The following is a 57,229-nucleotide window of genomic DNA, read 5'->3' as shown; positions in this document are numbered from 1 at the left end:
AACCTTTAGACAACATTTTCTTCGCTCGCAAAGCCGATATAACACCGTGTCTTACTCCGCTTTGCTCACCCACAAAAGTAACCTCAGGTAATCCAGGACGGTGAAACGTAACTACTTTCCCGTAACAATCAATGTTGGCACGATAGAAGTGCAACCAATCTGTGCCCAATATCACATCAAAATCGACAATATCTAACGGGATTAGATCAGCGGGCATAACAACACCCTCTACTATCACTGGACATCCTGGGTACATACAATCTACAACACATCTCTCTCCTCTAGGCATAGCGAATTCTAAATCGTACCCTAGAGGTGTGGGGCGAGGTTGCATCAATTGAGCAAATGTATGAGAAATAACGGAATGTGTAGCTCCACAATCAATTAAGACTCTAGCAAAATAACCAAGAATATTTAACGTACCCATTATCAAGTCCGGGTTGTTCTGAGCATCCTGCAGGGAAATATTGTGAATACGCCCCTGGCCCTGCTGTCGTCCACCACGACCTCTGCTCGCATGAACACCGCGACCTTGAGCTCCACGCCCCTGACTGGGCTGACCCATCTGTCTCGAAGATCCTGCACTACTAGTGGCATTCTCACTCTGCTGATATTGTCCTCCTTGGTACCACTGAGAACCACCAACTGGAGCTGGAGGATACGGCATGTAGTTGCTGGGATACAAGGGATAACCACCTTGTGAATACGGATCCTGGGGGTACTGATACGGTCCCGGGGCATAGGGAACAGCATCACCCTGATAATGATAGGCACCACCTCTACCTGCTTGACCATAATTACTCGGACCCTGGATTTGCCGAATCGGTGCAGGTGGCGGCATAAAGGTCTGCTGCAGCTTCTGCTGTTGACCCTGGGGACAATTCACCGCTCTATGTCCCACCTGTCCACACGTGAAACAACCACCGCTAAACTGCCTGCACTCGCCGAAGTGTCGGTTATTACACCTACGGCAAAATGGAATTCGGTTTCGGCCACCATCACCTTGTCTCTGGCCTCGAGCACTTCCATAAAACCTACCTCCGCGTCCTTGTCCAGAGGCACTGAAACCACCACTAGACGAACTTGAACTCGCACCACCCCTTTTAAAGTTCTGAGTTTGACGAGGCCCAAGCGATGTTTGACCTTTTCCTTTGTCGTCTTTCTTCTGATTGCCGTTTTTCTCTTCGTCACTATCACTTGACATATTCTCTGAGTCCTCTACCCTCAACAATATCTCATAGAACTCCTGATATGACTCACAGTGAGTAGTAGTTACCATGGAACGCCATTTCTTCTTTGTGCCCAAGCGAAAACGACGAAGCATCTCCGCCGGATTACCAGCGACATCAGGATAGTATCGAGACAAATCAGTGAACTTACGATAATACTCGTTAGCCGTCATCTTTCGTTGTTTCAACTCAGTAAATTCCTGTTTCTTACGGTCGATATACTCAGGGGGTACAAATCTCCTTTGAAACACATCCTTGAAAACATTCCAATCGGTCCTCTGAGCTGGAGTCAACATACGAAGTTCTTGCTCCCACCAAGCTGCAGACTCCATCTCCAGAAACCAAGAGGTTGTCTCAACCCACCTTTCCATAGGAAGGTTCCCCTGGTTATGCAACACACGAAAAGTCTTCTCTATGTGTTCTAACCAACGTTCTGCACCTTCGTGACCCTCGTTACCTTTAAACTTATCCAACTTCAAGTTATACATAGTCTCCAGAGGAGTCCTCTGGGGAGGGCGCATCACTGTTTGAAGGGCTGTAGCAATCACTTCCCCCAACTGAGTAAGATCAGGGAAATTAGGCTCGTCTGAGCGACGTGGTTCCCGACGAGGCGGCATGATTCTGACAGAAGACACCAACTATTAGAATACTCACAAAGACACAGGACTGCCAAACCTAGGCTCTGATACCAAGCTGACACACCCCGACCGAGATCAGGGCGTGCTGGCCGTCACACGAAGGTGACGTAACCATGTGCGCGTGCGGAAGCTATTAAGATAGTAATATAAAAGTACGAATAATTAAAAACCTAAAAGCATACAAAGTACTAGTGTATGTGAGACACAATTCAGAGCAAGTCTACGACAGTCCAAAAGGAAAAGATACGACATATGTACACCCGAAGGTGACCCTACAATGGTGAGTGTCTGTCAGAAATGCTGGGGCGCCCTCTGGGATAAACCACCGAACTTGCTAGACCACTAGAACCTGGAGGGGCGAAAAACAAAAGCGTGAGTGGGCAAAAACAAAGTTCTTTGAAAACTCTTTAGCAAAACACATTCTAACCCCTCGCCGTAAAACCTGTATACTTCCCAGAAAATGAACATATATACGTATGTATAGGTATGTCAATCATGCACCACATATGCCATTTATGCTCACAATATGCCATTCATGCTTGAGAATATGTCACAATAGAATCTCATAATCAAATATGAATGCTCAAACGTAAATCACATCAATATCATATAATCTAGCAGCCGGGAGTCACCTAACGTGACCTGTACGGCTGTAGATAGAGCTCCACGCTCAACTCAATCACTGAATCTGCACACGAGTCGGAACCACCTATTGTGGTCTGTACGACAAGCTGGGTGTAATATATATGTATGCTCTAGTGCTACGATCACGTGAAGCTGGGCGATAAATCGCGGGTCACCTACAAGTCGGAACCACCTAATGTGGTCTGTACGACAGGCTTGCACCTATCTTGGATCCAAGGCGAGCATGCGGTGCTGGTGAACATACACGTGAAGGCTGGGCCCTGGCCTCGGGCGGGAGCACTAACACCGGGGGTGCAGATTATGAACTCTCTAAGCATCTCAAACTACTATTGCATAATAAACAGGAATGCATAACCACCTGAATACCGCTTACCTAGCACTTACCTGTGCATCCACCGCACCAAATGCACATGTATATATGTATGTATATCACCAATAATACATGCAATGATGCGTAAACAACATTCATATAATGCATGGCATAAAACAAATAACATTTTCTATTTAATTTCTGGGAATATAACTGTATATAGGTATATACGGAAAACAAAAGCCCACTCACTGATAATTAGAAGGGTCGTAGCCCCCCTGCCTCGAGTGCGTACGCTCGTCCTCGGAAAACGAATCACCTATACGCGACAAAGTTACGAAAACATTAATTTAAAAGCACCTAAGCAACTTCTCGTAATAACTTCTCATACATTGCTCAAATTGGACAATTGAATATACCAATGTGATCTACACAACCTCAGGATCACACCCATATTTTTAAAATAATTTTTGGACCACGCACGCGCCCCCACGCGCCTGACCACGCACGGACCTACGCGCCCCCCACGCGCAGTCACGTGCACTGCACACTGACGGCGTCAACTGACGCCGTCAGGAATATTCCGTTATCCTGACGGAATATTCCCTAACTGACGCCGTCACTGCCGTTAGGAATATTCCGTTAAACTTAACGGAATATTCCCCTTTCTTCTCCGGCCAGTCGCCGTCGCCGGCGCCGCCGCCGTCGCCGGCGCCGCCGCCGTCGCCGGCGCCGTCGCCGGAAAACTGGGAATTTTTCAAACCTTGTTTTCTCCTTCGTTTTTCAACCATTTTTCACGTTCTTTATACCAAAATGAAGCCTAGGACTAGTAGAACAACGTTAGACTAGTTTTAAGGCCTAAAAACCACACGATCATACCTGCAACAACGATCAAAGTTCGGCCAACTTTGAACCTAGCCTTCCCAACGTCCAAATTCACCCAACGAACCACTCCCAAGCTCCTTGGGACCTCACAAACACATCTACAAGCTTAGAAATTCCAAAAACACACTAGTTTAGGTTTGCATGAACAGTGCAATAATTCGGCCATTGTTGAAACGACGTGAAAACGTTCGAATTCTTACCTGGAATTGGTACCACTGGACTCCTCTCAGCCTCACGAGCACGATGGTGGTCTTGGTTTCTCGATTGGTGGAGATTTGAGTATATGTGTGTGTTGTCTGTGTGTAGAAGAAGAAGAAATGGGCTCGGGGGAGAGAGAGAGAGAGAGACTGAGACAGAGACAGAGAGACAAAGAGTGAGGGAATGAGGGAGGGAATCCCGGGAAAAGTGAGGGTGAGGTGTGAGTGTGTGTGTGGTCCTACAACACCACACTACACAACACTTAACGTACACAAACAAATTAGGGTAAAATTGTCATTTTAAATGTACGTCTCGTTAGTTTCGGGACGGGATGTTACATCTCTCATTTTCTATTTTTATTGGATTACTATAGTGGGATTTCAAAGAAATGAGCTTCATTTTTTAAGCTTCTCATTACCCGTAGGAGTCCCACTGTCGTTAGCATAAGATTAGATGACTGATTAGATTACTAGTTTGTTTAACTGAGGTTCCCCGCCTAAGTCCAAGACTATAACTTAACAGCAAACTGCCTTTACTTGGCTTCAAGTCCAACTGAACTAAAAGCACTTTATTATCACAATAAATATTTTGTAACCCCAATTTATCTTGTAACTAATCCCTACCCCTCCCTTCTTTTTGTTCTTTGTTTTTTCTTTTTTTTTCCCTTCTTTTTTTACTTATTCTTTCTAAGAAAGCTTTAGAATATTATTGTCGGGAACTAGAGCGAAACCCATTCTTACCATAAGCTTTTACTAATATGGCCGTGATCTGTCATTACGTGCGACTATCTCCACTATAGAAATAAACCTATTACCCAGATCTTACCATTTGCCTTCTTGTTGAGTTAGGAAACAAAAAAAGGATTGAACTAAAAATATTTTCTAGAGATATCCATTTTCTTGGAGAGATGGATAAGATATTCCGACACAACGACATCTTGATACCACTAGGAATGGTAAAAAAATTCTAAGGAACCAAAAAATTGAAAATTTGGATTTATGTCCAATTGATCACACCCACCAAGAAAAAGTATTTTATTTTGGTTCGACCTATAATCATATATGAAATGGCGGACGATATAAATTTAGCTACACTTTCCCTCTAGGATCCATTGCGGGAAAGGGATAATCTAGAACTTAGAGTTGTAAATTATATACTTTATGGAAATGGTAAACCAATTCGGGGAATTTCTAGCACAAGTATTCAATTAGTTCAAACCTATTTACTATTGAACTGGGACAAGATAGAATTAAAGAAAAAAAAAAAAAAATCTATCGAGGATGTCCGCTCTTCCTTTATTGAAGTAAGTGTAAATGGTCTTATTCAAGATTTCCTAAGAATCAACTTAATTTGGTCACTCAACACATGTACTCTTTACCTACTTATGCGTTCATAGCACAAGACTTTACTACTCAAGCTGCATTATATACTCATCACCAATACATCGCAAGATTCATCATGACAGGAGCTTTTGGTCATATCTTGCTCAAACCGAAAAAAGGATATAGTTTACCGGATAAATTGATAAGTCCGGCATTCTCGGCCCACCAAGTGAAACCATTGGTTTCTTGGTCACGACCGGCTAAAGCTAAAGTTCTTTTCTATATCATCAATTCAATATAGATCGCATAACATATATATTATAATAATATATATTTCTTATACTTATATATGCCCCTATTTCTACCGTTTTTAACGTGCAATTTAAAATACTTGAACGATTGATTCCAACCCAATACATTTCATGAATAAAATGTGACCAATTAATCATAAGGTAGCAAAGACCAATGCACCAATTGTAGTATAATAGAGTTGTAATTCACTAGTTATTCAACTCGATGAATTTAGTAGATATTTTGAGGAGGCTCAAATGACTATAGATATAACCTATCCAATTTTTACAGTTCGATGGTTAGCTGTTCACAGACTAGATGTACCTGTCATTCCTTTTTTAGGGTCAATATCAACAATGGGGGCGAGACATGACCGCGACTTAAGATTCAAGTACCATTGAAAAGACTAAAGGAAATGGAGAGTTTATAATCTATCATGGACAAAATGTGTTAAGTTATGCTACCCATAGATCATTTTGTCTTATTCAACCATATTTCTCTATTGCAAACCCGCTTATTAATTATGGACTAGAAAAGTGTTGAGTCCCACATTGGCCATAGAAAAAGAAAAATAATAGTTTGAATATCTTAATTCCACTTCAACTAATATTAAGGCATTTTGTGATAAAACTTCATACCTAACGGATTGTGCAAGTGGGACAAGTGGCGAAGCTACGTGAGGGAAAGGAATGGCGGCCGCCCCTCCCCTCACCGGAAAAGACACCTAGGAGCTCTCGTTCAGCCCCTCCACTCTAGTCAGAAATGAGAATTCCCACTCCAGTGATCTGGTTTATGCTGCTGCGCAGGAGATCGTCTTCAGCAATTGCTGTCGTTCAAGAGAAGGACAACGAGTCAGTCTTCCTGTAGAAGAAAGTGAGAGGAGGTGGGTCGCCACCAGAGTAGAGTAGGATTGGGTGGTGGGTTGCCGGAGGAGATAAGGATTGGTGGCGAGTCACAATGAAATTTGGTTGTTTGTCCAGATTTGAAAAAAAAAAATTTGGGTTTTCAAATGGGTAAATTATCGCTGGATTATTGTTTGTGTTTGTGCTTATGTTTGAAACGGAGTGGTGATGATGAGAGCAATGGCAACCATGGCACACAGACGTGCGGAGATGTTGGGGACAAAAGGAATAAATGGGATGTTTGGATGCGTGTCTTCCCTAAACACGAGGGTGTTTGGTTGCTAGTTTTAATAAGGAAAGTGGGACATGTGTTTTAACTTTACGAGCCACATTGTAGTCAATGAATTATCTTTCTGCGCCACTTGTTTGTTTATCCATTTCCTCCCTTTTTTTCTCTTATGGCCCCACCTTTTTTGTGGTTTATTAACTCATTTCTTTCCTTCTTTTTTTTATTTTTTATTCTTGTATGTATTTTTATTTTCTCTTTTAAGACTCCCACAATATTTATCTTAAACTCTCACATTATCTATAAATATTGTATTACTTTTTAAAAATAATGTAAATATTGTTTAATGCTTATTTTACGATAATTTAAATTCATCCAGGCTCCTGCCTAGATCTCGCCTAGGCCTGCTAGATCCTAGTCCGCTGTTTGATTAGCGCCTAATATTTTTTAGGATCTAACTCTAGCCAATTTAAGCTTCTTATATTGGTTTTGATATTATTGCTTATAATCGCTTTGGTGGACAGACTATTTTCTGCTATGAATATTGACTCGAAACTTCGCACTCTCCAATGCGAAAGCAACCGTTTCGATTGAACTTTGCACTCCTTTGAATTTCGTCCCTCCCCTCGGCAAATCCTAGCTTCGCCACCAGTGGCAAAGCTACGTGAGAGCAAGGAGTGGCGGCCGCTCCTCCCCTCGCTAGAAAAGACACATAGGAGTGCTCGTTCAGCCCCTCCATTCTGGTAATGAGAATTCCCGCTCCGGTGATCTGGTTTCTGATGTTGCTCAGGAGATCGTCTTCAGCAATCGCCGCCGTTCAAGAGAATGACAACGAGTCAGTCTTCCTGTAGAAGAGAGTGAGAGGAGATGGGTTACCGCCAGAGTAGAGTAAGATTGGCGGTGGGTCACCATAGGAGATATGGATTGGTGACGGATCACAGTGAAATTTGGTTGTTTGTCCAGATTTGGAAAAAAAAAAAAAAAAAAAAATTGGGTTTTCAAATGGGTAAATTATAGCTGGATTATTGTTTGTGTTTGTGCTTATGTTTGAAACAGAGTGGTGATGATGAGAGCAATGGCAACCATGGCACACAAACGTGCGGAGATGTTGGGGACGAAAGGAATAAACAAGATGTTTCGGTGCGTGTCTTCCCTAAACACGAGGGTGTTTGGTTGCTAGTTTTAATAAGGAAAGTGGGACACGTGTTTTAACTTTACTGAGCCACATTGTAGTCAATGAATTGTCTTTCTGCGCGACTTGTTTGTTTACCCATTTCCTCCCTTTTTTTTCTCTTCTGACCCCACTTTTTTTGTGGTTTATTAAGTCATTTCTTTCCTTTTTTTTTATTTTTTATTCTTGTATGTATTTTTATTTTTTCTTTTTAGACTCTCACCGTATTTATCTTAAACTCTCACATTATCTATAAATATTGTATTACTTTTAAAAAACAATGTAAATATTGTTTAATGCTTATTTTACGATAATTTAAATCCATCTAGGCTCCTGCCTAGATCTCGCCTAGGCCTGCTAGGTCCCAGTCTGTTGTTTGACTAATGCCTAACATTTTTTAGGATTTAATCCTAGCCAATTTAAGCTTCTTACATTGGTTTTGATATTATTGCTTATAACCACTTTGGTGGAGAGACTATTTTCTGTTATCAATATTGACTCAAAACTTCGCACTCTCCAATGTGAAAGCAACCACTTCGATTGAACTTTGCACTCCTTTGAATTTCGCCCATCCCCTCGGCAAATCCTGGCTTCGCCACTAGGTGGGACAATATCGGCAGATTGTACACTTGATAATTATCAAGTTTGGGACAATACCTGCACAGTCCGTCAGATTGTGCACTTGGTAATTATCAAGTTAGGGACAATATGAGTGTTCTTGAAAATAGGTATTTAACCTCCCTCTCTAATAATTCTACAAAATAGAAGAATAAAATATACTAAACTACAAATGCATTCACTCAAAAATATTCCCTACAAACTCTCTATGCCTTTCTCGCAAATCTGTGCCCCTTGTGGTTTGGTGTGGGATGTTCCCTCTTTCTACGTACTTCCGTTGGAAGTTTTGTGCACTCAACCTTGTCACTAATGTAAGGACATGAATTGTTTTTTACATGTCCTTGTGTTATTAACACAAAACGCTCTATGGCAGCAAATATGTACTATACAAGTTGTTTCCCAGAAGTAGGTTTAATGTCTCAATATTTTATGTAACAAGTATAGAACTTGGTTGGATGTGCTTTTAAAACGACTGAAAACGTTTTTAGTAAAAATATTTTTGGAAACAATCCTTATTAAAAATGCTAGTAAATCCTTGAAAAGCACTTAAGGTGCTTCCTGGAAGAAGCACATAACTGGTGCTTCTTGTAGAAAACACTTAAAAGTGCTTCTGGAATCCAAAAACATTTTATCTAAAAACGTTTTCAGCCATTTTAAAAGTATATCCAAATGAGCTCATAGAATATATAAATAATGCTACAAGTAACGCATAATATTACTAATTGCATATTTATTTCTTTTTATCCCATTATTCACTTTTTATAAATGGTATATTGCCTTGATGCTTAGGATTTTCCTATTCCACTCAGTCTCAAAATCATTTCACTTCCATTAGCATACGCAAATTAGAATAATAATGTTGTTTGTACTGAAAAAAAAAAAAAAGAAATTTTTTCATAAAATATAGGGTGGTGCTATTCACACACCTATTTTTATCTTTCACGCACCCTTCTCAATTTCCAGTCACCTAATTATGTGAATTGAAGGAGATCAATGGACAAAAATTAACAAATGAGTGCGAGAGTAAAATGGGGTATATGAATATATAGCACTACTCAAAATATATTATCTAGGTTAGGCGTGCTTGAATCATTAATGCATGCATGCCTTTCTATTATTTTCTATGACGTTCAAACAAATTATAGTTCAATAATAAAATCAAATAATGTCATTGATATCATTGATGGCAAATAATATTTGGAGAGATATTGATGGCAAATAATATTTGGAGAGATATTGATTATGTATGTGCGTACGTGATTACCATATGTGTCGTTAATTTATTTCGTTTATATGACATTATTATCGAAAAGAAGGTTTAGTAGGGCATGTCTTGATACTCTTTGACCTACCATCTATTCTCCTAACAAATAACGTGTACGCAATGGACTGCTCCAAAAAATGGTGATGGAGCAGCATGGTCCATTAATTGGAAGAGCAGTTAGCTCCCTTTGCTAGACTTATAAAACGTCGGTGGAATCTGGAAAGTGGAAAAACCTACTTTAATTTATTAATTACGAGATTCTTAGTTGTTGCTAATGCCAGAATAATTTGTATTCAGCTACTATATTTACATACTCACGTGTTATGTGGCAGTGCTCTCTTCTCATTCAAGTTTTTCTTGTCACAAAGAGAGATCGAGGAGCTTAGGCTAAACTCGAATTTTGGGTTATAAGTGTAAAGGTAAATGCTCTATTACCGAATCTAAGTAGAGAAACGATTTTCTCGACTTGAATATCATTTCACTGATGGTTGTGTTTTGTTGTCATCTTAATTTCAATCACAAATGATTTCTGTGCTGGGCAACAAAAAGAGTCGTAGGGGAGTTACATATGTAATTAATCGTTTATCCCATGCAAAAGTAATTAAGGAAACACATCAACATTTGGACCACGTAAATGTTTATTTTTTGAAAAATTGAAAAAACATGATTAACATTTGAGAAGAGAAATACTGAAAAGACTAAAGACCAACCAACTTGCAGAATTAGTTGGTATTAGAGTGATTTTTTTTTTTTTTTTTTTTTTTTATCAAACCATAGATTTGTTAGATTATGGAGCAGATAAGATTTGAACTCATGTTGTGATGCAAGAGCAACACTATTCTCAACAACAGTAGCAGAGAGCAACTTGTAGTACTAGAGTGATTGATATATATGATTTGACTAAAGAAAGTTTTAAGCAGACCGAACGCATAATTTCATCAAGCTAAGGTGGTAAAACGGTTGTATTTTAAAGTTAGTACATGTTTATTAATGGGAGAGTGATTTTCACACATTTTGTTCTCTTCATTTTGTGTACATCCATCATTATTTCCAGCCATTGTGTGTGGCTTCTTAATTAATTATAGGGGTGTGATATCCACACACCTTATTTTACTTCTCACATACCCTTCTACTTTTCGGCCGTCGAATTCGATGAAGTAAAGAAGATCAACGGACATAAATTAAAAAGGAATGTGTAAGAAGTAATTTAGAGTATGTGGATAGCACATCTCTGATTATATAGTGAATACGACTGTAAATAAAAAGAGATGCGAGATGCTAAAATAAGTACAAAAACCAACTCCCTTACCTGAAAGTTTAAACTAACCACAATAAAGTCAAAGCATTGTAAATGACATCTGACAATGATTTTCATCTGTGAAAACAAAAAGCATAGTTCTTACGGTGGCTTTTGACTAAGACGAACAAAAAATAACAAAGCAAAAATAAAATATTTATCACGTAGTTTATTTTCATCTTATTCATGGTAAAATTTGTTGTCTTCGAACTCCAAACATGTGTATGTAACGATATTGGCTATAACAGATATGATACTATCCATTTTCGATTAAATTAGATTAAAATAAAATTATTCTTTGAAAAAACGTCATGACTCCACGTACCAAACCATTTCCAATCAGCTAGTTATGGAACTCATTTTTAAATGGCTTAATCTAAAAAATAGACCATTAATTAATGAAAAGTGAAACACCCCAATTTACAACTAATTCATTGACATAACCAAGCTACATTAAGGTTAGGACCAACCCTAATTATAAAACTCTTCAAATAAATATGCCAAAATTAATTTCGTCCAAAAGTTTGAGTTGACAATTTATTCATCGTGCAGCATGATGAGTTCACAATTTATTCATCGTGCAGCATGAGTTCAATTTTATTTTATTGCTAAAGTGTTTAATTTATTTATTTAGATTTATTTTGTCGAATTTATTTAGTTTGATTAACCAATTCAAATAAATTGAATGAAACATAAATGGTAAGGCCACGGCCGTCTACAGCCCTCCTGTCGTTCGTTAATCCGCAAAAAGCTGGTGGAAGTCCGTCTGCCCTCTTTCGTCGCATTTCTGGGATTTCCCGCAAAAACTGCCGGTTTTTAACGTCCTCAAATTACCGTCTTCGTCTCTGCTGTCACTTTATACAAGAACCAAAAAAACAGCACAGGAAACAAAAAAATTGAAAAATTAAAAACCCCAAAAAATAAAGAGGCTTTGTCCACTTTTGGCGGGAATTCACTCTCTCGCCGACGGAATTCCCAAAACCCACCATTTTTCAGACATTTTTTCTTTGAATAACAACCATTTGTGTATGTAAGCTTTTTTTGTCAGATTAGAACTCGTTTCTGTAAATATTTATTTATTTGAATTTCTGGGTGTTGAATTTAGCTGCAGTCGGTGAGGCTGATGATGCTTACTTGGCAGCATTGGCTTTTAAACAACGTGTTTGGATTGAGCCACGAGTTGGTACAAGATTTAGGTACATGTTTCTTTCTTTCTTTTTTTCGTTCTTTTTATGTTTTTGTCGGATCACGTTTATCTTCTTCTTTATTCTGCTTACTTTTCTTCCTTTGTTGATGTCAGACGATGTTTTTTTCTTTTATTTTCAAATGGGATTTCTTGGAATTTTATAAATCTGCAATCTTTTGATGGGATATTTGGGTTTTTCTAATTTTATGTAGCTTTTGCTCCGGGGGTTGAAATGTTAAATTCAAGAAGTGGGAAGATTGAGAAACAGAAAGAGTTTGTAGAAATTGTGAGATTGTGAGGGGAGAGAGAGAGAGAGAGAGAGAGAGAGAGAGAAAGAGAGAATCAGAGGCATAAAAACATATAAAGAAAATGATACTTGAGGAGGCATTGAGGGACTTGATAAAGAAGAAGAATAAGAAGAAGAATGTTGTGTTGGTTGGGATTCCAATTGATAGCCAGAGCAGAGAGCTTCTCGGATGGGCTCTCGTTAAAGTCGCCCAGCCCGGAGATTGCGTGATTGCAGCTCATGTCTGTCGAAGTTCTGGTAAATGCCTGCAGATTTAGTTTCAGTTTGATATATTTTGAATAGTGTTATGTGTAATTTGATTGATATTAGCTATTCGGATTGTCTGGTAACATAAAACTATTTGGTGGCGTAACGTTTAATATGTACAGATTATGTCTCGAAAGCCAAGACAATGTTGGATGGTTACGTAGAGGATTATGAGGGGCTATGTGACATGAAAAAGGTTCATACTCCTTAATCTTCACTACTCTATCACTGCTTCAATTGTTCCAAAACTTGAGACTGGCTGTGGATTTTTATGCTTAAAATTTCAGGTGGAGCTCATCAGTCAGGTCTTGACGGGAAGGTCAATCCGAAAAGCTCTAGTTAGAGAGGCGAAAAAACATTCTACCGTGGCCATAGTTGTAGGCATAAGCAATCCAAACACTCTTGGGTAGGGCACAAAAACTTTGATCTCAGAAAGAAACTTGCATTATTTTTCAAGTTTTTTTTTCTCATTACTCTAAGCAGAGTTCATTTGCAGCAGTTGGGATTCTATGGCGAAATTCTGCGGTAAGAAATTGCGACCAACCACTGATGTTGTGGGCATCCACAACGGGAAAATTGTGTTCAGAAGGTGCACCAGCAACCAACTACCAGGTTGGTGTTTTAAGTCCTGGAAAATGCTGAGAATCATAAATTATTTATTTATTTAGTACTAAAAATGCACTAACAATACAAAGTTCTTTTCTTCAGCTTTGGTAGGTCTCACAGAAGACCCAAGACCAAGTCTTTGCTTCGAGAGTCTCACTCCCAAAGGATACTCATCTGAATTTGGTGACTTTGAGGCGGATACAGAAACCCCGAAATCTTCTGATATGGCAGAGTGCTCCCTAGATGGTTCGAAGCACAGTAGTGAAGGCACGATGCATGAACAAAAGAGAGTGCCTTGGAGATCAACTTCACTTGGTGCAGCAGAACATGTGGTTAAGAACCTTGGCTGGCCCCTACTTCGAAGAGTGAGCTCTGCCAATCCTCAATTTCCCGCCACCAGGGACATGTCTGTGGTGCAATGGGTGATGAGCTTGCCTGACCGCTCTCCACAGCTGTCTCCTCAGTGTACGACTATCAAAGAAAATCCATTCGAACGAAGTATAGGTGACATTGTTGATGAGAGTATGAAGGATGGTTCTTCTGCTTTTGATGAGCTTCCTGAAAGGTTAAAGCATCTGCTTCAAACAAAATCATCTGGTTGCAGATGGTTCAGTCATGAGCTTCTAAAAGCTTCAACTTCTCAATTTTCTTCAGGTTTGATATATATCCTTTTCCTTCCTTCTCTCTGTTTGGATTCTTTTAAGTACTTCTGTTTCGAATAACTTCTTTATCTTTTAACAGAAAATCTTATCGGGAAAGGAGGATGCAACCTCGTCTACAAGGGAACTCTTTCAGATGGGAAGCCAGTGGCAGTGAAGATTATGAAATCATCCAAAGAAGCATGGAAGGATTTCACTGATGAAGTCGAGATCATGTCCTCGCTGAAGCACAAAAACATTTTGCCTCTGCTCGGGTTCTGCATCGAAGACAACGTTCTAATCTCTCTGTATGATTTCTTACCTAAGGGAAGCTTAGAGGCAAATTTACATGGTAAATATCAAGTACTTTTCCCATTTTTTGACTTTCTTGGTAAAGATTGTTCAAACCATGTTGATTTCAAAATTGTAAGTGATGCAGGCAAGAACAACTACAAATCTGTATTGTCATGGGAGGTGAGATTTAATGTTGCTGTTGGCATTGCTAAAGCCCTCAGTTATCTGAACAATGAATGTCCTCAACCGGTTATTCATAGAGATGTCAAGTCCTCAAACATTCTTCTCACCAAAGATTTTGAACCGCAGGTACTGCTTAATCAGAGTAACACAAATGGTGTTTTAAACACGATCACAGTCTTATAACATTAATTAAATGCTTCCATATACGTGACAGTTATCTGATTTTGGCCTTGCAATCTGGGGACCAACAGCTACATCTTTTAAGACCGAATGTGATGTGGTGGGAACATTTGGTTATCTTGCTCCCGAATATTTCATGTATGGAAAAATCAGTGACAAGATTGATGTCTATGCCTTCGGTGTGGTCCTGCTAGAATTATTATCAGGAAGAAAACCAATTGGCTCCGAGACACCAGAAGAACAAGAAAGCTTGGTCATGTGGGTATGATCCACCTCCCTAATTTTGAATTTTTGTTCTTATTTTGTTTACTTCTTTTGCGTTTTTTGGATAAATGACACTGAATTACATCTCAGGCAAAGCCGAAAATAGAGAAAGGTGATGTAAAAGAAATACTGGATCCAAATTTGGATGGAAAGTTTGATGAGGTTCAGGTGCTGAGAATGGTTCATGCAGCAAAACTTTGCGTCACACGCTCAGCCCGCCTTCGTCCTAAGATGACTGAGGTATGAAAATGTCATATCCAGAGTAGGATTCTGTTAGTATTAGTGTAACAAAAGAATTCCAAATTTCATCATGCTCTTTCTTTCCACCCTCAGATACTGAAGCTTCTGAAAGGGGATTCAGATGTCGAAAATCAAGCAAACTCTCAATCTTTTGACATAAAGGAATCAGAAAACTGGGATGATAATGACGATGAAGTTTATCCAAATTCGAGTGCAGAGTTGCATTTGGGACTTGCGCTGCTTGATGTGGATGATGATACAACAACAACATCGTCAAGTAGCGTGGAGCAGAGCAACAACCTTTCGTGGGAAGAATATTTGAAAGGGAGATGGAGCAGATCATCAAGCTTTGATTAGCTTCTTTTTCTACTCTCTTGTTTTGTAAGTTTGCAGCATACTTATGCAGCAAGGAAATTGGCATCTGTACAGTACAAGGAAAAAAAAAAAAAAAAAACAAAAAAGAGGGAGTGCACCCAATGGTTGGGGTGGATTGTAGATAAACATGTATAAATAAATTGTAGAAGTGATCATGTGAAAGGATGAACATCTGTAGCTTGTTTCATTAGCTTGTCAGAAACTAATCAGTTTTTCCAGCATAATCACAGAATGAGAGATTGAGATTTTGTAGATTTTGGGATAATAAAATTTGTTGCTCATGTAGCAGTCAGCCTATGGGGCTCAGATGCAAAAGTTACAGAAAGATCTTTGGTTACTACTAGTTTTATATTTATGTGATGCTCGTGTAGTTTATGCTCTGGCAAACACATAAATGCATTAAAAATTGAGTGTAAGTAATGTAGAACAAATGGCTGAAATGATCGTAAAACAGTTGGAAAAGCATAAAATCTATAGCAAAGCCCAAGTACTTCAAATTTGGGCCATGACCTCCTTTTTGAAGTGAACGGTGTCACGAACAAGACGCAAAGCTTTGCCCTTACATATAGGCACTTTCAGATTTCGGCCGAATTTTATTGTTTACTAGCCCAAAACGGTATTTTAAGTTTCGAAGATATTTTGTTATTTTCCCATTTTTCATTCCCATAGAATTCCTAGCAAACCTTATCTTATTATCTTTAGATCAATAAGTTTGGGTTTTCTCAAATACCTAGTGATATCTAAATTGCTTGTAGATTCTAATTTATGGTATTTCATTCACTATTCGTGTTTAACTTATCACGCTAAACTAAAACGGAAGTTCTGTAACAAAATTTGCAGTGTAAATCAAATAACTGAAAAGTGGAATAAGTTTTGTACTGGAATCTGATAACAACAAAACAAACCTAGATACACAAACTTAAGGCACGAGTTTCTCGCACTAATGCAGTTTTTCAAATTTACTCATAATTCATCTGCCCAAATGTATATTAAAGTTATAAAACACAAGTCACTTTGCAATCTTTTTTTCTTTCAACTTCTCAATCTCTTCATTTCTATCAAATGTTTAGATTGTACTTTAATACATTTGCATCTAAAAATGTAAAATGTGTGATATTTAAGTAATGTTTTGTATATTTATCTTCTTTTGATGTTAATTTAATAATATTTAGTGTTAAAATATAAGTTTTTATTTATTTAATGAATCATATTCTCACATATCAATGTACAAAAAATCGAGAACTAAATAACTTTAGAACCTTACTTCAAAAGCTCGCCTAGGAGGCTAGGACCCCAAATTCTCGAACAAGCCCGTCAATATGTTCCGGTGTGACTTTCTTCTCTCTCTTTATGGAGACTAGTCGTCCCCCTCCCCACTCCCACGTTCCTTGCAATTTCATGGTGTGAATACAAATGTTAGTCCGGAAGAAAGTCGAAGAAGTTAAAAAATTCAAGAGATTGATTTCACTCTGCCAAGTTTTGTTCTCAAGAGTCTGGTTTGTGGTTGCTTTGCTCTAACATATTCACCGCATGATATCGCCAACGGACGGCCACGATCAACCTTCAGAAAACATGTTCACAAATGGACCCCATATTTCACGGTAGCCTAGAACTAAGGCGATGATTGTCCCAATAAATATAATTTTTAATTTATAATATTTACCCCATTACTGTGTCAATAAATACGTATATATTGAGAGCCAAGACGTTCCGACTGACCGTCGAAAGAGAGGTGGGCGGAATCTCTGAGCCACTGGTCAATCCCAATCCATGGTATGTTCATCTTTCTGGTATTTTCTTCGCGTTGAATGCTCCCATGTTTTCATCTCTGGGGTATTCTCTTCCTCTTTCCCACCGCCTCTCTGTTCCCTAGGGTTCCTCCACTATTTTCTATCTGCCACTGGACTTTAATCGCCTTGAATAGTTGTACAATTTCATCATTTTACCCTTTTGAATTGGCCCTACTGTTAATCGTCCGCGCTGGGAATCTTTCGTTTTCAGCCAATTCTAATCGATTTTAGATTTTGGGTTGTTGAATTCCTTTCTGGGTCGTGATTGATTCGGTGGATTTCGCTCTGTTCGTGCAGAACAGGACTCAAGAACCTCAATTTTTCATCTGGGTTTCTCTGATTTCAGTCTGTTAAGAGTATCGCGCTCGAAATTTGGTCTGGGTCGAGGCCAAGTTTTGAAATTTTGGTGCTTTTTCACTCAATTGGAGCTTATTCCTCTTTGGTCTTCGTGTTATTCACCCTAATGGACGACCAGGAGGTGTTTCCGGGTGCAAACATGGGCGGTGAACTTGCGAGTAGTTGCTCAATGGACAGCTTCTTCGATGACCTGCTTAAGGACACTCATGCTTGCACTCACGCCCACACTTGCAACCCACCGGGCCCTGATTACTCCCACACACACACTTGCTTTCATGTGCACACTAAAATTCTGTCTTCAGCGAGTGAAGACAAGGCCGGAACTGATGATACTGCTGAATCTGGGGAAAAGAAATCAAAGAAGCAGCCTTTGGGTAATAAGGTAGCAGTTCGTAAGTACCGCGAGAAGGAGAAGGCGCGGGTTAAGTTGTTGGAGGATGAAGTTTTGAATTTGAGAGCTGAAAATCGGCGGTTGGTGATGAGGTTGCAGGGTCAGCCTGCATTGGAGGCTGAGATTGCTAGGCTCAAGTGTTTGCTTGTTGACATTCGAGGAAGGATTGAAGGAGAAATTGGATCTTTTCCATATCAGAAATCAGTGAATCCTAGCCTGCCCAACCCAAATATGCCCGGTGCCATTTTTATGAATCCGTGTAATGTCCAATGTGATGATCAGCTTTACTGCCTTCATCCAGGGATGGATGGGAAATGTGGAGATGGTGCAGTGATGAATGGGCAGGATTTAAACGGCTGTGGTTTTGAGAGTCTTCAGTGTTTTGCTAATCAGGATGGAGGAGCCAAGGAGCTTCCTGATTGTGGAGTTGGAAATGGGGTGTCGAATGTCAATTCTTCCGGCACAAGTAAGAGGAAAAGTAAGACATAAGATCCCTTAACCTTGTAACCTGTATGAACGTATGGTTATGACTATTTTGCATTTGTTAGTCGGCTAAACGGAGTTATTTTTCTGATTTTACCTTTCTATTTGTTTTCTGATATTTGTTGCCGGTTCTGCTGTTTTAGTTGTGTTCTCTGTAAGCACTTTAGTTGGGTTTTAACCATGAGAGATTTTGAAATGTTGATATATACAGAACTTGTCTCTTGAGTCTTTTGTGCATTGTATAGATGGTTCTTGGGGGCTCTACATCTAGTTACAAAGGATTAATTTCATTGAGCAATGATGGACGATCATTGTTTATATGACCAAGTCATCTATAATAATTCGGTAATTGCAAAATTTGGCATGCATGAGCCCTTTATTACCTAACATAATATGAGCCAAAGTAGTGGTATTTACATTATTTATTGTCTACCTCCGGTGCGAGTTGCTGAAGATTATTCTTTTGTTGTCCTTATCCATGAAATTAATGGACCTGAACACAGCTGTTTGGAACTTGGAAGTGTGCAATTTTTAACTGATTATTATGTTCTGCCCAATTAGGAGGGACTCGAGCCGCAGCAGCAAACTGAAGTGCTCAGGAAGGAAGCATTGACATTGTCCTGAAGAGTACATATATCGTCATGCAATAAGTAGTTCTTCGAACTGCAGCATGAGCTTTCATTCAGGTCATTTTGTGTTTATGGTTATGTTTCCAAATTTTATATTACTTTTAACATGTTTGGTTCTTGGAACAAGTATGGTTTATCAATGTCAAGCTGAAGTTTTACTGGATTTGCTGCTAGTATTCTTCAAATTTTGATTTAAGTTTGCATGTCCTTTAGTGCTGTAAACTTAGATGATGTATAGCCAGCCAGTGAAACTTATGGCAAAGCAACTTAATGGTTTTCTATGAAACTCATATTCTCTTGACTCTTAGCCTTCTAATACTTTTAGGCTACTGATATATCAGTCAAACTACCTCTGGCTCATGTTGTTTTTCTGAGTTTCATTTAATCTGCTTTAAGTAGTTCTCGTTTAGTCATTCCTTCTCTTTCTAAGACGCATAAATTCTTGATTGCTGAATTACAGAACTTAGGGAAGGTGGCATGTGATTTCTTTCATGTTTCAGTACTATGAGCTGCGAGCAGGTGAGTGTTAATATAAAGTTTCTCTGCATGATATAACTTAAAGAGCGGGTTTTGTTAAAAAGGAACAAAATATACATTTATGTCGGGAAAGAAGCTCTTTATTCTAGCGCTAAGTTTTCTTTTCAAAGGATTCATGTCATCCACAATTGGTGACTGACTAGTGGACAAATTTCACAGTATATTCCCCTTTGAGTGATGCATCTGGCCATTGTGAAGGTCAATGGAAACCCTATTTCCACCATTGGCGTGAAAAATGACGAGGATGTCTGTAGGTTCATTGCCTGCCCTTCGAAGGTCAGTCAGATGATGTGAAGAATGTGCTTCTGCTAACCAACCCACCCATTGAACTGACAGGGACAGGAACGGCCTTCAGGCTTACCAACTCTTGTGGTGGGGTTGGTGGTGGTGGTGGTGGATCTATAACCTAATTTTTACTTCTTCCGCTTATACCAACCCTCTTTTGGAATTAAAATTAAGTTTCCTCTTTGTTCTACCTCCTATTCCCCTTCTTTGCTTCTTTCTTGATCCAATATAAACCCGACATTTTTGTTAAAACAGTACACCCACCTCCCGTTGATCTAAGCTTATCAAGACTGTTTATTTTCGGGTAATATTGTTATAGAATCTGCTATATTTTGGAATAGTTTATGTTTGTTTTCTGGTAATATTGTCATAGAATCTGCTGCTATATTATGGATTAGCTTTGTATGATTTCACATTTCTTACACAAGTGGGGTTAGATAGTCCAAGAAAACTCATGTCGGATGAGTGTCGAATTTTACTGTGAAGATATGCATCTTTGTCGGTAGGTGAAAGGATAATTGCTTTTGTTTTCAGTACCATGTCCTTTGTTTGTCTTTTTGACGAGGGACCATGGTTTATAAAGTAGGTGCTTCAATTTTACGTGGAGTCCAAGAATAACGTCGGATTCGGAAATTTACCAGCGATACTGCATCACTCGAATGCGTAGCCTTGAGATGAGGCCCAGTTTGGTGTTGCTGATTTTCATCAAAATTGTTTTCACGTTAAAATTCAGCAGTAAAAAAAATATTTGGTAAAAATAAAATATACTACTTTTTAAAAGTAATGGTCTTCAAACAGCAGCTTTTAAGAATATCTTGTAAGTTGCTTTTGAAAGCTGTTCTAATAAAAAATGGAGTTGAGCTTTTATAATTTTTTTAATTCTTGTAATAAGCTTATTAATTTTAAACCCACAATATTTTTAAAAATAAAGTTTATCAAATGCTTAACTATTTTATTTTGCAATTAATTATTTTTAAAGCACATCAGAAACAATTTATCAAAAAAGCATAACAATCTCAAACTAGCCCTTCGTGTCCCCTCGAGGTAAGAAGTTATGCCTTGCAATCATTAGCCAATATGCTTTCATCCTAGGCATGGTGGAAATGCGCAAATCCATCCTGAAGTGTACACGAGTGAATGGTCTTATCCAACCGAACTATGAGCTCCAAGAAGTAAAATACGTAACGTTTCTCGATTATGGATGCATAAAGAAAATGAAACAAGTTGAAGGTTTAACGTCATTAAAATCATAAGAGATTAACCAAGTAGGAGAAAATCAAAGTTTGGCAAACCGATTATCCAACAGCAGTTTCTGAGAAGCTACATGCTCTTCTACTCTCATAATCTATCTCTAGAAAGTCTAAACACTAGCCAAAGAGGTACGAAAAATATCTTCAAGTTCACGGTCGAGATTTTCCGATTACACACAGGAAGGTTGGGCTTGCACGTCATCATCGTCGTCGCCAAATATGCTGTCAGCAATCTGCCAAACCTGAAGAGTGTTGTCTTCAGAAACGCTTGAAATGACCCATGGCTCATTTTTGTTCCAAGAGAAATCAGATATCTTTGCTTTGTGACCGCCATGTACAAAGAGAAGTTCTGGTGGTCCGTCATCGCCGTCTCCCTCTGCCTGCTCATCCCCAATCCTAAAAACGCATCGACCATATAAATTCATAACTTATTACGATAATGATTTGAATTTTTAGTCCCAAGATATAATCCCAATAATGCTCTTGCAATCAAATGAAACAGAAATGGACTTTTGACCCAGAAGATAAACGGAAACAGAAGCATTTCTAACAGAACCAGTCCGAGAAATGGAGTACCTGTTGAGGTCCCAAACCATCAACCTTCTGTCGTCAGCGTACGATGCCAACACAGTTTCGTGATTAGGATCCCATTCAACCTGGAATACTTCCTCCCTACAAGAACAAATAGAGGATTAGGAATCTCAGTTTAACGACTGTGGCCTGCAAACGCTAATATATGAGAAACGATGAAGACTCCAACAATATGTTTTCTTGACATGAGAAAATTATGCCCAAATGCATAATATGAGTAGCCACTGTGCATTGATAATTCCAAAATTTATTCATTTGTTGACAAAGGGTTCATGCTTCAATTATATTAGCACAGTAAGTCTTAGTTTCAGGAATTTCTACCGCACAATATATTAAGAATCTAAGGAAGTGCAGACTGGCTGTCAAATTAAGTGCGTCACTTGTAACAAACAAATGAGAAATTGTAAAACAGTAGCTTGAGGAATCAGGCTACTACATCAAGCTCAAAATTATGGTTTCATGTACTTCAAAGCCAAAAGAATTCATAAAAACTTGCCGATCGTGTCATAAAGAATAGGTATCATTAGCATAATGTCGACATACGCTTGATGAGAAGAAATGATGGTAGTATATAATTGATTGATTTTACAAAGAGGACAACGGGGGATTTGAAAGCTTACCCGTGAGTACTCAGAACATGCAATGGCACTGTCAGCTTTCTCATATCGAACAGACCAACAGTAGTGTCTGAAGATGCTGTGGCCAAAATCCATTCATTATACGGATTGAAAGAAAGATAATTTACCTGAGATCATTAGAAAAATGAGAATGGAAATTTACAGAACATTAGTGACAGATGTGAAGCTACATAATTCATACTTTTCTTTTAGCATATACAAAAATCAGTGACAGAAGTTATTACTCAGTCTGTGTAATTCAAAGGGGTAAGTATTTCAGGAACAAGAAATCTCACAAACATAAATTGAAAAGCCACAATCATATAAATGAAATTGTTTAAAGCTGTAGTCACCTCTTTCTCATGAGCTTTGACACAATGCTGGGTTTGGTTTGTGCGCAAGTCCCATATCATCAACTGACAATCATCCCCAACAGATCCAAACAAATTCTCATTCTTCGGATGCCACGATACATCTCCAACCACACTCTCATGACGCTGAAGAAAACCATCCAGAATTCACACATTCAAAACACTAACAGCCCAATAGCCAAAACATGCATACGACATTTCAAGAACTATTAAGTTTTTAGTCCCAAAATTACCTCATATACGTGGATTGGATCAAGCACCTTCTCTTGAGCCGAAGCAGAAACATCCCACAAGCAAATTTTACAATCATATGAACCACTCAAAAGGTAACCCTCCTTCAAAGAGCTCCAAGACAGGCCATACCCTTCTTTGTCATGACCCCTTAACCTCAAATCAGGATCACAGGCTTCCTCTTGATGCTTCTTTCCTTCTTGTTTAGAACAATCAAACACATATACATCCGCACCGCTGGTCTTTGCACCCACAATAGTCGGCTTCTGCGGCATCCATCGTGCCCTATTCACTTCCCCAAACACCCGAATCTTCTGCGTTATTTCCACCTACAACCACACCAAGCACAAATGCAAACATTTTCAGCCAGAAATTTTAACAAACAGTTGGTGCCCACAAAATATTTCTGACAAATTCCGACTACCCAGATTCATTTCTTCAAATTAATAAGAACCCACATCATATTCCGGAAATCTTAAGAAATACTTGGTACCCCAGAAATTATTTCTGTGAAATGAGTTAAAAGGACCGATCTTTCAGTACCTTAGGCATCACAGGGTCATTTTCGGAAATGGCGCCAAAGTTGGGCTGGGATGTGGGGAGGAGGGCGTCGGCGACCATGAGAAAGTTGGGGTAGTCATCGGAGGTGTGGGTCCCAAGAACGAGCTTGTGGACGGCGAGGGAAGGGTCGGTGTGGGGCTGCGGCGCCGAGGGAGCCCAGTGGACGGTGAGAGACGGCCATTCGAGAGGGTGAGAGATGATAAGGTCGTAGAGGAAAGGGCTGTTCTTCTTCCAGACGGCGTACTCTTCCTCTAAGACCGCTGAATCTTGGTCCTGGTCTTCCGCCATGGGTGCGGCTGTCACTTCGAGCTCTTCTGCTTTTCTGCTTTTCTGCTTCTTTCTGATTTTCCCGCCAAATGTTGGTCCGAGACTCTGAGTGAAGAAAAGACTCGCGTTGAAGGGAAATGTCAAGGGTTTATAATTGGGATGTTTTAATGGGCTTTTATCTGGCCCAACGGGAGCAATAGAAGCCCATTTTTGTGGGGACCATACTTGAGCAACTGAGGTTAGCATAATCTTATGTTGATAATGTCTCTTATCACATTTGTTTGTGTTGCCAAACATTGAGTGTGACCCTGACAGAGAGTATTTTTCTCTAAAACTTAATATTAAGACAAAGTAACGCCAAAAAAAATACGCACTTAACAGATATAATGTTTTTGGATTATAAAAATACTTTGCATTTTATGAAAGTAATTTCAATCAATTAAAAACACTTTCAAACGAGTCATTGATCTTTAGCACAATTCGGTGGGGGTACTTGACCCCAAGCTATGGGCGGTTGTTTGTCAATCACATACTATTCTTCCCAAGAAATTCAAGGACAGTGGCGTTATGTGTCACTATTTTGAATTTAGGTAAAAGTTTGCGTCCAATTTTTGGCAGGCATAGACATTATCTTAAAATTATTGAAGCAATTAATGATTTTAACACTGAATCCAACCCTTGAAAACGAAGTGCCATCTGCGATTGCTACCATACTTTAGCTCTCGTTTCAATTAAGTAATCATTGTGGGCAAGTGCGTTGTATGTTTTCTTAGGTGCCAAACAACTTTTCCAACTGCTCTCAATCATTCATCCTAAATACTTCAATGCAGGAAATATGCAACATGCCCAAAATTATTGTGTAACGTGCGTAAACACGTTATAGGTTGCTCCAATGTTATCAATTCACTTATAACACATGTTTTTATTATATCAGTACATCGATTTATAACTCGTGTTATCAACTTAACTTTTTACTTCTTTTTTTTATAAAGATTACTGACCTGGGTGGTTTTATTTATTTTTTATTTTTTTGGTTCGGAGAAGATTATCCAAGAACAAATTTGTTAAAATGTCGGAAACATTTCTTTCTCTCTCTGCACCTTGTCCAATTTATCGTTGTTTTTGTTTGATTTAGACATATTTAATAAAAAAAAGACCCAAGAAATCAAATATGGAGGAGATCAATCTACAACTAAAATATCTAAAATCTTTCATAACATCCAAAAACAACTAGACATACAATCATAGACCAACACGTACCCAATTTCACACTTTTGATTTCGCGACAAACCTAAAAAAAAAAATTAAAAAAAAAAAAAGAATATGCAAAGCACACCTATGACATTGACATATCAAAAAACAAATTAAAACATTTTTTTAATTAAACTCCAGATTCCACATGTCACGTCGCAAAAGTGACAGCTCACATCACAACGCACGCATCGGGATTTTCATCGCTGAAGGCCGTGGTGTAGCGCACTTCCGTGGAGCTCGCACGTGCGAGGTTCCTCATCTGCGGGTCCTGCGCGTTCCGCACGTACCCGGACGGCGCCTTCTTGTCGTACACTCCAGCGGCGTAAGGGTGCGCCACGACGTCGTAGGGGACGTATGGCCAGAACTCCACCTTCTTCCCAGTCCGATGCGCGACGCGCGCCAGCACCTTGCCGGGATCCACGTATCCGACGACCGTCAGCTTGTGGGCCTTGCGGTCCACGTCCACCTGCGTTACGCCCTTCATTCCTTCCACCGATCTCTTCACCTTCCGCTCGCATCCTTCGCAGTCCATCTTCACCTTGATCTCCACCGTCTGATCAAGCACAAAACAATTCCATGTATAAGTAAACTACATACGTGACATTGTACACGTGGCGATTGGAGAATGGATTTTACTGGGTACTGTTCTTTGAGAAACAGAGACAGTAGGATGGAGCTCTAAAGAGTAAACGAAATGGATTTTATCCAACAAAAAAGTTGGGAATCTAGAAACAATGATTGAGCTATGAACAAGAAAAGCAAAAAGCAGAACAGGTTACAAAAAATAATTACTTGTTTTCAGATCCAAGAAAAAAATGCTGAAAATACTTGCTAGATCTCAAAACCCACAAACATTATAAGTGGCAGATAAGCATTTTTGACAAGATAAACTGAGATTTAGTCCTGCGTCGCCTCGATTCGAGTTTTCAGCCAAAAAAATAAAAAAAAAAACCTCAGAAATAGATAAAAGTTGAGAAGGAGAATATAGAATTACCTGGAATTGCCTGCGTTTCTTGAGCCTGGAACTCCCACTTGAGCAATCAAATAGATCAGAAAAATGATCCAAAACACCCATTTTTAACTCTTTTGGATTTCGAACAGAATTTGCACAACAGAAGTTTGTTGAAGATGTGAGGAAATAAGGACTCAAAAATATCTCCAAAGCTTTGGTTTTCGATTTTCAGAGAGGAAATAATTGGACTGGGTAAATAAGTTAGTAGAAAAGTGAAGAGGGGCTGCTCCAATTTTATAAGCAAAAGCCTCTTGGGATATTTTGTAATTTTAAAATAATCTGCGTCGTCCGTATGCTCCATCAGAAGATCTGGGTCGTCAGTTGCTGTCAGCAGTAGGCAGAAGGATTTATCAATCTGATTTCGCGACACGTGTCCTTAAGGCTCTGGTGTCGACAATCTAGTGGGGGGCGAATGCATCGACTACGGACAGGGTGGACGAGGCTATCCATGCACCGCCCATGTGGGGCCCGGGGATTTGGGCGCGGAGCTGCGAGTGAGGCCCAACTCATGAAGTAAATGGCCAGAGTGGGACCCGCTGTGTTGAGTCCGGTTAAATGGGGTGGTGGGACCGGAGGGTCAATATGATGGGGGAGGATGGGATCCCACAGGCTACAGCATGGCTAACCGTGTGTTCAAACCTGCTGAGGACAGAGCGGGGAACCGGGATCTTTCGTGCGTAGATTCGCGACAGTGTATGGATGAGTTCGGACTCCGAGACGGTGGTCCAACCGTCCAACGACATATTTTGTTTTCCCATTTTCTTTTTTTAGTGTTGAGAAATGTAATTTCGAGACAAATTATATTAAAAAAATCGTGACTCGGAGAAAGAGAACTGAATCTTTGTTTTACATTGCATTTGTCATATAAGACTTGCTACAACTTTCGAACTAAAACTTAAATTTAGGTTTTAAATTTATTTTAATCAGCTCTAATCTTTAACCAACTATGAGTTTTAACCGAAAGCTTAATTTTGGGACAACTTTAGCCCAAATTTTTTTTTTTAGGTGAGTGGGCTGGCCTGCATATATATGTATTTTGATTTTAGTTTTATATTTATAAATTTATTGAATCTAACGATTATAAAATTTATCAGTTCAAATTTAAATCTAAAAGTTAAAATAATTATAAAAAAAATCTTTCATCTGTTTCATATTCTTTTATAGTGTTATACGAGTTTCATAGTGTCAGTCTAGTGATTTTTTAATATTTATCAAAATCTAAATACTTTTAGGTTCAAATGTTCATAAAATTGTCATTCAGTACTACGGTCTGGTGGTATTATTAGTCAATTGGAGTGAGAGGTCTTATGTTCGAATCTCGTGAATGGCGAATTTGATACCAAATTAGGCTATCCATTGTGTGGCTTAACTGAACTCACATCCCCCTTAGTGTAAAAATATCAATATACTAAAAAAAAAATGTTCATTAAATTAAATTAGGATATTCTACATAATTTTTTTTAACAAAAGGTTACTTTAAGAAAAATTATCTTAAATTAATTCTTTAAGAATATCGGGCTAAATATTTAAGCCAAAAGAGTTGGAGCACAAAAATTGTTTCTCGTTTAAAACCTAAATTTCTGGGTTAAAAATTTTAGATTTTAACCCAAGGATTAGAGATGAGTCTAAGTGAAGAAAATGTTTTGTTTTCAAGTTTTCTTATTTCTAAACTAGCAAATGCCCACACCTACTGTGGATGAACATTTTTTTTTTTTTTAAATTAAGAAGTGTGATTAGTTTTTTAAATTAAAAAAAAAAAAAAAAAAACCAGTTAGGAAAATTGGACAATGATGAGCAGTTTCTTTTAAGTGAGCATGTTGTTTTCATTTGTTATTTTATTCTTAATTTTTAAATACGGCATTCTATACCAACTTGGTTGTGAGGTTGCTATAAAACAGCGAAATTTGTGTTTACGTAATTACTAAATTGCCCATATTTTTAATTTTGGTGAGAGAGTTAAAATAGTAATTTCATGGAATTCTAGTTGACAACGAGAATTTTATTAATAGGTAATTTAGATTAAAAAAATAAAGTATATCCTAGTTATGCAAAGCAGTAAATTTGGTCCAATTTTAGTTGGTGTGTGGTTGTGAGTAATTGTAAGATCCCATTTCGCCCAGGGGAGTGATCCTTATATGTATATTCTCATCTTTACCTAGCACGAGACCTTTTGGGAGCTCATTGACTTTGGGTTCCATCAGAACTCTGAAGTTAAGCGAGTTCGCACGAGAGCAATCCTAGGATGGGTGACCCACTGGGAAGTTCTCGTGTGAGTTCTCAAAAACAAAACCGTGAAGGCGTGGTCGGGGCCCAAAGCGAACAATATCATACTACAGTGGTGGAGCGAGCCCGGGATGTGGCGGACCCCGGGCGGGGATGTGACAATTTGGTATCAGAGCCAGGTTTATTGTAAGATCCCACATCGCCCAAGGTAGTGATCATTATATGTATATTCTCATTCCTACCTAGCACAAGGCCTTTTGGGAGCTCACTGACTTTGGATTCTGTCGGAACTCTGAAGTTAAGTGAGTTTGCGCGAGAGCAATCCCAAGATAGGTGACCCACTGGGAAGTTCTCATGTGAGTTCCTAGAAACAAAACCGTGAGGGTGTGGTCGGGGCCCAAAGCGGGCAATATCGTGCTACGGTGGTGGAGCGAGCCCGGAATGTGTTGGACCCCAGGCCGGGATGTGACAGTAATATGTATACAATAATGGATATTCCTCGTTTATTTTGATATTTGAAGGGCATAAAGAGTAATACTTGCAAACAGAAAGAGATCCTCTCTGGATTTCTTCCATCAAGGCCACCAAATCAAGTGATCCAGGCCTTCGAAATTTCATTCAACGGCCAAAAATTATTACACCTTTTAAGGGATCAAAACAGGTGGGTCATTGGATGAAATTCCAAAAGCCCGGATCATTTGATCTGGTGGCCTTGGTGGAAGAGATAAGGAGAGGATCTTTTTCCCTTGCAAACAACTCCAAATAACTTCAAATACTCGAGTTTTGCTTGATCAACTAGATAAAGTTTTCATTGTGACGGAAACATGGTACACTACTTGTTTTTATATAAGTGGTGAAAAAATTGTATTTTTTTAAGTTATTAACTTATTAGCACACATATTCCACCATTGGTATAGTAACATGTGGTGTATTACTCTGTGTTCCAGTCACATTGAAAAATCTCTCGATCAACTACTTGGTTAGGCATTCGAAATTAATTAAATTTGAGTGTTTGGATATATATACACACACACACACACATATATGATATCGTTTAGTATAGGATTAAATTGGAATGGATAAGCCACTATTATCAAGGCATGTTAAACATAGAAATAAAAAACTTGTGACCAATTTAAAGGTAGAAGATGAATTATTAAAGAAATTTCAACCCCTCCAAGTGGTGATTATAAGATGGATTTTTTTTTTTTCGGTTTAATCCGTTCAAAATTAAAATAAATAAATAAATCATCCTCATTTACACCTTCAATATAGATTGAATTTAAAGAATGATTCATTATTGAATGTTAAAAATTAATGAGACGATGCCCCCGTAAGTAGTAGTTGATGATATAGCGCTGGGGTAATGCTAGAGAAACTAAATTTGGAGACAAAGTTTTGAAAACTAAAGGACATGGAAGTTGAAGATTAGTTTATTACTTCAACGTTGATAACCGTACTTATTCCTATTGGTGACACATCATTTAGTTTGCAAATCTAGTCTTCAAATTTAGTCTTCATAACATTAGTATGTTGTTCCTTTTGTTGAACACATGGTCCCATACTTGGCCACATTGAGGATGCTACTCTAATTTGGTCCTTCCCACTTCATCTTCCTTTTGGACCGCATGCTTATACCACAACGTCCAAAGTGTAGACTTGTTAAACTTTATCTCCTTTTGAGAGGAAGTTCATCTTGAAAAATGAAACTTTAAAGGGACAACAAATATAGAGACGGTAACAAGTACTGTACGATGTGCCATATCAATTGGCTTATGTATAGTATTCTAATTGCTAGCTTTTGTCCTGTGAAGGTATATATCGGATCAGAATCCTCTCCCGAGCAAAGGATGAGGATTCTCTTGACCAAGTCTATCGGACCATTGAAATTTTATCTAACGGCTACAATTATTATAACTTTTAGAGGGGTTCCCTGTTTGTAGCCGTTGGATAAAATTTCAACGGCCCGATGGGCTTGGTCAGGAGGATTCTCACCATTTGCTTAGGAGAGGATCCTGATCCGTATATATCAAGCAAACAAGGAGGCCTTGTTCACATCTTGTACTCAGTTTAACGATCAAATACTCTAGTCGCTAGCTGTTGTTCTGTTAAGGTGTATATCAAGCGCACAAGGAGGCATTCACACCACGCACTCATTTCAACGACTAAATACTCTAATCGCTAGTTTTTGTTATGTGAAGGTGTATATATCAACCGCACAAGGAGGCATTGTTCACACCACCGACTCATTTCAATGACCAAATACTCTAATCGCTAGCTTTTGTTCTGTGAAGGTATATATCATGCGCACAAGGAGGCCTTTTTCACATCACCCACTCATTTCCATGACCAAAATACTCTAACCGCTAACTTTTATTCTGTGAAGGTATATATATGTAACGAGTCGTATATTCTCTTTTTTAACATGTAAACATGTTGTATACTATTTTTATCATTCTTCTCGTATACTTAATTATGCGAGTAAAAGGATAAAAAAGAGAAGTGTGTATTGCATGCAAGTTTCTCCCTATTTTAACCATTCACTACCGTGGTGGAAATGTGTTGTGTCTTTACATGACGGCGTGGATTCGAATTCCATTAGTAGTTAATCTAACATCTAACATCTAACATCTAACATCTAACCTAACAAAATCTATTATTTAACAAAAAAAAAAAAAAAGAACAAACCGTTCAATAAAGTAGTGATATATGTTAATATGTGTACGTCTTTTTGGCTGATGGTTTGGACTCCGTTGTTCTCAGTATTACATTGTGATTTGATTACTTCCTTGTTTATAATAAAGACGACGTTTCATGTTATCCGAAAAAACAGGGGGTAGGATTCTCTTTCATCTTCTTCACATTCTCTTTTATCATCTCCTCTCATATTCTTTTATTTTATTTTTCTCTTGTTATAAAAAATTAATATAAGATGCTAACATGATTTGACCGTGATCGTTCAAATAGGAAGGAATGAAAGATGAGAAAAAAAAAAAAAAAAAAAAGATAATTCTACTCCGAAAAAAAAGACGTCGTCTCACAGCTTTGAAAGCCTGATACTATTTTGTCGGATTAAATGTGAAAGCTCAGCTGTACATTATCAATAATCTAGCCAGTGCCAGTAATACCTAATTCATCATACGATTAGTTTTTAAAGTTTGGATTTATTTGTCTGTGGACTTAAAACACGCGGAAGTCGCATTCTGTCAGCTTATCAAATAATTAACTTAATTAATTAAGGGTTTTCATACTATAATCTTCCAGCTGGTGAAAATAATCATTAGGCTCTGCAGTCTGCATGTTCCTTCGCACAAGAGGACATGCATGTATCCAAACTAGCTAGCTGGATCTTACTACAATTCACTTGAATATATTACGGTTACAAGTCTAAACCGTAAGTGTCTTTTTAGCAAGATCATTTATATAAAAAGAAAAGAAAAGTAAAAGAAAAAACATGTGTTCCCTCCATTAATAGCTTTTTTTTTTGTTTTTATCCATTCCCTTAATCTGTACTATTTTATTAAAAGTCAGTATGACAAAGCAAAAACAACAACGTTCAAAGAAATAGAGAGGGTTTTATATGGATCTTCTTTCTAAGGAGGAGTCTGCTGCAAACCTGCAACTCATTCACCGTCCTTGAATGAAATTGTTTAGACTATAAGTATATATATGACGTTTAACAATAAAAATAAAACTGCGTAAAATGTAGAACATATAGCCCTAGAAATAGATCGGTCTTCTGTGCCCAAATATTTGGAGGGTCCTCGAAAGATCTTTATAGACGTTTTTCTAAGACCTCCGGTGAGACCACCCCCGGTCCCTCGAAGGACCTTAATTAATTTAAAGTTTGAACAAGCAATGATCTTGTCTTGACCGTCCGTTTCTAGTTATGGTGACACAGACTTTTAAAAGTATTCATGCAATTTTTAAGATTCACCAGCCTCACCTCACATGGGAGTTTCGTTTCATCTTTTGTCCTTTTATCTTTGTTTAAACCAATACATTAATTACAACAGACTCTAAGGAGATTTTCATTTAAAAGAAAAAAAAAGGTATTAGTTGTGGAGCAAACTTCAATGATCTAAACAGTTTATTTTTCAAGTTGTACCTCATAGATCATTCTTACAAAATTTTAGCCAAATCGAAAATATTGAGGCATCTAATTGAGTGAAAATTTTGATGAACACTATGTTCTAAGAAACATTGAAATTTCATTATCAAAAATTAAATGGAGAAATCGTTTCATCTTTTGTATAGATAATCTATAATTCGAGACTAACAAAATAGCCAGTTCGGATTGTTGCAGTTCGATGTGATGTGAGCCTCACAACTAATCCCTATTTTTTGAAAAATAAATAAATAAGAATCCTGTTACATCCCACATCGCCCAGGAGAGTAGATCCAGTAAGCCTTATATGTATATTCACATCTCTACCTAGCACGAGGCCTTTTGGGAGCTCACTGGTTTATGGTTCCGTAGGAACTCTGAAGTTAAGCGAGTTTGCACGAGAGCAATCCCAGGATGGGTGACCCACTGGGAAGTGCTCGTGTGAGTTCCCAGAAACAAAACCGTGAGAACGTGGTCGGAGCCCAAAGCGGACAATATCGTGCTACGGTGGAGTTGAGCTCGGGATGTGGTGGGGGCCCGGGCCGGGAAGTGTCAGTTTGGTATCAAGGCATAAGTTGGGCAATATTGTGTTCATCACACGCGTGATGTGAGCATTCTTGGTTTTTGTGCCTAATGTTCGAATCTCGCCATTTTGTCGAATACGGAAAATATGTTAGCTTTTATTCAGTTTTGTGGTCTTGACGACTTTTAAGAAAATTATATTGGCGTTTGTTCTTAGAATTAAAACAAAGTTATTCCTTGTGGAAGAAATGTGTAGATTTGAGGTAAGTTGATGGCCTAAGTTAATGTATTGATAACCGTGTATCACCAGAGATTTTACCAACCAATTTCATCATCATTCTTCCGTTGTTAATATTGATCTTTTTGAGATTGGAAATCTCAGCTAGTTTTGATTTCTTGGTAGTATTGTTAGAATATCACCTAATAGAATTATTGCGAAGTCTACTTTTGCTAAGATTCTATAAATGTCTCATGTGACAATTTTGTGCTAAAGTGGTAACACACAGCGGAAGAACATGTTTGGGAAATTACTTTTGGTCCGTGTTAGCACTAATATTTTCAAACATACTTGTGTTCATGCTGGATCTTCAGGAGGAAGATCAACTCTCGATAAAGTCATTTTGAAAGTAGATCTTTAGCAAGGTTTTTTCTAGCCTTGGGATTTTTCAATCAACGCTAATTCCCAGATTTCGCTTTTGTAGTTATACTTATTAAATGGGAGAGAATGGGCTTACGAAAGTAAGTTGTCATATCTTGGGAGTAGTAGAAATCCGAAAAACAGTAATCAAATCCTCCTAGGATCAATGAACTACTTCGCTTGAGCCGAATAAACTAGGATCGTGAAAGCTTAGGAACAAGCTTTGTTTTAGGACAGTAAACTCATGGTTGTTTTTACCTTATCACCTACCTAGGTAAACGAAACCTCTTCGACTAGCCACCTCTCGATCACTTCCATAGGTAGATTGTAGAGTCAAATTACGGGTTAATGTCTCACTGTTAGAGTGATTTGAGTGTCGAGGAAACTGTGTGGACCTTTTAGTTTGTGTCGTAGAGTTGGTTAGTAATATTGTATGTTTCAAGGACATATACTTTTGGCATCATATCCCAATCTTACTGGGATACCACCAAATTGTTAAGTGATGCACATCATCGACCCACTTCCTAGTATTACACAAATTTTCCTTGCTTTATATCGAACGTTTCTGACGTCATTGAGAAACTTAGTTACAAAGTTACGAATTAGGAATTTATCCAATCAGGGATTAAACATTTTATTTAGGGAAGTTCAAACCCATTTGCGAGGGCGAAAGACTGAATCCTAGGTTTGTACCTAGATTTTAGCAAATTGATCGATTTAAATCTTACTTCGAACTGATGGTTTAACCAACCAACCTTTGTAATCCGAGTTTGCCTCCATGGTTTGACGAATTCATAGTGGTCTTATTGGCGATCTTCTTATCTACCTCGATAGTGAGACCAAATTCTTTCAGCTCTGTTAGTCAACTATATACCAGATTCCTCGATTGTAAACTTTGATTAAATTGATACTCAACTTGGGAGATGTGACCTCAATGGACGAGATTATTTTCTTTTCCTAGAAAGGTTGTAAAGGAAGAAGTTAACATTTCTTAGTGAAGAACGTGTCTAAAAACTCTTGTTCGTGATCTGATCAAATGTGGAGATAAGAAAGGAAATAAAAAATTGAGGCTCCACTTGAAGTGTTTGAAAAGAATTCTTAGTTTAGGCGCACCCTATTTTTGGTTAGAGTTGAAAGAATGTTGAGGTCATACAGTTTAAACTTTATGACAACCACAGTCTCTTCTCTACTGCTTCTAGAGGATGATGGTATTATAGGAGATAAGCTTCTGGACTTCTATGCTAGTTCAGGCATCTGGATGTATTTATGGTTCACCGTGTTATACGTTTCACTTCCAGACCTTGAGAAATTTTCAAAGGGATTATGAATAATGAATTTTGCCTAGTATCACATTACCACTTTGAGATTAACAATTAGTCTGAATGAAATACTCAGACCTTAATGGACATGTTGCATGTTGCTCTTTCCACAATTAGTATGGTTGTATCATACCATTGTCTCTAATTTAGTTGCTCGTAACTACGGTTACAACTTTGGTTTGCTATGGTACCATTGGAGTCAATCCCTGGGCAGAAGTGTGCCGACGAGGACGTCGGGCCTCTAAGGGGGTGGATTGTTACATCCCACATCACCCAGGAGAGTGGATCCTGTAAGCCTTATATGATATTCTCATCTCTACCTAACACGAGACCTTTTGGGAGCTCACTGGCTTCGGGTTCTGTAGGAACTCCGAAGTTAAACGAGTTCGCGCAAGAGCAATCCCAGGATGGGTGACCCACTGGGATGTTCTTGTGTGAGTTCTCAAAAACAAAACCGTGAGGGCGTGGTCGGGGCCCAAAGCGGACAATATCGTGCTACGGTGGAGTCGAGCTCGGGATGTGGTGGGGGCCCGAGTCGGGATGTGACTAATCCTTTGTTGGAAGTGGGGCTCTCATCTCGTCTCTCTGAAAATTTTGCAAAGAATTTGTAATTATAATCTTCACATAATGTTTTATACAGGTTGGATACATGTCAAAATTAAAAAATATGTTTTGTCGAAGAGTGAATGAAATTCGTGACAGTGATCAGGATTATACAACCATATATATTTCTTTGTAATGAGAAGAATAATATAGAAGCATTCACAAATTCTAAGTGAAGGTATAAGATAAACAACATTTAAACAAATTAATTACTTTTTAATAGTGTTTCAAAAATTAAAAAAATGTCTCATATTCGAATGTTGGTTGAATATAAAACTTCAAAGGCATGGAATTGAAGAGCGTCGATGCAAATTTCTACCTCCTTATTCTTGAACAAAATTACACCTACAAAACAAATAACACCTTAGGTCAAAGCCAAGAACCTCATGCGCCCACAATGAATTTGGGAGGGGGCTTTGGCTGAAGAACCTCCGATGCCAAAGTTAGAATTTTGAGGGAATAGTGTTTGGAGAATTTAGCAAGAGGATTCAACTTGGGTTTTTGGAGAAAATGGGATGATATTTATAGGGGTGTGGCCGGTCACTTGGGTGGTTTTTTGGGTGCGATTCACAATTTATTAGCTAATTAATAAATTAATTGAGTAATAAATCAATTAATTAGCTAATTAATGCAATTTGAAAGGAATGATTTGTGGGTTACCTTGTGGAGAAGATTTGATAAGGATGGATGAAATAAGTTTTGAATAATTACCTATTTTCAACACTTTTGACCTTGAATGAGTCATGATTGTCCACTGCTCGCGTGTAGGAGTTCAGGTATTTACTCGAGGATAATTTTATCATTTTTACCCTAGAATTCACGTGTCGTCTCTATATTTTTCTCGATTAATTTTTGCTCTACAAAGGACATCAAAACCAACAAATTAAACGTTATCTGGATGCCATTTTCTAGCAACAGTTCAAAAACACGAGTGGCGCTTGCATTTGCTTTTGCTTCATGCGGAAGGGACCTCTGCTCTGCTCCAATATCGGCAGCTGCCCACTGATCTGGTCCTCCATGCATCCCTCGCTATCTAATTTGTCGCTAGCTCAATATGTCGGAACAACCTCAAGTTGCACCAGCTAACCACAACATGGAGAAACTCATGACTAGAGACTAATAAAAAGTTAAAACAAAAATTTGAAAGAATAATCAGAGTAGCTAGCAGTTTTTTTTTTTTTTTTTTTTTCATTAAGCGTAACATATTTAATTCACTTTGTAATATACAAGAAAAGTGAATCGCTTTCGTGTGAGATAGACGCACTATTTTGATTAACTGATTTAACACATATATGCGATTAAGATATATAATATTTAGTAAAAAGTACGAGTATTGTTAAAGATTATATATCATGCAAATGAGGGTTTCAGATCCTAAATTTCTATTGTACTCGTATTCATCACTCACACCATAATTAACCCAATGACTTATAATTAGATATTTTTAGTTATTTTCTCTCTTTAATTCTTGGAATTTTATCTATTTAGCAAAAAAGACATAAAGACACAATTTCACTAACTTAAAACATATTTTACGCATAATTGACCGGTTCTAATTGCAATTAAAAGGCCAGAGGCCTCACTTTCCTTTTTCTCCAACAGCTTTAATGACATGGACAAGAGTCATGCCCTTTTTCCTTCAACAGTTCCACTGTATATATAATCAAGGGCCAATTCAGACTCTACAAAAATGCAAATTAAATTTTAAACGTGATGGCAAAATGCACCCTCCTTTTAGGCCTCTTACTTGTTCTTGGTTGTCCATTGAAAAGTAGTGGAAAATCCGTCAAGGCAAAGAACATTGATGAATCATCTGCCTCGCTCAACCGGAGCAGTTTTCCCAAGGGTTTCGTGTTCGGGACAGCTTCATCGGCTTACCAGGTATACCTATAATTAAACTGTTTATCTTTTAAGATTCTCATTAGATATGCTTAACCTTAATTAATGTATATTTATGCGTGTGAATTTAAGTATGAAGGTGCTGCAAATGAAGGTGGTAGAGGACCAAGTATATGGGATACATACATGCACAACCATCCAGGTCTCTCTTCTGTTCTATTAATTCATGTCTGATCAATTTGTAACAAAATCATCACTTAATTAAAAATAAAACTGAAAAGGGACATTTTTTGCATGTTTTTATGAAAAAAATCAGAACGGATAACTGACCGTAGCACTGGAGATGTGGCCGTTGATGAATATCATCGCTATAAGGTACAAGAACATATATGCTTTCTTCTAAATATTATGCCATATATTCTGATTGGATTTTCTAATTAATTAATTACTTTTTTGTTACAGGAAGATGTTCAGATTATGAAAGACATTGGCCTTGATGCTTACAGATTCTCGATCTCATGGTCTAGACTGTTGCCAGGTAATTAGACCATTAATATAATTACTTTTTACAATCAGGAAATTAGGAGATTACATACTTTTATTATTGTAATTGTTGTCTAACTCTTTCTATGAACAATTCATTTGTATTGTTTAATTTGTATTCGATCAGATGGAAAGCTAAGTGGGGGTGTGAACTACGAAGGAATCAAATATTACAAGAACCTTATCAACGAGCTTTTAGCCAATGGTAATGCAGTGCGTCTCCTATGAAAAAACTAATTAGTGTATGTATTTAGTTTTGCTATATATTATTAATTGTTAAAAACTGCAGGTCTAAAGCCCTTTGTCACAATCTTTCATTGGGATTTTCCTCAAGGTTTGGAGGATGACTACGGTGGTTTCTTAAGTCCTAAAGTTGTGTAAGTGAAAATGGTCTATGAATTTTCCAGTGTGTAGGATTAAGTTCCATGTTCTGATTTCATTTTTTCTGATTTTCTTGTATAATATACTACAGGGATGATTTTCAGGACTACGCTGAGCTTTGCTTCAGAGAATTTGGTGACAAAGTTAAGCATTGGATCACGTTGAACGAACCATTAAGCGTAAGCAAGAATGGTTATACAACCGGGAAGTATGCACCAGGCCGATGTTCTGACTGGTTAAAATTAAATTGCCTTGGTGGAGATTCTGGGACTGAGCCATATTTGGTGACACACCACCAACTTCTAGCTCATGCAGCAGCCGTAAAGTTATATAGAGAAAAATATCAGGTCTTGTACTTACAATTTTTGAGTTACCACCGCTAATTATACTTAAGTTTAATTTTTGTGTGGTTGTATTCAAATAACAATGAAATGTTGAACATGCATGCATAATGCACAGAAATCACAAAAGGGAGTGATAGGGATAACGTTGAACTCAGATTGGTATGTTCCAGTGACTGAAGAAAGGAACGACAAAGATGCAGCTAAAAGAGCTTTGGATTTTTCATATGGATGGTATGTGTGTGTGTGTGTGTGTGTGTGTGTGTGTATTACAGGCAGGATATTAGATGGATATTGCAGATTAAGGAATCATTACTAATTTGATTAAACTAATCTCATATATGTGTTTAAGTTAAAAGTAATATTTCAAATCTTCGATTTGATATTTAGGTTTATGGATCCGTTGGTGAAGGGTCACTATCCACACAGCATGCAAGCTCTTGTTGGAAATCGATTGCCGAAGTTCACTAAAGAGCAATCCGCAATGCTAAAAGGTTCTTATGATTTTATTGGACTAAATTACTACTCAGGAACTTATGCAGCTAATGTTCCTCATCAAAATGATGCAAAACCAAACTACAAGACAGACGCTCTCGTTAATCAATCAGGTGAGCAGAAATAACTAACAAATTTTCTTCTTAATTTGCTCTATACATACTTACAAGGTTTTGGAACATGATGTTGTGGCAGTCGAGTATAATGGCGTTCCTATCGGTCCACTGGTACGTTGCATTTTCCTTTCTATTGGATAAATGGAGATGGGTGATTCGAACTTCGTAACTGGTTCAACATTTGAAGGAGATGTATCATTAGACTAACCTCCTCGTACCGTGTTTTAAATGGTTTGGCAGGGAGCTTCAGACTGGCTCCATGTTTACCCGAGAGGAATTCGAGATTTATTGGTTTACACAAAGCGAAAGTATCAGAATCCACTTATTTACATCACAGAAAATGGTAATTACAGCATCAAATATCAACATGTTCACATTTCTATATTTTTTGGCCATCTCATTTGTTAAACATATTATATAACCTAATCTCTTTCATGTTGTAGGATATGACGACCCCAATGATCCGAACATACCTATTGAGGAATCCCTTGCTGATAAGAAAAGAATCAACTATCTCGATCGCCATATCTATTATATTCATAGAGCGATCGAGTAAGTAGCTAAGTGCATAGCCTAAGGAAAGCACGACTTCTTCTCACTCATTTGAACTATAATTTCACTAATCCGATTGTATTTGATTCGGTTTTTTGAGCAGGGATGGTGTTAACGTGATGGGATACTTCATATGGTCATTGTTTGACAACATGGAATGGAATACCGGATATACTGTTAGGTTTGGCATCAACTATATCGACTTCAAAGACGGATTGAAAAGACATCCTAAAGACTCAGCGAATTGGTTAAAGAAGTTTCTTAAAACAGAAAACCATGAGGATTTGTAAACGTAATTAAATTTGGTATCCACCATATCCTGCCGTACTAGTACTATATATTTAATTTCATCTGCGTCCTATTCCTATATGTTCTGCAATGAAAGTGAACGAAGGCTTGAATTTTGCTAATAATAAATGATAGAGATACCAAGCCTGCCACTACCAACCAGTTTGTTACACCTCATTTTGGCCCGGAAGGCTTGAATTTTGGGCTCCAAAAAGTAGAATTTGACCCGACTCCTGACTTGCAATTGACAATGCAGAGATCCAATACGATTTTATATACTGTTTCAAAAATCTTCACCTAGAACCGTCTAGGCCCATCCTAGACGCTAGATGGTTGACCATCGTCCCGATTAATCTTGAGGCGTTTGAAAATTAAGAAAGGGCTCCTAGACCTGCTTAGGCGCTTGCCTAGACTGTCTAGGTCGCGGCTCTCAGTACTCACTTAGACAGAAAATAGATTACTTTCATTTCGTATTTTATTTGTATCAATACATTATTCAAGAAACTTGTTGAATACTTAGATGAACAAACATTATATACTTGTTCCCCATGTTTTCATTATGTTCAAATGCTTTATAATCTATATGTTATTCTATTTTGCAGTTTATGTATTCCAGTGAAATTATGTATTTTTTAAGTATAAGCACACACACTTATTTATATGATATATAATAAATTTACTTAACTCTGCCTAATCCACCTAGGCACTACCTAGCCGCTTAGGCACTAGGCCCCAGCCTGCCGCCCAACTAGCACCTAGCGTTTTCTAAAACCTTGATTTTATATAATGTACAAGAAATGATTTTTATTTTTATACGTCTCTTTTCTTTTAGTGTTTTTTTTTTTTTTTTTTTGTTTATTTGCATTTCTCGACGGTTAGATGGTGATCATACTAAATATATATATTCACATGAATTATATTTGATAGTTAGATGGCTCAAAAAAAAAAAAATTGATAGCTAAATTATAATTATATTAAATATATGTAAGTATTGTAGTCAATTCATTTTTTTTATCTATTCAATTCAAACGAAAAAATTAAACAAGAGCCGATGTGGAAAAGAAATCACTTTTGTAATGTGAAATGAGCTTGGAGGTAATAAGTAGAATAGAACAAGATTACAAAGATAATAAGAAAACCTAGTCTTATCCTTTAGAATAAAATAATCAATTAAATAAATTCCTTGATGGATTAGCCTAAATGTTAAGCGAGAGTGTAGAAAAAAATGGGTTAGGATTTGTTCACCGCTAAACAAGAACAGATGAGAATTTCTACGAAATTGTTAGCCGACCAACAACGTTCAAAATAATAATAAAAAATAGTCAAATTAGTACAGAGGAGAATGTGTAGATAGATAATACGAGTGATTAGATAAAACCAAAAAAAAAACAAAAGATTAATCGATGAAATAGCGTTGATAGCGAAAGTGACACCGGTTAGTGATAGAGACTTGGGTGGTAACACAATTACAACGTACTTAAGACGTTAAATGGATCACACCTGAAGCCAAAAATGTATAGGTCGATCAATATGGACAAGAGAAGAAGTAACATGAAAAGGTCCAAAAGCATTTCGATATATAACAAGAGATATATGATTCATATGATTTGATCAACCCTATATTATCCATTTGGACAAAACCAAAATGATATGAAAAAAAAAAAAAGTTTTATGAATTTTTGAGATAAATGATAAACACAACCTCCTTTACCTTCCCACATATCTGTTTTAATCTTTCATTTGGTTTATTCAATTTAATAACTAGAAATTAAACAATAAAATGTATGAGAGAAGCTAACAGAGTGTGTGAAAATCACCTCTCATGAAAAAAAAAAAAAAAAACTTTGTGCCACTCCTGATAATTTTGATCATTAATTTTACTTGTGTTGTTCAATTTAACGGCTATGTAACTAAAAGAGGTGTGTACATATGAGGTCAGAAAGGTTGTGTTCAAATGATTCTCTTATTGAAAATGCAAGTGCACAGTAGTGTGACAATTCACCATATAATAGTACTATGTTATTGGTCATTCTAACTATTCAACAGTAATTCTCATGAACAAGGACGTCGGCAAAGAAACAATTTAGATTGATTGTTCGATACCATAACACCAAAACGAAGAAAATACATATTCTTTAGTTTTGTAAGAGGGGGATAAAGGAGCTAGAGACTTCTTGTTCCTTAAGGTCAAAAGTTCATACAAATTGTTGGCGCAAATTCTCGTTGGGCTTTGGAATCGAGCTTAATTTGATTGAAAAACAAGAAGAAAACATTACACGTCAAAGATTGAAAAAGCAGAGCACCAGACGTGTTGATTTGCTCTAAAATTAATCAATAAAAGCAAAGAAAAAAGAAAAGTAGATAATCATGCTTGGATGCATGCATGCACACTGACTAATGACAGATACCAAATGAAAACAAAACCATGCAGTCAAATTCTCGAAGATGCACGAGAGACAGCAGCACCCCAAAAGTCACAATTCGCTATAATACGTTTATTTTACTTTTCTCCCCCTTTTTTGCATTGTTTTGTGGTTGAGCAGGGAAAGAGGAGGGTTTTCATTTTTCAAGTTTGAAGAGAGAAAGCATGGGATTGATTGGAAGGGGGGGAGTATGTAGTTGCTTATGAAGAAACTTCACATGAGTTGCGTGTGTGTCGGACTCCAAGGTATAGAATATGTGAAATCAAACATGACACTATCAGTCTATCACATTTATCAACTCTTTCTCCTTTATGAGGGGAGCAACATGGAAGGAACACTTGGGGAGGAGCCCCTTTACCAACAACACAACATGAGAATCTATCTCTATTTAAAACCTATTGATAAAATACAAAGTAGACCAATTTACTTATAAGTTCATGCAAGATCTTTTTTCCCATTAATGTGTGATTGATTTTTAAAAGTTTTTTTTTTCAATGAAAATGCTAAGACGAGTTACAAGTTACTAATTTTTGATAGTTGATACGCTCCATAATCATTCGCGCATATGTAAGCGGTTGATTCATAAAAGTTATTTTCTCGTAAGATATAAAGTCGTTAAAGAGCACTAAATGAAAAAGATTACTTCTAGATCACACATGTAATTAAGTAAATTTGTTACACTTGTAAAGATTGTGTTTGGAATTTACGAATTTGTTTACGTACAGTTTAATTTCTCAGCATGCAAGGGTTGATCCACATAGGGGCCAAGGTGATCTAGAGACCACGTAGGCTGGGAAGTACATGTGTGTAGATCTTTCGATGACCATTCGAACCTTTTCGTGCTCAGTAAGTGTTTGATGTAATGCCTTCTAGACATATCTCTACAACACCCAGCAAGTTGCATCGATAACACTGGACAGATTCTCTCGATATAACTCGACAGATTGTTTTGGCATACGTTGATATATGTTGACATGTACGCATGGCTTAACTGACGATGAGAAGCCCAATAATTGTTCAACAAAATGCCTTACTGAACAAATTGAAATTCTTGTTGTGTGCCTCACTTGTTTCCATCTAACAAACTTAAACCTTTAATAACGAGACCCTCAATATTCAAATCCTGAATTCACCAGTATGCCCACATTTTACCTATACTAAATATGATGATTAAAAGATTGCAGCTCCCGTCATTCATAGCATGACTTTTGAAAGGACTGGCATGGCTCCTTATTACTTTGTATAATTTTATGGAAAATGCCATTAACAAACGCATCATGTAATATTCAATGTCCTTAACACAGTTGATCATCTCACTATGAACTAGGTGTTCGTTGGTTCCAATCTCACCATTATAATATTTCCAAGTCAAGTCTATAAACATCAATCACATGATCTCCATTGTCTTAATATTGATTAATAATTCTACGTACGCGCGTATCCATAGAAAAAATGGCTTGGGAAAGTTGAAAGCTATTAGGTCTTTTTTTTCTAATGGTACAAAAAACATGGCTGCCGCACAAAAGTGGACGGCAAATAAAGATGATACAATAGTTTGTGAATTATATGATGACCTTTAACCTACTCAGGTGAATCTTGACAAAAACCATTAGCCTTGGACCCACATATCAATGGTAATATGCCCATCAAATGATGTTCAGGCGGTCCACATACCACCCGAGGTCTCAGTGGGTCCGCATACCCATTGAAAGTCATAAATTGAGGCATGCAGAGACAGACTCTTCCATGAGGTGGGAGCCTTCCCAACCATAAATCGAACCACCCATTTTTGTGAATAATTATTCAATGTATTTGTTGTGAGAAAACTTAAATATGATTCAGTTAAAATAAAAAATTAAAGTTTAAGTAGGATTGTTATTGTTACTTCATGTTTATTTGTTTCAATGATAGAAAATTCATTAGATTTGAATAAGAAACGTTTACATTAAAGGTCAAAGTATTAAACAATCATTATGCCTTAACACACTCTCATCTACGAAGACTACTCTCCCTTGAAACAAAAAAAACTCCTAGATGTGCTGTCTTATTACAAACACGGGAAGTAAAAAAGAATTTCTATTAACTTCAATTGCTTTTACCAACAACACAACATGAGAATTTCTATTAGACTTGATTCGCAGGGAAAGTTACCAAAGCCACCAGTCCCTTTGAAAGATCCCCACAAAATCCCTAGCCACTCATCCAAAGCCTCCGCTCGCAGTCGTCGTTTGCCATGCTCCATCACAGTTGACCTTGATTGTCGCACCTAGCAGCTAGGATTAGGTGCCTCAACCTGAATTGGACGCCGCACCTCATCCACGGCACCTCTTGCCTTCGTTTCGTATCTTCAAACTCTCCCCATTGTTGTTACTTTGTGTGGAGTGACATAACATTTTGGTTAGAATCAATTACTAATTTTTATTTTTAAATACATATCATCTTTTATCAAGATTGTTAGGTCATTCACAAATAAAATCAGTTACAAACTTCTAATCAAAATATTACTAGAACGACACTAGCACAAATATTTAGAGGGCACTAAACTGTGATTTATACATGGGTTATTGTCTGTTTAGTGTCCTGCTAGTTCTATTTTCGATTAAATATTTGTTACAAGTTCTATTTGTGCATGTTTCTCAACGTTTAGTATGTGACAATCATGTCACGATATAGTGTTACTAAATTACATGTTATAAGTCGTTAAAATCAAATTGTACTATAACACAATATGAGGGTGTAAAGGTCAAACTGGAAAATTTGTCAACAAAACTATCCCTACATAAGTTTTTCTTAGACATCTTGTAACATACATGCATGTTGATGTAATTAAATTCGCTGGAGTTATAATACTCGTAAAATCACATATATAGTGTACATTTTCAAAATTATCATAGAGATTAAATGGGATTTGGGAATTTATTTCACAAGAAATGGCTTGAAAGTTTGTCAACTTCTGAAGACATAGGTGGGGGGTTGCTCCCTGATTTGGGGAAGTGAGAGGGGGCATAGGACATGCAGATGCACCGCGTCGATATCACATTGCCGAAAGCTATAAAACAAATAGAAGCAGTTGGGAAGTTGCAGAAACGACTTTTGCATCCAACACTACACATCACTAGGAGAGAAATCTGCTTTTGGATTTTTGCACAACTTTTTTAATCACAGAAAGACTCAGAGATTAATAAATATATAGATGCCTAGTCAATGAAGTGTGAGATGGGTTCACATGGATTGCACCTATTGATTACAAGGGATCATATGCTTCATGGGTCCTGGAGGGTGATGAGCACATGGGTCCCCTGTAAATTTCTGCAGGAAAAAAACAAGAAAAATAAATATAAATTGGGGTTTTTAATTTCCATGAATTTTCGTTGGTTCTTCTGAACCTTTCGATCTTGCTGACAAGTGACATGGTAATTTAACAAAAGCTGAAAGAAAATATCATTTCCTAGGTGTCAGCTCCAAATTCAAGGGAGATAAGGATTGAGAATAAAATTAGTAGCAGAAAAGCTTGATATGGCAGTTGACAGTGTTTAGGGTTACAGATATTAATTTGAGTTGAACAAGTTTTCCTTTTTTTTCTCTCTCGTCACTTTCAGTTGGTGGAAAGATTATGAATTGCTTTGATGGTCGATCCTATTCACAATTAATAAAATACTACCAAAAGAAATTGGTGTTATACACATATTATAATTTTACAAGTCTCATTCTATATGAAGAATTGTGACAATATTCGAGTTTTAAAGCATATTTTTTTGCACCTAAAGTGAATAATTTATTTATTTCAGTTGCGGTGTTTAAATGAGGATTGAGATATAAAGAGTATGTATCGTAAAAAAGATGTGTCTCTTAACTAATTTAATTCAAAATATTAAGACGATTACCCTTTCAAATCTTAATGATTCAATGAACCTCTTTATCGTGTGTGAAAAATTATAATGGATATTAGCTGAAACTATTCATTAATCGTATGTGCTCGTCTAGTAATAATCTTGTTTTCATTCCTGGATAGTATTGGATTAAGGCATGTGTTTAAGTTAATTAACGCAAGAATTTATCTCTAATCGAGTTGGTGTGCACGTAATATTCGTACCGATTATCTTCCTATTTCAATAGAAACTTGTTAATTAGGGTTTATATATTAAAGAGACCCATTAATATATTAACTCTCAATAGGTAGTCGTGGACAATTAATTTTTTTCCTTGACTTCTAAGGTAATTGGTAGTTGTGTACTTTTCTTAGCAGCATTAAGCAAACAATACGTCCCAATTACCTGCCGTTTTTTACTACAAAACCCATGCAAAATCAGTTTGATACATCTCCTACTCCTACAATTAGAAGGTTTGACATGCGCATGGAATTGTGAGGATTGGAAAAGAAACTGCAACATAATAATAACCTTGTTTAGGGGTGCAACTCGGACGGTTTTGAATAGATCAAATGACTAACTTGATTTTACAAAAATTGAATTTAAATTTGAACGTATTTCAAACGCATTATGATGGGTTTAATCTAAGTTCAATTGAGGCTAAAATATGAAATCAATAACAAACCAATTCCATATCAATACAAACCGTATGAAGATATCCTAATCCCATAAACTCAAACAATTGACCAAAAAAAAAAAAGAAAATTAACCAACATTTTTGGCATGGTATAATCCGAATGGATTTGTCTTACCATGTATCGACACAAATCCATCCTACTAAGAAAACGAGTTAGTTGCAAAGGGTTCTCCTAGATTTAATCTCGATTAACACCTTAAACAAGAAGATAAGTATTGCCATTAAGTGATTAATACAAATTTCCCAAAAACCCTAATTATGTTTGGTTACTTGAGTTAGAATACTTGACAAATTAGCAAGATGACACCTACACTCTGAGTTGTAATGTTCCTCATTAGGTTTACACAGGAGCCCAAAAAAGATACACATATTTATCTTCACAAAACAAGAAAAAGAAAAGGATATTAATTTATTTATTTGACATTTCCAAGATCTTAAAAAAGAAGAGAAATAAAAGGATCCTATTCTGGCTAGTCTCCCCAGCATTTCCAGATGATCAAACTGACAAATCTCCAATAATTTTCTCCCTCTCACCCACTTGGAATTCAATTCCTATTTTCTTTTTTAATTTAATTTAATTTAATTTAATTTAGTTTAATTTAGTTTAATCTCTCTCTCTCTCTCTCTCTCTCTCTCTCTCTCTCTCTCTCTCTCTCTCTCTCTCTCTCTCTCTCTCTCTCTCTCTCTCTCTATTAAAAAGCAAACGCCTCTCTGACCCGATAGTTTAGTCACAAATTCTGCATGTGTACGTTGTTGCTTACCGCGTCCCATACATCTCTCTCCTCTCTCCACCATATAAATATAAAAAACAGAGACTTTGAAAAGACACGGCAAACTAGGCATCCTATCTTCTCCTCCTCCTCCTTTTCCAAGTTTCCTGCTACTTTAATTCAATTCAATCCCATTTTTCTATACTCCCCATTCATTTATTTACTATTTTAGGTTTGGTCTCTCCATATATAGATGCTCCCCACTTCTTGCCCACCACCCTTGTGATCATAGGCCCCAGTGAAAAACAAAAACTAGTTTTTGGGTGCAAGAACAGGTTGAGGAGAAAGACTGAGAGGTTTGGAGAAAAGGGTTTGTTTCAAAACCTGATCTTTTGGGTTAGTTGGTTTCAAGTTTTGATCTTTTGGGTTGGTTGGTTTTGGTTGATTGAGATATGGCCATTGAGGCTCAGATGTATTCGAAAAATCTTGGGTTTCCATTGTTTGGCTCACAGGATTGGATGGTGGAAAATTGCGGGGGTGGTATTGGTGGGTTCAGTCAGTTTAGTTTCAATGCTCAACAGAAACACCAACTTCAACAACAATTTCAGCAGCAACAGCAACAACTACAACTACAAAACCAGCAGCAGATAATGGATCAAAATCTCTGCTTTGAAAACAGTATTCCTGTCCCCACTTTGGAAAGCAACAGCAGCAACATTATGGCCTCCTCCTTTTCTCAAGCATTTGAAGCTCAGGCAGCCGAGCAGAGGCAAGAGATTGATCAGTACATCAGATTACAGGTTAGAATTTAGAATCCAATTTTCATCACAAACTGTGATTTCATAATTCTGGGTTTCATCCCAATTTCAGTAAAAATTGTGATTTTATGACTTGGGTTTAATCCATTTTTCTTGAAATTACTTGTTTTCATGATTTTGGATTATTTTTTCGAACGTATTTTTACTCAATTCCCATGTTTTGTTTTTTGGTAAAAACAGAGTGAGAGATTGAGAATGATGCTGCGAGAGCAGAGAAAGCAGCAACTCGCAGTGCTGCTGAAGAAAATAGACCCCAAGACACAAGTACTTTTAAAGCAGAAAGACGAAGAAATCACACAAGCAAACAGAAGACAAATGGAGCTCGAAGATTTTCTCAGAAGATTGGAGGCAGAAAACCAGGCATGGCAAAGAGTGGCACAGGAAAACGAAGCCATGGTCATGACATTAAACAACACACTAGAACAGTACAGGGAGAGGGCCATGTTTTGCCTCGTGAATGGTGGAGAGGATGCAGAGTCCTGCTGTGACAATTACAGAGAAGAAGAAGGAGAGAGTGATGGAGGAGGAGGTGAAAAGATGAAGGCTTGCAGAAGATGTAATTCTGGGAGTTCGTGTGTGCTGTTTCTTCCCTGCAGGCACCTCTGTTCATGCAAAGATTGTGAGGCCGTTCTGGATTACTGCCCGGTTTGTAGAACGCCAAAGAAGGCCAGCATTGAGGCTTTGATTTTCTAGGCTGCTTTTCCGGGAAAATGTAGATAGAAAAAAAGAGGGAGAAAGTGACTGAGAAATGCTTTTAGCAGCGTGATGTTATGATTTGGTAATGTGAACAGAACCAATTTCGATGCAAATTGTTTTTTTTTTTTGATTAATTATTCATTTATTTATTTATTTTCCTTTGGGGTCTCTGGATTTAGATTTTAGTTTGTACTTTAGATAACCAAAAAAAACAAATTGAACAGAAAAATACAGGACATGGCATCTTTCCCTTTGATGGAGAGGGTGTTGCTTTTTGCCTCTTTTTTTTTCAATTAATTTTGCTTTTCATATTCTGCCATTGGAAGATTGATTTGATTATTCATATCAGATAATTGTGCCAATTGTTTCTCTTAATTAAACGTTTTAAATTTGGGTTTTGGAAACAAAGTCAATGAGAAATGAAAAACAGCTAAATATGAGCAGGAAACTTTGTGACATTAACTGGCCGCCTGATTATAACAATTATCACACGTAATCTTATAAAATCGAATCAGGCTAAAATACATCAAATTAAACCGAATCAGACTAAAATACATCAAATTGTATGTTTTCACGAACAGGAAATGATGTTTGTTTTGCTTTCTAGCTTTGGATGTGATGTAAAATTGATCACATTGGAACTATCTAATGGGAAAGCATGTTGTTTTATTGTGAGCGTACAAAAAGTCAAAAGAAAATTGTGGGGAGCTGGAAGTTGTTGGAGTGGGAATTTATTTAGGTCCACATTATCGCATAGCCCTAGTTGGATTAGCCAAGCATAAATATGGTCCATCTCAATTCTCATGCACGTTTTAGTAATGATATTTTCTTTCTTTTACGTTCTCCTCCTTATTGCCTCTTTTTTCAAGTTCAACCTTCTCCTTTCTTGTGTTCTAAGGTTCGAAAGGTTATACAACATGCCCGTAATCAACAATATTAGCTAAAAAAGCACCTTCTATAATATTATCAGTATGACAATATAAGTATACCATTAATATTTAATAATATAAAGAAATCTTCTTTTTTAACATACAGTGTTCTACGCTGATTTAAATTAAAGATGGAAAAATGTCTTAACCGCTAAAGTAATCCATCATTGCATTTTAAATATTTTTCACATAATACAAACGAATATGTTGATAATCTATATGCTTGTCCATATTAAATATCGTGGCTAGGTCAGGCAACAAGACCTAAGATTTCTAGCCAACACACTCGAATCGGTCAATGGATGTGCCGTCGAATGAAAGAGAGAAGAAAGAAGCTGAGTCAAATTGGTAATTTCGAAACTGGAGGACTCATTAATTAATTACTTGGAAGCAAATAAAGGTTGGATTTTTTGGGATTTGATGAGAAATTGTTGGATACCCGGACCGGACCAATTGGGTTGTTCGGCCCTTGATTTTGTTCACATTCAGCCGGCCCACATCGAATCCCACTCCTTTCTCACATCCCCATGGCCCACCACCGTGAGACCTTCTCAGCGTTGGCAGGAGATTCCGGTGGGAGTGGTGTGGTCCACCTGGTTATCTGGTGTTTCCCATAGCAGCCGTACATCTTTTGATTTAATTTATTAAATATTGTAGATCATGCAGTGGGAAGGCGCAGAGTAGACTAGTAGTGCGATGGGGACCATCTGATCTGCTGACTGACTGATTCAACGCGCGTTGTTGTCCTTCTGGTTTCTTCCTTTGTGTGATCTTTCGCCGAAACTGAAAACGTACGTCTCTCTGTGATTCTCTGCGTGGATGTGGGCCCCCTTCACGATTTTGTGAGGACAATTTAATACAGACCCAGAGATTTCGATCCCCGCTTTTATTGCCCTGTTAATTACTCTCTTTGTGTGAATTTGTATTTATTTTTGTTTTTTTTTTCCTTTTTCGACAAAATTGTAGATGATGAATTCAATATCAAATTAAGTGACTTATTATGTATTTTAGCCGAATTCTCCCTCTCCTTAGTATAAAAATATTGATGTATTAAAAAAATTCCGCTTCTTAGAGTTAACCACCACAAGATGACTAAGAGTTCGTTTGAATGCACTTTTAAAATGACTAAAAGTGTTTTTAGAGAAAATATTTTAGAGTTCCAAAAGCACTTTATACAAGAAGCATCAGTTATGTGCGTCTTTCAAGAAGCACTTAAAGTGTTTTTTTTTCCAGGATTTACTTGAAACTTTACTAAAGATTAGTTCTAAAAACATTTTCACCAAAAACGCTTTTAATCATTTTAAATGCACATCTAAACAAGCTATAAGTGGTTAAAAATGAATTTCAGACACGTATTCACACAACACATCTTGGTTCAATTCCTGCCGTTGACGAATTGCACGATGATAATCAGGGAGAGGTTAAAATGCCTATGTGAGTCTTTCGACTTTTGAAAGGTGGACTGCCGTAACAAAACCACAAGCTGATCCTATTTTGAAAAAAAAAAAAAAAAAAAATTGCTTCTTAGAAGAGTTTTTGTGTGACGATGCAACTTCGAGTCTAAGATCTCAGACTTGTGTATTTTGTAAGTTTTTTGTGATATTGTTATTATGTGAGGGCCTCGTACAAGACCAATAATTAACTGATACTATTTCATCGTTATGTTAAAATTATATCTGAATACGTTGTTGGACTTGTTTGATTTGACTAACAACTCTAACCAATAGAATACTAGCATATAGGCACACACAAAGTGTGTGAGAAAATTTTTTATTTTTGTTTTTGAAATAGAAGAAGAGAGGAAGAGAGTGATAGAAAACGTGTGAGTGAGAAATTTATTTTATTTTTATTTTTATTTTTTTAAATTAGAAATATGTTACGATTACATGTTTGGTTGTGTGAAATTACATTTCTGCCCCATATTTCTTATTCATGTTCTGTTTTAATTAGAGTGTTAAAATGGTAATTTCATAGAGTTTTGGTTGACAATGAGTGTTTTATTAATTAATAGATATTAACGCAACGGAATTAAGCTAACTGATAGGGAATTTACTACACACACAAACAGGCTAAAAACTCCTATAATACTTGCAAGAATGACAAGGTTATTGTAGTATAAATAGATCTCACAAGGTCGCTCCACATGAATTATTAAATAATTCGAAACAAACCAAATTCCAACTAATTATTGTAAAATAGATATTGAGATAATTGATTTTTATGACCTAATTAAATAAAACGAATTTAATTAATAAAAATAAAACAATCTGCAATGTTAAAGATGAAGGAAAAAGAAACAGTTTTTAAAATATCAATTTAAGACAACACTAGGGTTCCACCATCACTTAGCAATCATATGTATTTTTACCAATTACTTATGGTCTACACATGCCAGAAGGTTAGGTTTTCCTAATTTATATTATACTTGGAACCTCCAACATAAAATATATATCTAACATGCAATCCGTCCGGACTTTCGGATCAAATCTGAACATGAAAGACTCATTATGCTCTATACCCTTTGAAAAACCATGCAACCCCTAATACATGATGTTCATCTAAAGTGAAATTACAATTATTAACCACATGAAGCCGACGCCAATTTTAGGGAACATTTTGACCAAAATTGCATCAAATTACTTTTCTAAATATCCTAATGGTGATCAAGCATTAAGACAATTAGATAGTTTTAATCACAATGATTAGTAATTCAAAGTGCGCATGCAATCAATCATAAGCAATTAAATAAAAATCACATATTCATGCTAAGGCTTAAGGCTTCGCCCTAGCAAAAGGAATTAGTTACGCATATTCATAATTGAAATCATAGAAAATATTATTAAGAATAAAAGGAATGAAAACACCTTAAAGTAGAAAATCTCCAAAAATCTTAGCAATTACTCTCTGTCTCCAAAGTTGCATAAAAAAAAGCGTAGAAAAAACTAAGAACGGCAAAGCAATATATATGCTAAGCCATCGCACAAACCCTAAAACATAGGTCTCTTATTCGAACTAGGAAACTAAATAATAATCAAATATCTTCAAAAATAAAGTCCTAATTATTCTAGGAGAATATGCCAAGTACTTGTCCAGCCACGTTTTAGCCTCAGATATCCTCCAAATTCGGCATAGCTTGTTTTGAAGATTAGGAAGAAGGCCACCAACCCATATGAGGTCATCTTGGGGTCCAAAAATGCAATTCAAGCCCAAAATGTCACTATTCCAACACTGCGTATCGCTCCTTTATTTTATCACCAGAAAATAACCATTTGGTGAAAAAATCTGATATTTTGACCCGATCAAGTTAAGTAACTCATGAACGTCTTTCAACTGGAATTACTCCAAAATTCGTCCATTTGATCATGTTTTGCTTCAGAGGAAGTTGAAAAGTCCTATTTTGAAAATGCAATTCAAAGTATCAAAATTCTTCCAAAATAATAACCAAAATATACTAAGAATAGGATTAAATATATAACATAAAATCTACTAATCACTAACCATTTGATTGGAATATATCCGTCACGCTTACCATTTCAAATTTTCTACATCTTGATTGTAAAACTATAATGCTTGAAAAATAAATCAAGTTTATAATTATTTTTTTTAACAAACGATATTATCTACACTAAGAGGGAGCGGATGCGCTAAGCCTCACAATGGGCTAACAATAATGTGGCTCAAATTTGTCTTTGGCAAGAATCGAATCTAAAACATCTCACTTACAAGTGAAAAGTATAGTATTAAGTGGCAAATCGATTTTATATTATGCTTTGAATCAAATACAAACTAATTAATAGAGTAACTACTCATCAAAATAAAATAAAAAATGAATAGAGTTAGTGGATAATGTAATATACATGCTCTTGTCATACATGCAATATAATACATTCTACTATCAAGATGCTATTTCCATTCACGTTACCAAAAGTAATGTTCCCGTTGGTCTCATCAATATTAATATTATTAATATAGGGGATGTGATATCCACACATCCCATTTTACTTCTCATACATCTTACTAATTTTTGGTCGTTAGATCGAATGAATTGAAGAAGATTAACGGACATAAATGAACAAGGATGTGTAAGAAGTAATTTGGAGTGTGTGGATAGCACACCCCCCCCAATATAGTACTTCACCTTTAAAATTTCTATATATATTCCGAATAATACCGTCTTTTTAGTTGAAATGGTAGAAGTTTTATTCAATCAAGAAGCAGAAGGGCATCACAAATTTAATTTGACGGTTCCTCAAACCAACATAAACCTGAATCAGAAAACAAAGCCATTCTAGCTAGTCTATGTGCCATTGTATTGGTAGACGTCAGACATGTGAGACTTGCGTACCATTAACAACCATATACTCTTTTAATAATGTTATTCATACTATATTTTTGTACCAAATTTTCATATCATCTTAGATAACATTTGATGTAGACAACCACATCATTTAAATTAATCAGATTTTTAAATTTAGTTTGTTATTCAATAAACTAATAATTAATAAAAACTAGTTAATTAAATGATGATTATGGTATACGAAGAGTTTTTCTCATAACTTTCCTTGGGTTTTGCAAATTTTTCAAATTAAGATATAAAAACATGGTATGAATATCATTACTCATATTCATTAGAGCATATCCAATTGAGATCTTAAATCTCTACAACGATGTAGTTCTTAAATATATGGACAAAAGACTTCAAGTGGATTGGAATAAAAGTCTTTAAAGTATCTTAATATAAAAGGACTATCCGGATATATAAAAGAAATCCTCAAATCCAAGATTTGGATTAGTTTCAAGTAACAGAGATGTGGTCTGCAATAATATAAAGTTCAATTACGATCTATTTGTCGGAAGCATGATCTATTGGTCAAACTTTTATATTTAAACAATGCATCATATGATCCATTACGTTGTTTTTTTGTTTTTGTTTTTAAATGATACGATAGCCTTTAATAATAGTCTCATCAAATATTTAAATCTTGACTGAGAGCATTTTAAATAAAGTCAGGAGTTTCCTCGAACCATACACGTGACTTGTGACAACTTAAATTAGACTTGATGAGGCAACGAGCCACTCCATTACATTCTCTCGGGACATACAAAACCGAACATCCCATAAACTCAGGCACCATCTCATAGATATCCCTGGCAATAAAACGAAAGATTGGAGAGGTCCACAGTAGCTGCTCCACATGCTTCCACGACTTCCTTCGAATCTGTCTCTACCCCAACCTGTATAAGCCTCATCGACCGGAGAGCTGCATCCCTTCACGTATGGCCAGCAGCTCCACCTGCTTAACAGACGCCACACCTTGAAATTTCCACACATATCCCTCCTTAAGCTTAAAAGTCCCATCCATACTTGGCTTCACCCATCCCTCTCGAGGTACCTCCCAATGCATCTGTTTGGGTACCTGCACCCGCCGAGGCCGCTGATTCGCCGTCTGAAAATCTTGCAACCAGCTGAGTGACTTTTGAATAGCATCCAATGGGTCCGAGCTCTTACTCTCCCACACCACCGCATTCCGTTCTCTTCACAAGGCCCATATTAACATCAGGACCACATTAAAATTGACCTTCTTATTCTTCCACACCTGATATAACCAGTCTTTCATAGGGTCCACAGGGTGCCGTACCGTACCCAACCGCACCGGAGCAGCAAACCACACAGCTCGGGAGGAATGACAGTCACGAAAAACATGTTGGGTAGTCTCATGGGGAGCATCGCACTTAGAACACACTGTCTCGAGACGAACTCCACGTCTTTGAAGGTTCACCAGTGTTGGGAGCATATCAGTACACACTCTCCAACCTAGATTTTTCATCTTAGGAGGCACATTTGCCTTCCAAATGGCTTGCCACATCCCCGTATAACCATTCCCCGTGCTCGACGAAGAAGAAGCTTGTAGAGCCGAGGCGCTTCACTCCGCTTAGCCAACTTATATGCACTTTCAACGGAGAATAGCCATTTTTTGTCGTAGTGCCACATTAACCTATCCTCCGGCCGTCGTAGACTGAGTGGTATCGCACAAATATAATGGACCTCCTCGTCAGAGAACAATTGGTGTAACGCCTCAACCCGCCAAGACATAGATTCAACATCTATCAAGTCCTTAACCAACAACCCTTCAAGATGTGGTGGGATCGATGACAACACCTTAAAAGTTGAAGGCCTAGACAGCCACCTATCTCCCCACACTCAGCACCTGTTCCCCAGTACCAATGGCCCGTCAGGACCCTTGCCACAACACCCCTCTAGCTTGCACAATGCTCTTCTATGCATAGGATGAGTGAGGGAGGGCAGCGACATTCCAAAAATTATCGTCCGGGTAATACTTGGCCTTCAACACTCTACCAACAAGAGAGTCAAGGTTGTGTAGAAGTCTCCATCCTTGTTTAGCAAGAAGCGCTAAGTTAAAAGCATATAAATCACGGAAATCCGACCCCTTTTCACTCTTTGGCCGACACATCTTCCTCCCAAGACATCCAATGTATCTTTCAAGTCTCCACATCGTTACTCCACCAAATGGGGCCATCAAATATTGCAGTTCCTCACAGAAAGTCTTGGGGAGCAAAACACTTTGCATAGCGTATGCAGGGAGTGCTGTTACCTTAATCAAGAGCACCTTATCCGCACTACTCACCTACTTACCCTTCCAACCATGTAGCCTCTGCGTGACCTTCTCTTTCATAAAAGAGAACGTCTGTTTCTTATTCTTCCCTGCAAAGGTTGGAAGACCCAAATATCTTTCATGCCTCTCGACACGCTGCATTCCTAAAAAAGAAGCTAACTGGACCTGCAAATGCATGGCAACGTTCGTACTAAACGCAACGCTACTCTTAGCAAAATTAATGGCTCAGCCCGAGGCATAAGAATAAACATACAACACATGCTGAACGACACTACAATCCTCTATTGTGGCCTAGGAAAAAAAGAAACTATCATCCGCAAATAACAAATGATGGAGGCATGGTG

At 37.3% G+C, this 57,229-nt stretch overlaps 6 protein-coding genes across 17 annotated transcripts; 4 read left to right on the top strand and 2 right to left on the bottom strand.

The window, feature by feature from the left end:
• The first annotated feature begins 11,504 nt into the window (after positions 1–11,504).
• LOC137725847 (protein kinase STUNTED) lies at positions 11,505–15,803 on the top strand. 8 transcript variants are annotated; one of them, XM_088694617.1, is made up of 12 exons: positions 11,505–12,022; positions 12,108–12,192; positions 12,395–12,726; positions 12,858–12,931; positions 13,023–13,141; positions 13,235–13,347; positions 13,444–13,995; positions 14,083–14,331; positions 14,419–14,582; positions 14,671–14,898; positions 14,991–15,140; positions 15,234–15,803. In XM_088694617.1, the coding sequence occupies exons 3-12, from the start codon at positions 12,552–12,554 to the stop codon at positions 15,495–15,497; spliced, it is 2,088 nt and encodes a 695-aa protein (XP_088550743.1). In that variant the 5' UTR covers positions 11,505–12,022; positions 12,108–12,192; positions 12,395–12,551; the 3' UTR covers positions 15,498–15,803. The 8 variants fall into 8 exon arrangements, with proteins under 8 accessions (XP_088550743.1, XP_068320753.2, XP_068320756.2 ...); XM_068464654.2 differs by having other exon boundaries at positions 11,680–12,022; positions 13,232–13,347; XM_088694616.1 differs by having other exon boundaries at positions 11,863–12,022; positions 12,102–12,192.
• Positions 15,804–17,172: 1,369 nt separating this feature from the next.
• Positions 17,173–20,372, top strand: LOC137725279 (basic leucine zipper 23). Of its 4 annotated transcripts, XR_015962847.1 has the most exons (5): positions 17,173–17,288; positions 17,603–18,531; positions 19,098–19,222; positions 19,626–19,684; positions 19,862–20,372. XR_015962847.1 is itself a non-coding variant. In XM_068463914.2 (3 exons), exons 2-3 carry the CDS (start codon positions 17,769–17,771, stop codon positions 19,124–19,126), a joined length of 792 nt encoding a protein of 263 aa, XP_068320015.2. In that variant the 5' UTR covers positions 17,173–17,288; positions 17,603–17,768; the 3' UTR covers positions 19,127–19,466. The 4 variants fall into 4 exon arrangements, 1 of the variants encoding a protein (XP_068320015.2); XR_011067480.2 differs by having other exon boundaries at positions 17,225–18,531; XM_068463914.2 differs by lacking the exons at positions 19,626–19,684; positions 19,862–20,372 and having other exon boundaries at positions 19,098–19,466.
• An 839-nt stretch (positions 20,373–21,211) lies between these two features.
• LOC137725278 (WD-40 repeat-containing protein MSI3) lies at positions 21,212–24,005 on the bottom strand. The gene is made up of 6 exons (XM_068463912.2): positions 23,591–24,005; positions 23,050–23,376; positions 22,799–22,942; positions 22,449–22,573; positions 21,814–21,909; positions 21,212–21,633 (listed from the first exon to the last, which is right to left on the bottom strand). The coding sequence occupies exons 1-6, from the start codon at positions 23,894–23,896 to the stop codon at positions 21,408–21,410; spliced, it is 1,224 nt and encodes a 407-aa protein (XP_068320013.2). The 5' UTR covers positions 23,897–24,005; the 3' UTR covers positions 21,212–21,407.
• A 1,057-nt stretch (positions 24,006–25,062) lies between these two features.
• Positions 25,063–26,421, bottom strand: LOC137725712 (heavy metal-associated isoprenylated plant protein 26). Its single transcript, XM_068464480.2, has 2 exons — positions 26,124–26,421; positions 25,063–25,682 (listed from the first exon to the last, which is right to left on the bottom strand). Exons 1-2 carry the CDS (start codon positions 26,202–26,204, stop codon positions 25,299–25,301), a joined length of 465 nt encoding a protein of 154 aa, XP_068320581.2. The 5' UTR covers positions 26,205–26,421; the 3' UTR covers positions 25,063–25,298.
• A 10,729-nt stretch (positions 26,422–37,150) lies between these two features.
• On the top strand, positions 37,151–40,267 carry LOC137726037 (beta-glucosidase 12). Of its 2 annotated transcripts, none has more exons than XM_068464894.2 (13): positions 37,151–37,434; positions 37,525–37,594; positions 37,709–37,767; positions 37,855–37,930; positions 38,063–38,140; positions 38,225–38,312; positions 38,408–38,663; positions 38,776–38,891; positions 39,048–39,265; positions 39,348–39,379; positions 39,509–39,611; positions 39,712–39,820; positions 39,924–40,267. In XM_068464894.2, exons 1-13 carry the CDS (start codon positions 37,267–37,269, stop codon positions 40,108–40,110), a joined length of 1,560 nt encoding a protein of 519 aa, XP_068320995.2. In that variant the 5' UTR covers positions 37,151–37,266; the 3' UTR covers positions 40,111–40,267. The 2 variants fall into 2 exon arrangements, with proteins under 2 accessions (XP_068320995.2, XP_088550740.1); XM_088694614.1 differs by having other exon boundaries at positions 37,246–37,434; positions 37,532–37,594.
• A 7,551-nt stretch (positions 40,268–47,818) lies between these two features.
• Positions 47,819–49,434, top strand: LOC137726965 (putative BOI-related E3 ubiquitin-protein ligase 3). Its single transcript, XM_068465911.2, has 2 exons — positions 47,819–48,607; positions 48,806–49,434. Exons 1-2 carry the CDS (start codon positions 48,260–48,262, stop codon positions 49,316–49,318), a joined length of 861 nt encoding a protein of 286 aa, XP_068322012.2. The 5' UTR covers positions 47,819–48,259; the 3' UTR covers positions 49,319–49,434.
• Positions 49,435–57,229: the final 7,795 nt, after the last annotated feature.

Source organism: Pyrus communis, chromosome 5 (assembly GCF_041283825.1).
Source record: "Pyrus communis isolate YQ-2024b chromosome 5, ASM4128382v1, whole genome shotgun sequence".
Lineage (NCBI taxonomy): Eukaryota > Viridiplantae > Streptophyta > Magnoliopsida > Rosales > Rosaceae > Pyrus > Pyrus communis.
The sequence above is the reverse complement of the archived record's forward strand: the minus strand, read 5'-3'. Positions and strand labels throughout refer to the sequence as shown.

Excerpts from the sequence above, each read along its gene's own strand:
- LOC137725847 (XM_068464652.2), top strand. The coding sequence starts at position 12,552 with ATGATACTTGAGGAGGCATTGAGGGACTTGATAAAGAAGAAGAATAAG. Across the intron at positions 12,727-12,857 it reads TCATGTCTGTCGAAGTTCTG|ATTATGTCTCGAAAGCCAAG; the intron begins GTAAATGCCTGC and ends TAATATGTACAG. Across the intron at positions 15,141-15,233 it reads TTCGTCCTAAGATGACTGAG|ATACTGAAGCTTCTGAAAGG; the intron begins GTATGAAAATGT and ends TTCCACCCTCAG.
- LOC137725279 (XM_068463914.2), top strand. The coding sequence starts at position 17,769 with ATGGACGACCAGGAGGTGTTTCCGGGTGCAAACATGGGCGGTGAACTT. Across the intron at positions 18,532-19,097 it reads CGGCACAAGTAAGAGGAAAA|GAGGGACTCGAGCCGCAGCA; the intron begins GTAAGACATAAG and ends CTGCCCAATTAG.
- LOC137725278 (XM_068463912.2), bottom strand. The coding sequence starts at position 23,896 with ATGGCGGAAGACCAGGACCAAGATTCAGCGGTCTTAGAGGAAGAGTAC. Across the intron at positions 23,377-23,590 it reads ATGACCCTGTGATGCCTAAG|GTGGAAATAACGCAGAAGAT; the intron begins GTACTGAAAGAT and ends GTGTGGTTGTAG. Across the intron at positions 21,634-21,813 it reads ATGGTTTGGGACCTCAACAG|GATTGGGGATGAGCAGGCAG; the intron begins GTACTCCATTTC and ends ATGCGTTTTTAG.
- LOC137725712 (XM_068464480.2), bottom strand. The coding sequence starts at position 26,204 with ATGGGTGTTTTGGATCATTTTTCTGATCTATTTGATTGCTCAAGTGGG. Across the intron at positions 25,683-26,123 it reads AGAAACGCAGGCAATTCCAG|ACGGTGGAGATCAAGGTGAA; the intron begins GTAATTCTATAT and ends GTGCTTGATCAG.
- LOC137726037 (XM_068464894.2), top strand. The coding sequence starts at position 37,267 with ATGGCAAAATGCACCCTCCTTTTAGGCCTCTTACTTGTTCTTGGTTGT. Across the intron at positions 38,664-38,775 it reads TATATAGAGAAAAATATCAG|AAATCACAAAAGGGAGTGAT; the intron begins GTCTTGTACTTA and ends CATAATGCACAG. Across the intron at positions 39,612-39,711 it reads TATTTACATCACAGAAAATG|GATATGACGACCCCAATGAT; the intron begins GTAATTACAGCA and ends TTCATGTTGTAG.
- LOC137726965 (XM_068465911.2), top strand. The coding sequence starts at position 48,260 with ATGGCCATTGAGGCTCAGATGTATTCGAAAAATCTTGGGTTTCCATTG. Across the intron at positions 48,608-48,805 it reads ATCAGTACATCAGATTACAG|AGTGAGAGATTGAGAATGAT; the intron begins GTTAGAATTTAG and ends TGGTAAAAACAG.